General features: G+C 46.7%; 1 protein-coding gene across 1 annotated transcript; it reads left to right on the forward strand.

Moving 5' to 3' along the window:
* Positions 1-771: 771 nt before the first annotated feature.
* Positions 772-47195, forward strand: WDTC1 (WD and tetratricopeptide repeats 1). Its single transcript, XM_060257937.1, has 16 exons — positions 772-1102; positions 7374-7523; positions 11163-11246; positions 15261-15307; positions 20396-20507; positions 23977-24164; positions 25588-25770; positions 26729-26823; positions 27229-27344; positions 33443-33518; positions 36473-36569; positions 37649-37822; positions 38935-39170; positions 39633-39801; positions 45020-45212; positions 46544-47195. The coding sequence occupies exons 2-16, from the start codon at positions 7401-7403 to the stop codon at positions 46739-46741; spliced, it is 2091 nt and encodes a 696-aa protein (XP_060113920.1). The 5' UTR covers positions 772-1102; positions 7374-7400; the 3' UTR covers positions 46742-47195.
* Positions 47196-51517: the final 4322 nt, after the last annotated feature.

Below are 51517 nucleotides of genomic sequence, written 5' to 3' on the forward strand. Positions count from 1 at the left end.
CCCTGTTTTTTGAGGTAGAGGCACCAGATTTTCAGTATAGCATCCACTGGCTCTCCCCAAAATACTCCCTACGTTTCAAAAAGATTGGACCAGGGGGTCCAATTCTATGAGCACCCAAAGAAGGTGTCCCTAGCCTTCATTATTTCCTATGGAAGGAAGGCATTTAAAAGGTGTGCAGTCCCTTTAAATGTGGTGGCCAGAACTCCTTTGGAGTTCAGTTATGCTTGTCACACCCTTGGTCCTGGCTCCACCCCAATGTCTCCTGGCTCCACCCCCAAAGTCTCCTGGCTCCACCCCCAAAGTCCCCAGATATTTCATGAATTGGACTTGGCAACCCTATCTAGCCGTGTTAATTTGTAGCAGAAATATAAAACAGGCCCCAATAGCACTTTAATTTTACTTCCGAGCACAGTTCAAAACCACCCAAAGTCACGTTGTGCCCTTTCAAGTTTACAAAACCACTTTCCACCTAACAGGGGGGGGAAAAAAAAATCTCTCTTCACTGCCAATACCGGCCCAGCCCGAGCTCTCCCACCACTTTGCAAACTTCAATTCCCAGAATCCCCCCCGCTTGCACCGTCCCTTTGACGTCCTCCGAGCCACACATTGGCCCGAGACGCCACCGTCGCCTCCCGTTCCTTAATCCGCCGCGTCTCTTTGGCTAGAACAGCCGTCACTCCACGCCGGGCCAATGAGACGTTTAACGTCAAGGGAGGGCAGCGCTATTCTCGAAGCGCCTTTGTGCCATCCGCGCGGCGTAAAGAGCGGCGACGGGAGGAAGGGTTGGTGGCGCAGATAGCGTGGCGCAGGCGCGTTGAAGGGAGGAGAAACGGTGGACGAAAAAGGGGAGGGGGCAAGGAGGTGTTTGCTTGAGCTCCAGACAGCTGGAGGGGTAAACAGAAGAGGGGACCCGGGAGGGCGAAGGTCCCAGCCAGGCCCGGGCTGCCAAGCCTGGCGAGTGGCTCCCGCGGTCTCCTAGCCCCAGTCTCCCCGGCTGGCCTTGCCGTGGCGCAGGGCTCAGTTCGCCCCCCTGTATGGAAGTTCAAGGGCTCCGTCCTCTGGCTGTTGCGGCTGCTGAGCCTGCCCTGAGGAGGCCTGACAGGTAAGCACGGGGGGGAACTGCGGCTGCTCTCCAGGCTGCAGGGATCTCTTTGCGTGGTGCAAATGGCAGCTTTGGAGGTTTAGCCTTGCACGGTGTGAGTTGTTACGACCGCAGGTGACGGGGCTGCGTTTCGTCTGCCACATGGGTAGGGTTGCCAAGTCCAATTCAAGAGATATCTGGGGACTTTGGGGGTGGAGCCAGGAGACTTTGGGGGTGGAGCCAGGAGTAGGGTTGCAAAGTCCAATTCAAGAAATATCTGGGGACTTTGGGGGTGGAGACAGGAGGCTTTGGGGGTGGAGCCAGGAGTAGGGTTGCAAAGTCCAATTCAAGAAATATCTGGGGACTTTAGGGGTGGAGCCAGGAGTAGGGTTGCAAAGTCCAATTCAAGAAATATCTGGGGACTTTGGGGGTGGAGCCAGGAGGCTTTGGGGGTGGAGCCAGGAGTAGGGTTGCAAAGTCCAATTCAAGAAATATCTGGGAACTTTGGGGGTGGAGCCAGGAGGCTTTGGGGGTGGAGCCGGGAGTAGGGTTGCAAAGTCCAATTCAAGAAATATCTGGGGACTTTGGGGGTGGAGCCAGGAGACTTTGGGGGTGGAGCCAGGAGTAGGGTTGCAAAGTCCAGTTCAAGAAATATCTGGGGACTTTGGGGGTGGAGCCAGGAGGCTTTGGGGGTGGAGCCAGGAGTAGGGTTGCCAAGTCCAATTCAAGAAATATCTGGGGACTTTGGGGGTGGAGCCAGGAGGCTTTGGGGGTGGAGCCAGGAGTAGGGTTGCAAAGTCCAATTCAAGAAATATCTCGGGTCTTTGGGGGTGGAGCCAGGAGACTTTGGGGGTGGAGCCAGGAGATTTTGGGGGTGGAGCCAGGAGTAGGGTTGCCAAGTCCAATTCAAGAAATATCTGGGGACTTTGGGGGTGGAGCCAGGAGTAGGGTTGCAAAGTCCAATTCAAGAAATATCTGGGGACTTTGGGTGTGGAGCCAGGAGACTTTGGGGCGGGGGTGGAGCCAGGAGCAAGGTTGAGACAAACATAATTGAACTCCAAAGGGAACATTGAAAGGGACCGCGCACCTTTGAAATGCCTTCCTTCCATAGGAAATCATGAAGGATAGGGGCACCTACTTTGGGGGCTCATAGAATTGGACCCCCTGGTCCAATTTTTTTTTTTTAAACTTGGAGGGTACTTTGGGGAGAGGCACTAGATGCTATACTGAAAATCTGGTGCCTCTACCTCAAAATAGCTTTCCCAGAGCCCCAGATACTCATGGATCAATTCTCCATTATTCTCTATGGGAATAAATCTCCATAGGGAATAATGGGGTTCCCAGCAGACATTTCCCTCCCCCCCCCCGCTTTCTGATGACCCTTAAGTGGGAGGAGGGCCTCCAAACCGGGGGATCCCCTGCCCCCACCTGGGGGTTGGCAACCCTACACATGGGCGTGCTGGGAGTGTGATATTGGCTGCAGTCACACACACCGTTGAAAATGCACTTACAATCCACTTTCGATGGATGCACTTTCCATCTGGATTTTACTGTGTGAACTGGCAAAATCCAGTTGGGAAGTGCGCCGAATGTGGATTAAAAATGCATTATTTGGTGTGTGTGGTCGCAGCCATTTGATTGGCTTCATGTTTAGTCCGCTTTTCTTGCAGAGGCTCCAGGCGGATTGCAAAATGTCAAGGCAGCGCCAGTATAAATTGGCATCCAGTGAACAGCAAAGTGGGACTAGGATTACAAAACGACGTGGGGGGGGGGAAACTCTTTTAATGCACGCATAGCATAATGCAGAAAGTACATTGCTAAAATAGAAGGCAAGGCAGCAAAAGTGCATACAATAAACGGTGTCATAAAGTACAATCCCACTCCATTTATGAAAGCGCCCTCCTTTCTGAACCATTCCATTAAACTACAGCCCTATTTCCTTTAAAAAAAATGCACTCCTGAAGATTTCTGTTTTGCATTTTCTGAAGAATGATAGATATATGCACTTCTCCGTGGCTTACTACTAAAAAAAGGGCTTGTAGTTTCACTCCGTGCGTACATCACCACTGGCTAGAGAGCATGACAAATGCTGCTAACTTGCAAGTCAGTGCTAGTTGAACGCATGTTTATTGAGCAGGAACATAGTGTATATCCAAAAAGTGCGGGCTTCGTAGATTTGGATTTGCTTCAGCAAGGGCAAAACTTGTGGCAGTGTGTTGAATGGCTCGAGGCTGAAACGTGTGACTGCTTTGGGAGCACACTTCTGTCCTTAAGTGGATTGAAGGTTGACAAAGGGATGGGAAGCATCTGTGTGCCGTAAGTATGACTCACTTGCATTTGTGTGAACGAGCTACATGGGAAGATCAGTGCAGTTTTCCGCATGCTTGTAGCTTATGTTCACGGTGGGAGGCTAATGCTACCATCGCCAGATCTTAGAATACAGCAGGAAGTGGAGGAAAGTGGTCAGAGGTGCTAGTTGAAGAACAGGGTCGTAGACACAGTAGCCGTGTCTTACCCATGCTGCTTGTGAACATGTGCCGTTTGAGCCTATACCTGTTTACTCAGTTTTGCTAGGATCTGCGAGTGTTGCTTCCAAAGCTGGTGGTTTTAAAGGGACTACTGAGGTACTCACTCCACAGCTTGTGGAGAACAACATTTGCAGTTACCATCAACAGCTTACCTGTTCCTTTGGCAGCAGCGGTTTCAAGGGTACAACCACTTGTCAACCAGAAGCCTTGCCTGTATTCCTGAAACATGGGATAGTTCCTAAATTGGGACAGTGCTTAGAAGAGCCACGAGTGGCATGGCAAAGGGTCACATGTGGCTCCTGAGCCCACTTAGTGTGTATCACCGAACTAGCAGAATTGTTATGTAACCAACTGTCATGCATATTAGCTTATATCGGAAAGTTAGCATGCTCAGGTTAAGACCACAGAAGTGATGGTGTGAGCCAACCCAGTTCCGTATGTGCAAACTGAACCTGAGGTGATAAAAGTGATAGAAGTTGGGTCTGAATTCCTACTGATTCCTTCCCCTCAGAAGTTAATAATTATGAAAAACAGTGGGATTGTATTCTTTCCATTCTATATCCTGCTATCGTCATTGTCTTTTCTGGAGTGAAATTGCCTGGATTATAAAGACTTTTAGCCTCTCTGCCTGCCCTTTTCTTTTCTTTTGCTTGACAACCTTGTCTCTTGCTGCAGAGATTGCCAACAAGGCGCAAAGCTGGGTATCCTTGGGAGATAGATGCCTGCAGAATTCTTTCCAAGCTGTGACTCCAGCGGATGGACTCCCTGAGGCTTAGATTTTGGTAGTGAATGAATCCCACTAATTTCCAATCCAGAAAATGTACCTGAATCTCCATCAGTTCCTTTTTGAAGTGTTGAAGTCCTAGCACCTTCCTCTCTTGTTGTCACTGAACACATCCTTGAATGGCTGATTACCCTTGTTTTCTCCCATGCGGGAACCCAAAGCAGCTTCTGTCGTTCTCCCCTCTTCCACATACAATAGGCTTATGAGGTAGGTTAGCCTGAGACCCATGGGAAAAAAAAAGCAGTCTTCAGATTTCTGAGCCTTCACACATGTCTCCTGTAATCATGAGAACTTGTAAATTTGGACTAGTGCCGGTTCTTAGATTGGATTTGGTACGTCTTACACACTTCAGCACTGTAAAAAGGTTGCCCTCTCCCAAGAGTCTCTGAGCACCTTTTATAATTACCTGCATTAACTTTCTCTTGACTGTCCACTCAATCATTGTAGCTCAGTTAGAGCTTAATTATAAAAGACGGCAAAATAATCCATCTTTGTAAGCATCAGAGTCAAATTTTAGGGACCACCACTGCAAACTATACCGCAAGGATCTTGAACGGAATGTATTTCTGGACACCCAGTACTTGGGTTTCCCCAGTTGGGACAGACATTGATGTACCTTCTCCCACTGTTCCCTCTAAGTTGTGGAGTCTCATGAGCAAACATTATATTTTGTGAGCTACTGGCATTAAAAGTTGTGAGCTACTGCATAAATTAGTTTGTTCAAGAGCCATTTTTTCCTGAGCTAAGACAAAAATGTGAGCTGGAGGCTAAACTGTAAGCTAGCTCACACTAACTCAGCTTAGAGGGAACACTGCCTTCTTCATAACATTTTGGAGCTGCTTTTCTGCATTAAGGTCTCTCTCGGCTTGACTTCGTGAACGAAGATTTAAGAAAGGTGCAGTAGTCCATGTCTGCTGCAGGCTCGCTGGTGGCTGACAAGACCAATGCGGGACAGGCAGGTCCGGCCACAGCGGCTGCAGGGAAAAGTCTGGTTTGGGGTTGGTGCTGTAGCAGTGCGATTCTTCCTCAATCTCCTTTTGTCCTCAAGACCAGCTATGCGTGCGTTCTCAAAGGAAGAGACAGCCTGGTGGATGGTGTGCCTCCATGCTTTGCGATCTGAGGCTAGGTCAGACCACTGGTGATGGTTGATGCAACAGGTACCAAGGGATTTCTTCAAGGAGTCCTTGTACCTCTTCTTTGGTGCCCCTCTATTTCGATGGCCGGTGGAAAGTTCGCCACACAGGGCAATCTTGGGAAGGCGGTGGTTTTCCATCCTGGAGATATGCCCTGCCCAGCGCAGCTGCGTCTTCAACAGCAATGCCTCGATACTTGTAACCTCCACCCGCTTGAGGACTTCAGTGTTGGTCACAAAGTCACTCCAGTGGATGTTGAGGATGGTGTGAAGGCAGCGCTGATGAAAGCGCTCAAGGAGTCGCAGGTGATGACGGTATAAAACCCACGATTCGGAGCCGTAGATGAGGGTTGTCATCACAACCGCTTTGCATTAAGGTATCCTGCAGAAAATCACAGAATAAGTTTGTTGAAAGCAAGTAGAAAGTGGTTTCTTCTCCCCCCACACTATACAATGTAGGGGATAAACGGTGTGGGTGAAACTATTGAAAAGGCTTCACACTGATGCACCTCCACAATGTTCAGGGCTGACTGTGGAACAGTCTCACAAGCTGGCTGTGGTAGCTAGGACAGCACAGGAAGTGGCAAAATTTAATTTCTGGCATTTCAAGCTGGGTCTCTGAGAGCCAAGGAGTTCCACATTTCAAAAAAAAAAAGTTTTTAGCCCTACCCACCACATACATTTCCCCAGATTTCAGTCTCTCCTTAGTTGACCGCTTTACTAATATCTTATGGCTAGTTTGAGGCTAGCCTTGCTTGCCTTCTCAATAGACTCACATCTGATGGTTTGAAAATTCAGGCCTGTGTGTGGCTTTGACTGGAGAGTCGGTTGACCAAAGCAGAAATGCTTTTCCAAATTCTCAGCCAGCTCCAAAGTGCAAGGTCCCGATCACTAGATAAATTCTAGGTTTTTTTGTGCAAAATGCTTAAATTGGTATCTGATGAAGGCAGCTTTGAATCTCGGAGAGCCAGTTTGGTGTAGTGGTTAAGTGTGCGGACTCTTATCTGGGAGAACCGGGTTTGATTCCCCACTCCTCCACTTGCACCTGCTGAAATGGCCTTGGGTCAGCCATAGCTCTCTTATCTGGGAGAACCGGGTTTGATTCCCCACTCCTCCACTTGCCCCTGCAGGAATGGCCTTGGGTCAGCCATAGCTCTGGCAGAGGTTGTCCTTGAAAGGGCAGCTGCTGTGAGAGCCCTCTCCAGCCCCACCCACCTCACAGGGTGTTTGTTGTGGGGGAGGAAGATAAAGGAGATTGTGAGCCGCTCTGAGACTCTTCGGAGTGGAGGGCGGGATATAAATCCAATATCTTCTTCTTCTTCTTTTATGCCCAAAATCTGGTTGGTCCCTAACGTGCTACTGGATTAGGACCTTAATTTAAATTGTGCCTTGGAAACAGCTGCATGTATTCCAAAAATTCTTACATTTTGTGGTTAAATAGGAGTACACATGTGATGCTGATTGAAGTGAAAGGAATAGTTAATCTTCCCAAGCCTGTTCTGTGTCAGGCTGCAGCAGAGGAATTTGTTCAATGGACGTTAGAACTTAAGGCTGTGTTTTGGATCAGTGGGGCTACCTTGGCTAGTGAGACTGCTGGGCTTCCTTTTGTGTATGACATACACAGGCTAGAGACACGGATGAAACGTAACTTACTTTCCGTTCTTGTGTACATTTTAATCGTTTCTGTCCTGCTTTCTCCATCAGAGCTACTCAAAGTTGTTTAGATGCTATTGGATGATATAAACAATCACATGGTCATTTTTCCCCCCCTAAGAATCAGCCTGGTCAAATGAATATGTCTTTATAAATAATTCCCAGCCTTTTTTTTTTTACCCTCTTTGCCACCAGGTAATTTCAATGCTGTCTCTATAAGACATGGACTCTACTGGAATGCTTGGATGTACAGCAGCACCTCCGCTCGCTTGCTTCCATCGGCCCTGCTGTGAGAACATGGCAAAAGCGAATATTACCAGAGACCTCATCCACAGGCAGCTCAAGGTGCTTCTTGTCTTATTAAAAAAATTATTTTATTTATTTATTCATATTTTGATTTATATCCCGCCCTTCCCACCGGAGTGGCTCAGGGCGGCTCACAACATATAAAACTTACATAGGTTTGGCTTAAAAACATACATAGCAACAATTAAAACAGTAGATTAATAAAACATAAAAACCAGCGGTCTGTCAGAATGCACTCTAGCTCCATCCAAAATTCTCGGTGTCGGTTAGTTATAGGCCAGCCGGAAGAGGACTGTCTCGCAGGCCCTGCAGGACTGCCCTAGGTCCCGCAGGGCCCTCACCTCCTCCGGCAGCTGGTTCCACCAGTAAGGCACCGTTACCGAGAAGGCCTGATCCCTAGTAGATTTCAAACGGGCCTCCTTTGGCCCGGGGATTACAAGCAAGTTTTGCGAACCCGATCTCAGTACTCTCTGGGGAACGTGTGGGGAGAGACGGTCCCTAAAGTAGGCAGGTCCTAGGCCATATAGGGCTTTAAAGGTAATAAGCAGCACCTTGTACCGGACTCGGAATATTATTGGCAGCCAGTGCAGATCCCGAAGCCCCGGTCGAATGTGCTCCCATCTTGGGAGCCCTAATAACAGCCAGGCAGCGGCATTCTGCACTAACTGCAACTTCTGCAAATTCTGCACTAACTGCAAAAAAAAAAATATCTTGGATTGTGCTTGATTGACCAGGACAAGAACAGGAAGATAGCAGTGGGGTCACCAGACTGGAGATGTGCGGCATGGGACCCCGCCTTTGAAAACAGACCCTCTGTACTGTCTGTTTGAGCGTCGTGGCCATACTGCGGCTGGGTGGTTGAAAACGTGCTCACGCATTCGTCCTCCTCCTCCCTGTATGATTGGATTCTGCCCTGTGCTCTCTGCTTCGCGATAACCGTAGACTGCAATAACCTTGGGTTGCCCAATTCACGGCAAATGAGGAAGTATTGGGGTATGTCGGAGTAACAGTTAATAATAGCAGTGAGTGGATCCAACTTGACTGAAAACACAGAGCCCCTGTTAAAAATCCGTTGCCAGACAAGGATGCAGACTTCTGTAGAAAGCATCGGGATTGCATATATAGCAACGACTATACTACTTAAGACTCTTAAGATCACTACAACTGTCAGGGAGTCTGCTGGTTGCCTTTTATCGTAGTTCCATTGAGAGCATTTTATCTTATTGCCTCTGCGCATGGTTTGGGAGCTGCACGGAAGCAGAGAGAAGGGTGCTCCAAAGAGTGACGAGAAGAGCACAAAAGATTTGTGGATGTTCTCTCCCCTCATTGGTGGATCTGTATAATATGGCATGTAAAAGGAAGATACAAATGATCCTAAGGGACCATACACATCTGGGCCATTTGCTTTTTGAGATCTTACCGTCAGGTAGACGATATAGAGTGTTGAAGGCTAGGACAAACAGATTTAAGGACAGTTTCTATCCAAGTGCTGTGGTTAGGTTAAATGCAGGGTTATGAAGGATTATCTGTTTTAGATGTATTTAATGGTTTAAATGGTTTTAATGGTTTTATGAATGTTTAATGGTTTTATGAATGTTTATTTAATGGTTTAAATGGTTTTAATGGTTTTATGAATGTTTATCCGTTTTAGATGTATTTAAATGGTTTTAATGGTTTAAATGGTTTAATGGTTTCAGATGTATTTAAATGGTTTATGAATATGTGTGTTTGATGTGTTGGTATGTTTGTGGAAGAGCACCTCATTTCGTTGCTCTCTTTTTGTTGAGAACAATGACAATAAATTCATCTATCTATCTATATATGTGCAGTAGGTGTGCAGGAATTCTGCCTTTTTAACTTGCTGTAAAAGGGTGGGTTCAGACAAGCCCTTCTGCCTTCAGTCAACTGTTGCAGTTGTTGAGTGGATGGGCTCAAGTGGAATTAGGTTTTCAGTCTGAGTGGGGTGACTGTGACCATGAAACCAGTTGCAGGTTACATGTAATTAGGCAATCCAGTTCCACATGATTTACATCTGCTGAGTGTATGCTAATATCTGTGTTATCAAAGATTTCAGGTTTTCACGGCTGGTAACATCATTAGGGTTTGTAGAATCTTTCGGGATCAAGTGCCGTGTTCTACTGGAGAAAGTCTGGAAGGAAAACTTTCTCCAGTAGAACACGGCACTTGATCCCGAAAGATTCTACAAACCCTAATAATATCTGTGTTGTTGAGAGAAAGAATCCACATGAAGAATTTTGTCACCCAAGTTTGCTTGTACTTTTGTTTTGTTTTCTAAGTACACATTGCATTTGGTGACACTCTGTAACTTACCTTGGACAATGTGAGTTGCTCCAAGAAAGTCTCACCTGTAAACCCTCTCTCGCCTTTCAACTGGCAGTTAATAGCAGTGGAGAAACTCAAAAGAAGTCTGGGTTTCACCAAGACCCTGAGCCTTTTCTCAGATGCCTCATTTGAGTTGTTTTGATTTATTTTCCCAGAATTTAAGACCAGGTTGATTACTATTCTAGTCTAGAGAAAAGGGTAATCTAAAGTCAGATAACAAAATCTAATTGTAGAGAGCAGCTTTACAGTATTTGATGAGTTCTTCCAGTCAGGTTGTCCCCTGTACCTCGTTTGGCAGAGTATAGTAAAAGAAGGCGCAATAATTTAGGAAACAGTAGGCCTTAAACTAACCAGGCATACCTCTTTTGAAGAGCACACCTCAATTAAGCAGCATTGTACAGATCTAAGGTGGGAACTGGGCCTATGTAGGGAGAAGGGCTTCAGATACATGGGTCCCAGGTCGTAAGAGGCTTTAAAAAACCTTAACATGTCAAGGATCAAATAGGCAGTCGGTGTGGCCACTGTAAAACTGAGGTCGGTCTGTGCCCCCTTCCCACCAAAGGGGAATCCCAACAGCCTCCAAGGGCAGCCTCACATAGTGCATGTTACAGTAATTCAGTCTGAGGGTTGTGAAACCATGAATCAATGTGAACCTCAGTGATTTGCTTGTGCAGGGCATGTGTGTGGGTTCTCATCTCACATCTAGCTATTCATTGAGGCATAGCACTTCTTAAACTGTTGTTGTACCTGGCAACTCTGGTTTCACAGAAATGTCTAGCTTTCTGCTCTTACTCAAGAGAGGAAGCCTTTTGAATTTGAGCGTGTTGCAAAAAGAAGCAGAACAGGGGTTTTTTATGTGCTCCATTTGCTTTGAGGAGTCTGAAAGCAGATTTCTGCAACCGTGGACTTATTGTTACAGCTCTTTTTAAGTTTAGTGTTCTACAAATGATAAACTTTTTTCCTATCCAAAAATGAATTTGTGGAAGGAGGAGACGCATGCATAGCATGCTGTGGGTATGGCTAGTAGATATATTTTGTTGCTAATCCATGCTGCCCTTTTTCATGTTGTAATAAATACTACCTGTGTTAGAAGAGGCAGCTTTCATGCTGGGAAACGGCAATGCAAGTTCCTTAGAATTGTTTTTAAATATACTATTCTTCAATACGTAGGTTAAATTACAAATTTGCTTGTGTTCAAGATCTCCTAATAACTGGATGCAATACACACTGATGCGTGTTTAGGCAGCAAATTCGAACTGCATTTGGAATTCCTAGTGTTCATATAGACCCTAGAAGTCCCGGTGTGCTAACTATCATGTCCGTTTGCTGTTTTAGGAGAAAGGTGCCCTCAGCTTTGAACGACACTATCATGTCACCGACCCATTCATTCGGCGCCTGGGCTTGGAGGCAGAACTGCAAGTAAGTGGGCATTGTGACAATGTAAATTACCTTTCTGTCCCAAGGTAAGAACATGCTTTCCCACTGGAAAGATTGGGGCAACTTGGTGCAGTAGACCTCACTATTCTGTTGCCAGAATTAAACAAGGTCCCTAAGGAACATAAGAACATAAGAGAAGCCGTGTTGGATCAGGCCAGTGGCCCATCCAGTCCAACACTCTGTGTCACATAAGAACATAAGAGGAGCCCTGTTGGATCAGGCCAATGGCCCATCCAGTCCAACACTCTGTGTTACATAAGAACATAAGAGAAGCCATGTTGGATCAGGCCAATGGCCCATTCAGTCCAACACTCTGTGTCACATAAGAACATAAGATAAGCCATGTTGGATCAGGCCAGTGGCCCATCCAGTCCAACACTCTGTGTCACATAAGAACACAAGAAAAGCCATGTTGGATCAGGCCAGTGGCCCCTCTAGTCCAACACTCTGTGTTACAGAAGAACATAAGAGAAGCTCTGTTGGATCAGGCCAGTGGCCCCTCCAGTCCAGCACTCTGTGTCACAGAAGAACATAAGAGCCATGTTGGATCAGGCCAATGGCCCATCCAGTCCAACACTCTGTGTCACATAAGAACATAAGAGAAGCCCTGTTGGATCAGGCCAATGGCCCCTCCAGTCCAACACTCTGTGTCACATAAGAAAATAAGAGGAGCCATGTTGGATCCGGCCAATGGCCCATCCAGTCCAACACTCTGTGTCACATAAGAACATAAGAGATGCCCTGTTGAATCAGGCCAATGGCTCCTCCAGTCCAACACTCTGTGTCACATAAGAACATAAGAGGAGCCCTGTTGGATAAGGCCAATGGCCCCTCCAGTCCAACACTCTGTCACATAAGAACATAAGAGATGCTCTGTTGGATCAGGCCAGTGGCCCCTCCAGTCCAACACTCTGTGTCACATAAGAACATAAGAGAAGCCAGGTTGGATCAGGCCAGTGGCCCATCCAGTCCAACACTCTGTGTCACATAAGAACACAAGAGAAGCCGTGTTGGATCAGGCCAGTGGCCCCTCCAGTCCAACACTCTGTGTTACAGAAGAACATAAGAGAAGCTCTGTTGGATCAGGCCAGTGGCCCCTCCAGTCCAACACTCTGTGTCACAGAAGAACATAAGAGAAGCCATGTTGGATCAGGCCAATGGCCCATCCAGTCCAACACTTTGCTGTTCAATAGGCTAACGCAGTGATCCCTCCTTGTAGGGAAACAAGCCATTAAAGCTGACCTCACAAGTTCAGGTAATGACGTCCACCTATTTGTAATTCTGGGAGGTAGTGTAACATCATAGTTTATTGGAACCATTTGCATGGCACTTAGGAGTGTTTAAAATACATTAGACTGGAGGGTGCTGAGTTTCCTCTCTTCCTACCGTTCCCCATCATTCAGCCTTTATTTAGCTGATTTTTCTCCCGCTTGGGCTTCAAAACTCAAAAGTATACCTCACCAACATGAGAAATATTTTGGAAAATATTATGCCAGGGAAGCATCCGAGATTCCTCCCCTACCTCCAATGTGCTTTAAGTTTGCCCCCTATCCTACCTGTTTTGTAGGGTTGGTACCCCACTTGGAACCATGTTTCTGCTGCTATCTTATATAGCTTGGTCCTGAGTTGTCCTGGAGTTTGTCGTTTTCTTTCTTTTACATTCTTGACTTCATCAGCCCGTGGCTGTATATTGGGCTGTTGTTTGCACTATGGCAGTCATTTTGCAACTGGGTTTTCTGGGTGCAGACAAGACAACCGTGTTGGTTGTGATGACGTAATAGCCAGTGGTGTGCAGGTTCAGCCATTGTTGGCATAAGCAGAGATGGCTCTTCTGCCTTGAAAGTGATGCACCAACTGCATGGAGAATGCGTCGTGCAGCAACTTTGCTGAAACAGAGCAGGTTTAATTGGATGAGTGCCTGGATGGGAGACTTACTGAAATCCTGTGTAAGCAGTTCCATGAGTTAGATCCTGTGGGGAATTTCCACTAATGCAAGCTGCAGGGATTTTTGTCAATCTCCATTCCTGCTGCAGGCCTCCGACCCCTCCCAGTATTGTTTGTGGTAGTCTTTTTTTGCTCCAATGAGTGACATTTTGGACTGTAGTGAGAGAGGGGAAGTGTAGAAGTCCTATTCCTCTGAGGGAATCCCTTTCTTTAGTGGACATTTACTGTAGGATCCATAAGAACATAAGAGAAGCCATGTTGGATCAGGCCAATGGCCCATCCAGTCCAACACTGTCACACAGTGGCAATAAATAAATAAATAAATAAATATATATATATATACATACACACACACACACACACACTGTGGCTAATAGCTACTGATGGCTGATACATTACCATTGATGCAACAATAATGTTAAATAGGTCCAGTATAACTAAGAAGCTACCATGAAAATTGATATTTGATATAAACTGAAAATCAATAAGAGAGAAGCCATGTTGGATCAGGCCAACGGCCTATCCAGTCCAACACTCTGTATTACACAGTGGCCAATAATTTTTTTATATATACACACACACACACACATATATGTATATATATACACACACACTGTGGCTAATAGCCACTGATGGACCTCTGCTCCATATTTTTATCTAACCCTCTCTTGAAGCTGGCTATGCCTGTAGCCGCCGCCACCTCCTGTGGCAGTGAATTCCACATGTTAGTCACCCTTTGGGTGAAGAAGTACCTCCTTTTATCCGTTCTAACCCGACTGCTCAGCAATTTCATCGAATGCCCACGAGTTCTTGTATTGTGAGAAAGGGAGAAAAGTACTTCTTTCTCTACTTTCTCCATCCCATGCATAATCTTGTAAACCTATCATGTCACCCCGCAGTCGACGTTTCTCCAAGCTAAAGAGCCCCAAGCGTTTTAACCTTTCTTCATAGGGAAAGTGTTCCAAACCTGTAATCATTCTAGTTGCCCTTTTCTGCACTTTTTCCAATGCTATAATATCCTTTTTGAGGTGCGGTGACCAGAATTGCACACAGTATTCCAAATGAGACCGCACCATCGATTTATACAGGGGCATTATGATACTGGCTGATTTGTTTTCAATTCCCTTCCTAATAATACCCAGCATGGCGTTGGCCTTTTTTATTGCAATCGCACACTGTCTTGACATTTTCAGTGAGTTATCTACCCATGACCCCAAGATCTCTCTCTTGGTCAGTCTCTGCCAGTTCACACCCCATCAACTTGTATTTGCAGCTGGGATTCTTGGCCCCAATGTGCATTACTTTGCACTTGGCCACATTGAACCTCATCTGCCACATTGACGCCCACTCACCCAGCCTCAACAGATCCCTTTGGAGTTCCTCACAATCCTCTCTGGTTCTTACCACCCTGAACAATTTAGTGTCATCCGCAAACTTGGCCACTTCACTGCTCACTCTCAACTCCAAATCATTTATGAACAAATTAAAGAGCATGGGACCCAGTACCGAGCCCTGTGGCACTCCACTGCTTACCGTCCACCACTGCGAAGACTGCCCATTTATACTCACTCTCTGCTTCCTATTAATTAGCCAGTTTTTGATCCACAAGAGGACCTGTCCTTTTACTCCATGACTCTCGAGCTTACTAAGGAGCCTTTGATGAGGAACTTTATCAAAAGCTTTCTGGAAGTCAAGTTAGTCAAAGTCCATGACAGGATACAAATGAAACAACTAGAATCCTAATGGGTACAGACGAATTTAAATGGCAAGCCATCACATTATAACAAGTATGTGAGACTACATCGTTCTATTCAGACGTCATGATAAAAGTGGATTTTATTCAAACCGCATCTAGTTGCAATATCTGAATGTCAAAGGTCCAACAAACAGGGGTTTAGTGGTTGGCATTTCCCCAGGATTTCAGATTGAGGGGTGGGGGGTTGCTGATTTTTAAGGAAGATGCCAGCACTGGAGGGTGGGAGGGTTCTCTTTCTTGAGAACAATCCGTTCACAGTGAAGATCCGTGTAACTTGTTCAATCTTGTTTGTGCAGGGTCACACTGGCTGTGTCAACTGCCTTGAATGGAACGAAAAGGGAAAGTGAGTATGTCTTAAAATCTAGAGATGAACAAACGCACAGCATAGTTACTCAGGTCAGAATGGAAACAATCCTGTAAATTGGGGTGAGCAACTGATTTTATGACTGGCTGCTTTACTTCTCTTCTGGAAGTAATCTCACAGTGGTGCTCCGCTCCTGCTCTATTTACAATGGTGGCTGGGGGGTGGGGCATAATCCCATTAGGACTTTCTTGGTAGTCCTAATGGTGAATCGGCTCCTGTTTGCCACTGTGGGAAACAGAATGCTTTACTCAGTAGACCGGGGTCCTCAACTTGCAACCCACAGGCCACCCAAAGTGTTACTGTGGCCCTCCAACCTGCTTGTTTGCTGCTATCACCCTCAAGGCATTTTTCCCTCGGACCCACACTGTTCTTCCAGCATCAGGAGACACCATCTACTGCTGTTCTTCCTGTCCTTTTCTTGCAAAAAACACAATCGCAACATTTTTTTTCCCCTGGTCTCCATGGTTCCTTTGATCAACTCCCTCTGAGTCTTATCCTCTATACTAGCATTTTGGCCATTCTGGGTGCTTTGCTAGTCAGCAAAGCTCAGGTACCTGTACCACTCAGCTTTTTTACTCTCCCTCTCCATTCATACCATGTTGAAGGCTATATATGTGTGTAAGGAAGATAAAGCTGCTGTGTGAAGGGGTACAAGAGTTGTGTGGCCTGCTTTTGCAAAAAAAAAAAGTGGGGAAAGGACAGTAAAAGGGCTGGTATTTTTGGGGGGGTGGGGGGTGGGGGGAAGATACAAAGTGTTTTGCATACTGAACATTTCTAAATACCCTACTTATCAAGATTCCTCAAAGTGAATTCCAAGGTTACTGGTGAGGTTGCTGCTGCAGGCAAAAGTGCTCTTCCTTCCTCAACAAGAGCTGATTGTTCTGCCATTTTAAACATATGAAGCTGCCTTCTACTGAATCAGACCCTCCTTAGTCCATCAAAGTCAGTATTGTCTTCTCAGACTGACAGCGGCTCTCCGGGGTCTCAAGCTGAGGTTTTTCATGCCTACTTGCCTGGACCCTTTTTAGTTCGAGATGCCGGGGATTGAACCTGGGACCTTCTGCTTCCCAAGCAGATGCTCTACACTGAGCCACTGTCCCTCCCCATGAACATATGAAGCTGCCTTATACTGAATCAGACCCTCGGTCCATCAAAGTCAGTATTGTCTTCTCAGACTGGCAGCGGCTCTCCAGGGTCTCAAGCTGAAAGTTTTGCCTTGCTTGCTTCTGCCTCTCCTCCCCTGCCCACTCCAGCTAGGAGTCTTCTCATGCATCTGTGATTGTAGGAGCCAGTGAGTGGCCCCTTGGGTGGAAAGGGAAGGAGTATTCTTTTAGCAGAGAAGCTTATGAGATTCCCCTTCCCTCATCTTCCTCCAGCCAAGTTCCCTTCTCCACAGCTGCCATTTTGCTTCTTACGATGGAGGCTTGGCTGGCAGGCAGTGATGCACCTGTGCATCCAGCATAGGGCTGCCAAGTCCCTACCTTGCACTGGTAGGGGATGGGAGGGAGCTTTCCCACCTGGGGAAGATGAAGATGAAGATATTGGATTTATATCCCGCCCTCCACTCCGAAGAGTCTCAGAGCGGCTCACAATCTCCTTTCCCTCCCTCCCCCACAACAGACACCCTGTGAGGTAGATGAAGATACTGGATTTATATCCCGCCCTCCACTCCGAAGAGTCTCAGAGCAGCTCACAATCTCCTTTCCCTTCCTCCCCCACAACAGACACCCTGTGAGGTAGATGAAGATATTGGATTTATATCCCGCCCTCCACTCCAAAGAGTCTCAGAGCAGCTCACAATCTCCTTTCCCTCCCTCCCCCACAACAGACACCCTGTGAGGTAGATGAAGATACTGGATTTATATCCCGCCCTCCACTCCGAAGAGTCTCAGAGCGGCTCACAATCTCCTTTTCCTTCCTCCCCCACAACAGACACCCTGTGAGGTAGATGAAGATACTGGATTTATATCCCGCCCTCCACTCCGAAGAGTCTCAGAGCAGCTCACAATCTCCTTTCCCTTCCTCCCCCACAACAGACACCCTGTGAGGTAGATGAAGATATTGGATTTATATCCCGCCCTCCACTCCAAAGAGTCTCAGAGCAGCTCACAATCTCCTTTCCCTCCCTCCCCCACAACAGACACCCTGTGAGGTAGATGAAGATACTGGATTTATATCCCGCCCTCCACTCCGAAGAGTCTCAGAGCGGCTCACAATCTCCTTTTCCTTCCTCCCCCACAACAGACACCCTGTGAGGTAGATGAAGATACTGGATTTATATCCCGCCCTCCACTCCGAAGAGTCTCAGAGCGCCTCACAATCTCCTTTCCCTTTCTCCCCCACAACAGACACCCTGTGAGGTAGATGAAGATACTGGATTTATATCCCGCCCTCCACTCCGAAGAGTCTCAGAGCGGCTCACAATCTCCTTTTCCTTCCTCCCCCACAACAGACACCCTGTGAGGTAGATGAAGATACTGGATTTATATCCCGCCCTCCACTCCGAAGAGTCTCAGAGCGCCTCACAATCTCCTTTCCTTTCTCCCCCACAACAGACACCCTGTGAGGTAGATGGAGATATTGGATTTATATCCTGCCCTCCACTCCAAAAGTCTCAGAGCGCCTCACAATCTCCTTTCCCTTCCTCCCCCGCAACAGACACCCTGTGAGGTAGATGAAGATATTGGATTTATATCCCGCCCTCCACTCCGAAGAGTCTCAGAGCGGCTCACAATCTCCTTTCCCTTCCTCCCCCCCACAACAGACACCCTGTGAGGTAGATGGAGATAGTGGATTTATATCCCACCCTCCACTCCGAAGAGTCTCAGAGCGGCTCACAATCTCCTTTACCTCCCCCCCCCCACAACAGACACCCTGTGAGGTGGGTGGGGCTGGAGAGGGCTCTCACACCAGCTGCCCTTTCAAGGACAACCTCTGCCAGAGCTATGGCTGACCCAAGGCCATGCCAGCAGGTGCAAGTGGAGGAGCGGGGAATCAAACCTGGTTCTCCCAGATAAGAGTCCGCACACTTAACCACTACACCACACTGGCTCTCCTGACTGACAACCCTAATGCTGCATGTAATTTGGAGCCAATATAATGGCGTCTCCTCTGCTCCAGGGGGGAGAGTCTGCCTTTTCATTCACTCTTTCTAACTGCTCTTTTAAAAGAAAAATTCAATTTTTAAAGTGTTAGCATGTGTAGATTTAAACCTCAATGAAGTGTGTTCATTAAGAAATAAATCTCGTAGCATTCGGTGTACTTAGAATTCCGACTCTGCCATCCGGTAAGTTAAATTCATAATCCGTTTAAAAAAAAAATTCTTCCTAGAAAATCACACCGACTAGGTAAGCTCGCGCAGCTAGATAAAATGATTCCACAGTAAAATATTGCTCCCAAATGGATTGCATTTGAGTTAACGTTTCTTCATTGACCTCTTAATGTTTACTTTTGATCTCAATAGGGAGGTTATTAATTGTGTTACATTTTGACGTGGCCTTCTTTAGGCATTGGGTACTCTAATGCGGCCCCCATGTGCTGGAAGGCTGGGGACCCCTGTAGTAGACCACTGGCACGTTCCTGCCTGGATTTGTTTTGCGCGTTACGATGTGATAACTTTTCGGGAGGAAAAAATGCTGAAAATGTGGGAGGGGTTAAGGTGAGTGTGTCATGCTGTAAACTACAGGCGTTTACAGGGAGGGATGGTGGCTCAGTGGTAGAGCATCTGCTTGGGAAGCAGAAGGTCCCAGGTTCAATCCCTGGCATCTCCAACTAAAAACGGTCCAGGCAAATAGGTGTGAAAAACCTCAGCTTGAGACCCTGGAGAGCCGCTGCCAGTCTGAGAAGACAATACTGACTTTGATGACCGAGGGTCTGATTCAGTATAAGGCAGCTTCATATGTTCATATATGTTCAGTTAATGTCTCAGCAGTGCCGTGTGGAGACTTTGCTGAGTGTTGCCAGAACAGGTACTGGGCTGACTTGCCATGAGGTCTGCAGTGCTAATTCTCCAGTGTCGTAGTGGTTAGGATGTTAGACCAGGATCCCCACTTTGTCATGCTTTGGTGGTCTCAGGCCCATTGTTCTCGCTCTTTAGCCTAACTTATCTGACAGGGTGGTTATGAATAAAATTTAAGCGTGGGAATCTGTGTAACCTCTCTGAGTGACGAAGGTTGGGATACTGGGTACTATTTTTTCAGTTTTTTCAGTTTAGATGTTTTAAAATAGTCCTTGCACGCTAGCTTACAGTGTTCTCATGGTAGTTTGGTGGTCTCAGGCCCATTGTTCTCGCTCTTAGCCTCACTCTGTTGTGGGGGAGGAAGGTAAAGGAGATTGTGAGCCGCTCTGAGACTCTTCGGAGTGGAGGGCGGGATATAAATCCAATATCTTCTTCTTCTTCTTCTTATCTGACAGGGTGGTTATGAATAAAATGTTAAGGGTGGGAAGCTGTGTAACCTCTCTGAGTGAGGAAGGTTGGGATACTGGGTACTATTTTTTCAGTTTAAATGGTTTAAAATAGTCCTTGCATGCTAGCTTACTGTATTCTCATGGTAGTTTACCAACATCCTGAACTACAGTACACTAAAATTAATAAATCAGAGGTTAGCTTAATATTATCAGAAGGCACAAAAAAAAAAGTCTAGGTAGACTAGCTTATTCTTTCCTGTGACTGATGTCTTTGTATAGTGGGAAATGAGACCCACTGTGGTATTGTGGTTGGAGTCAGACCAGGCTCCAGAAGATGTGGGTTCAAATTCCCCATCTTCCGTGGAAGCTCACCTTTGGCCTAACCTACCTCAAAGGGTGGTGTGCATGAGAATAAAATGAAAGCAAGTGTAGAAAGCCGGAGAAACTGAGATAAAATGTATTTTTCTTGAGAGTGGTATGTACAGCTCTGCAAGGAAAAGTCATCTGTACTTGGGGTCAGTTCCTATAAGAGGCGTGGGGGTGGGGGTGTCAGAGCTACTTGCCAGCGGATCTGGGGGGAATTATTTGAAATAATAGTACCTTTTTCAGGGTTTGCAACAGCTCCCAACTTGTAAAGTTTTCTCTCCTTTGGCTTCCCAGCTTACTGGCCTCTGGCTCAGATGATCAACACACCATTGTGTGGGATCCCTTGCACCAGAAGAAGCTCCTTTCCATGCATACAGGGCATACGGCAAACATCTTCTCTGTCAAGGTGAGCTGGGTCCTACACGAGTGTGGGGTTGTCTCCTTAAACAGCATCTACGATAACAAGTTCTAGTCAATTAAAAGACAAAAATAAAACACTTTGGAATCAACTGCAAATGTGCTCCCAGTTCAGACGGCAGGCTTGTTTTCAAAGAGAAAGCTGTAATGTGAGTACTTATTAAAGATTTATACTTTGCTTATACACTATTTTTATTTCAACATTTATGTACTGTTTTATCAGCTCATAGTGGCTTACAAGTGAAAACAAGCAGACAGCAGAAAAATAAAAGGCCGCTTCTGAGCACAGGAAGGGTCTTTCTGTCTGTGAGCAGCCCTTGCCCCCCAGCTCCTGCCTGTAGACCAGCTCAGGCTTAAAAGCTTTATCTGCAAGAAAGGGGCAGGGCTTGAGCCTCAGCTGCAGGAACTTATAAGCCGCTGGTCTTCCAAGTCTCTCATCTTGCAGAATAAAAAAATAAAACACAATAGCATAATAGCAAATCCCTTGTCTTGCAAAATGAAAATTAAAACACAATTGCAGAATAAAAATTACGCCCCCCCCCCAAAAAAAAATCAGTTTCAAGAGACCCAAGTCCCTGGAGTTGGGAACTTAAAATCACCTTCAACCTGGCAGTATACTGTGGAACAGGGCTCACTTATCAGAGCTTCTGAAAGAACAATATGAAAGGCACCCTACGGATCATCTCTGGAAGTCTGTTCTGTACTGTAGACAAGCTGCAGAAGAACATGTGGAAAGAAACAAGAACACCACAAGTCCCAACCGTTGGGCATTCATAAGCTTGTAGGATGACCTTGGGCTGTTCATATTAACCTTACTCACAGGCTGGAAATTGCAGGGATAAAAGGGAAAAGTGGAGAATGATGAGGTCCTGGTAGGGAAGATAAACAGAGTGTAAATATCCGTAAAAATATTTGGCTTCGAGGGCTCGTTTGAGGTCTTGAGGATGATCTGAGGGGCCTGGAGACCAAGCCTTATGAGGAAGGACTGAGGGACTTGGCAATGTTCAGTCTGGAGAAGAGGAGGTTGGGGCAGGTCATGATTGCTCTAAGTATTTGAAGGGCTGTCACTTAGAGGAGGGCAGGGAGCTGTTCCTGTTGGCAGAAGAGGAGAGGAATCACAAGAATGGGTTTTAATAAGGATGGGAAAGTATCAGCTGGATATTAGGAAAAAACTTCTTTACAGTAAGAGCTGTTCAACAGTGGAATTGGCTACCTAGGTTGTGGTGAGCTCCCCCTCACTGGCAGTCTTTAAGCAGCGGCTGGACAAATGCTTGTCAGGGATGCTCTAGGCCAGGGCTCTGGTCAAACTCCTAGCCTGCCCAGGGCTTCAATCAAGCCCATGGCAATTTTCTCTCCCTCCTTCCTTCTGTCCTCACCCTTTGAAGCTCCAAGGCTGCTGATAACATTCCTGCCTCCTTCTGCCTTTTCTTTGCCTGCTTCAGCTGGAAGCTCTTCTGGGCTTGCAAAGCTGCAAAGAAAAAGTGGAATGGATTTTCCGTTAAGGTCTCTGCATCCAGATAGACTGGTCTGTCTGGGCCCAGAGACTTTAATGGAAAATCCATTCCGTGTTTTCCTTGCAACTTTGTGTGCTGCAATGTATTTCAATGGAGTGGAGCTAAAGCAGCTTCACTTTTGCAGCATTTATGGCCAGTTGATGCTCCTTGCAAATAAAGGGTTGATGCTTTGAGTCAGCTTGTCTCTGCTGAATGGACCCGAGAACTGGTGCCTAGTGAGTACTCTAACCTGGGAACCCACAGCCAAAGGAGGATATTACACTGGAGAGTCTTTGCCAACCAGAGTAGACTTAGGGATGGCTGTGGGGAGAGAAGTTTGCAATTCCTTGCCATTTTATGTTTTCCTAGAGCATTTATATTTTTAGTTTCTGCTGTGATCCTTGTGGGTTTTTTCCTTGATGTTTTATTTTTCAGATTGCATTGCCAAATTCCACTATTCCCCTATCTTTCCATTAAAAAAAAATCTTAAGAGTTTTAAGCATGTTTGTACTTTAAGTTAAAATATGTATCTTTAATTTTGTTTCTCTATATCCTTTATGAAGTTTATATTTCCGCTGCCTGGCACTACGTTTTATGACGTGGATGGCACAGCTCCTCAGAGTCCCATTTACGTCAGATCTGAACCTCATAACTAATGTTTGACACCCCCGCTCTAGGCTGATCCTGCGTTGAGCAAAGGGCTAGGCTAGATAGCCTGTTTGGCCCCTTCCAACACTGACTCTATGATTCTACATTTCCTCTGCTCTCAAGTTCTTCCCTGGATGCTCTTTGTAACCCTTTTCCAGATCAGTTTCACAATTCAGAAGGATTTTGTCTAGACTGCCCTGACGCTCTCTATGGACTTTCAGAATGGTAGAGGTGAATCAGGCTCACACCAGCCATGTTTTTTGTGGTTTGCCTTCCTAGCCTTCTAGTACACAGACATTAGGGCATGCACATTCAGAGCCTGCCTGGCAATCTGTACACTTCAATTTCATAGTGAATGTGGATCTGTCTGTAGACCTGAAAGATCATATGCGGGGCCCAAGCACATCAGTCTTCATGCATATAGGCACCTGTGTAAACATTATATGTGAACATGCCATGGGACTGCAGCCAGTTGGCATGAGCTCTCCTTCCCCTGTCACCTAGGGCATGTGTATTCTGAACATCTGCACTGGACTTCAGTTGCCTGCTACGTTCTGTGTTGTGTTGTCTAGAATGAAATGTTCATGCCATCTGACATTGAACATATGAACATATGAAGCTTCCTTATACTGAATCAGACGCTGGGTCCATCAAAGTCAGTATTGTCTACTCAGACTGGCAGCGGCTCTCCAGGGTCTCAAGCTGAGATTTTTCACACCTATTTGCCTGGACTCTTTTTTTTGGAGATGCCAGGGATTGAACCTGGGACCTTCTGCTTCCCAAGCAGATGCTCTACCACTGAGCCACCCTCCCTCCCCTGCTCTCCAGGGTCTCAAGCTGAGGTTTTTCACACCTATTTGCCTGGACCCTTTTTTGGAGATGCCAGGGATTGAACCTGGGACCTTCTGCTTCCCAAGCAGATGCTCTACCACTGAGCCACCCTCCCTCCCCTGCTCTCCAGGGTCTCAAGCTGAGGTTTTTCACACCTATTTGCCTGGACCCTTTTTGGGAGATGCCAGGGATTGAACCTGGGACCTTCTGCTTCCCAAGCAGATGCTCTACCACTGAGCCACCGTCCCTCCCCTGCTCTCCAGGGTCTCAAGCTGAGGTTTTTCACACCTATTTGCCTGGACCCTTTTTTGGAGATGCCAGGGACTGAACCTGGGACCTTCTGCTTCCCAAGCAGATGCTCTACCACTGAGCCACCGTCCCTCCCCAAAGCTTTAGCTTTAAAGCCTGGGGTTGCTAACATGCATCCTCCTTTGGTTTTGCTGTTGGCAGATCTCCTCTCTGAACATCTTGTTTGCTTTTCTGTAGTTCTTGCCACATGCAGAGGATCGGATACTCATTACTGGAGCTGCTGATTCCAAGGTGCATGTCCATGACCTGACCGTCAAAGAGACCATCCATGTGTTTGGGGATCACAAAAACAGAGTCAAGCGTATTGCCACAGCTCCCATGTGGCCCAACACCTTCTGGAGCGCAGCAGAGGATGGGCTCATCCGGTAAGATGGCTTTGCTCTTCCATTCTGAGGAGCCATAGTTTCTGTGCCTTTCCTCCTTTTCTCCTCCCCACTCCCACAAAAAATGACAAGCGGTAGCTCTCTGAGAATGCTAAGTATATTGTATGAAACGTTATATGTCCTAAACTTTGGGCGTGGTGGAGGAGACAGCATAACTGTTTCAGTTTTTGTACAAGTCCCTTTTAAAGCAACAACCTGTAAAGCTTCCTTATGCACAGAATCTTCAAACCTGGCTTGGGCAGAGAAGGATTTCTTGGCATCTGGTACCTTATCCTTTGACTAGACATTGTCATCAATTGAATCCGGGTTGTGCCCTGCCACTGAGCTTACATCATTCCTCAGTCTCCGCTCTGAGCCCCTAAGGGGGAATGAGCGGGATATAAAACAAAATAATAATAATAATCTTCTCATTTAAAAAATCGTAGTTCAGCCTTTCTGTGAAAGTTGCTCAGAATATCCCATCCCTGGACCAAAAGAAGCCAGGTTGCGTACGACACGAGCCAGGGCCTTCTCGGTGGCAGCACCAGAACTCTGGAACGCTCTCCCGGAGGCCATAAGGGCCCTGTGGGATTTGTCTGCATTCCGCAGGGCCTGTAAGACCGAATTGTTCTGACAGGCCTTCGAGATTTAACCGAGAGAGAGCTGCCACTGGACATCATATGGAGCACCATGCAGAGTACCGATGGTCACCATCGAACTTTCAGAACCGCTATTCTGTACTGTATTAATACAGCACCATGAAATGTTTTAAATAATTTAAATATGTAATTATGTTTTATAGGTTTTATTGGTTTTGATGGTAGTAATGTGATGTTGTGAGCCGCCCTGAGTCCACTTTGGGAGAGGACTCCCAAACTGGAGAGCCAGTTTGGTGTAGTGGTTAAGTGTGCGAACTCTTATCTGGGAGAACCGGGTTTGATTCCCCACTCCTCCACTTGCACCTGCTAGCGTGGCCTTGGGTCAGCCATAGTTCTGGCAGAGGTTGTCCTTGAAAGGGCAGCTGCTGGGAGAGCCCTCTCCAGCCCCACCCACCTCACAGGGTGCCTGTTGTGGGGGAGGAAGGAAAAGGAGATTGTGAGCCGCTCTGAGACTCTTCGGAGTGGAGGGTGGGATATAAATCCAATATCTTCATCTACCTCACAGGGTGCCTGTTGTGGGGGAGGAAGGTAAAGGAGATTGTGAGCCGCTCTGAGACTCTTCGGAGTGGAGGGCGGGATATAAATCCAATATCATCTTCTTCTTCACTTGCGGAGAGGACAAGCTATAAGCTTAACGTAATAAAGTAATAAATAAATAAATAGGATATGGATCTCACTTTCCATGGTGAGCCAGAGATGAGCTCCTACCACTGGCATTTCTGATCCTGTGGGTGTTCGTTGAGATGTTTTGTTTCTGTCCCTTTCAGACAGTATGACCTGCGAGAGAACAGCAAACACTCAGAAGTCCTGATAGACCTTACGGAATACTGTGGTCAGCTTGTGGAGGCCAAATGCCTCACTATCAACCCCCAGGACAACAATTACCTAGCGGTGGGAGCCAGCGGGCCCTTCGTACGCATCTACGACATACGCATGATCCACAACCACAGGTGATTGTGTCCGTTACGGGTAATGCAAGAGCCCATTTGTGATGAGGTCAGGTTCCCGAGTGAAAGCGCTGACAGGATTAGAATTTAGAAAAAAGAGATGAAGGGCCAGTTAGTCTCCAGAGTGGACAGTGACCACTTATAAATTCCAGAGAAGTCACCATGCTGGTCTGCTGCAGAAGGAACAGGGAAGAAATCTTGGGCAGCCTATAAAATCCTTACCAAATTAAGTACGTTGCATTCAGGTAATAATTAACTGGAGGTAGTCCTGACTCAGCTAATCCCAGGTAGCAAATTCTTAAAATACTGAAAAAGTGAAGTAATTATTTATTACCTAGGGTGGCTCCCAACATTCTTCATTTTCTCCTCACAACAAGCCACATTAGAGTGCGAGTGACAAGGTCAACCCAAGAGCTTTGATCACAGAGTGGGGATTCAGATCTGATTCTCCCAAATCCTAGTCTGACACTCTTAATTGCTATATCATTGCTGTTACCCACCTCAACTCCTGACTCTGAGCTGGCAAGAAGAAAGGCAGGATATAAATATATGAAATAAAGAACGTTATTTGAGGATTTTTGTGTTCTGAGGTTGTAGAAGTCAGGCTTAGATGGTTCCACTGAAAAAAGTCAGACACTTCAACAAATTGTATTGGGCCTTTTCAACCAGTTGGTTTTCTAAACCTAATTTTATTACCCACGTAGAAGCCTCAAGAGGCAAACCAGGGTTGGTTAAAGCACTCAATTTAAACAAGTTGCAGTTTCCTCCTCTCCATTCACATGAGGAAGAGGGAGGGAACATGCCAACTGAAGAAACTTCCCAGAGGATTGGAACATTTCCCTGGTGGTTCTGTATGTTTTCCCCCCCTGACATAGTTACTTTGGCTGTCTCAGTTCCTTAATAAATTGCAAGAAGGAAAACCAGCTGTCTAATATTGTCTTTTCCTTTCCTTTTCTGATAGAAAAAGTATGAAACAGAATCCTACCGCTGGGGTCCATACATTTTGTGATCGGCAGAAACCCCTCCCAGATGGTGCTGCACAGTACTATGTAGCAGGTATGACTTAAATAGCTGATGCCCAGTCCTATGCCCGCTTGTTTAATGCACTCTTGAAGGCACCTGTATATTCAGGTGATGTACAGGGCAACCCAAATCTATGTTTTCCATGTCCCATTGAATTCAGTGGTGCTTGCTCCCTAGTAAGCAAGTAGCCTAGGACTGCAATTGGAAGGCTGCAAAAGCATATCCCCCCCCCCCCCCAACCTGCAGATTGTATTTCCTGTAGTGTCCACAGTGTGTGTGGATGACTCCTTATGATCACTGTTGCCCAGAAGCCAGCGTAAGTATGAGCTGCTCTTTGCCTTATAAGGCACCGGTAAAAGGCAGCTGAAATAATGTGGTTTTTTTTTAATTCCACCAGTGTGTATTGATGAACTCTGCTTGTTCTTCCCTCTGATGCAGGACATCTTCCTGTGAAACTACCAGACTACAATAACCGGCTGAGGGTGCTGGTAGCTACATATGTCACCTTCAGTCCGGATGGTACAGAGCTGTTGGTGAACATGGGAGGGGAGCAGGTAGGATGGGTGCCTGAGGGACTGTTGACCTTTAGAAGAGGCGGTTGATGGCCTATATTCCTTTTTCATGTTGCTGAGAATGCTTTGTTAAAAAAAAAAATTAATTCCCTATTCCCTATGGATTCCCTATGGGACCCTTCCCCATGAAAACAGCATTCCAACTCAGTGGATGATATGCCAGGTTTCACACCACACAGACGTCTTTCTAGACTTCAAGCCCAGGATTTCAGTTTGTATGTCCCTTCCCTAAAACTACTCAATTTTTAATTAGTATAGTGGATTGTATCCTTGCAGAATTCCGAAAGAGTTATTGTTTTCTCTAACTTCAGCTGGAAAGTTATTTAAAAATAAATTTGTGCGGTGCTGAGGCGGGCGCTGCCTTCCGACTTCTCCGTATTACAAGAAGTGCTGCAGGGTTTGAGGGACGCCAGAATGGCATGAAATTATCTCTTGCGATTGAACCTTGTTTAAAAATGTCGTGGACTAGGTGATACTATAGTATGCTAGAAGCTGCACACGGCATGACGGTGATGTGATCTCCTTTCTGTAGGGTTTACATTGTATATTGGTAGCACAGCGCTTCCTTTGTCTGGCAAATAAACTGGCAGTGTTGCTGGAGGCCTTAGATGTAATGCTAGGTTTTCAGTCTGACGCTTGATTAGGGATGGGCACAAACTGAGCCACTATTTGTGCTAAAAATGGCCAAGTTGTGGTTCATTCCATACTGGTTCATCTGATCCCGCCACACCTGAACACAAAAATGAACTCGCTGTTTTTCTTGGCGTATTGTTTGGTTCATGTTTAGTTTGTTTTTTCCAGACAGCCTGGCATGATTCCCCAGCCCCCTGCGCTTCTGGTCAGTTTCACAGGAAACTGAACAGAAGTGCAGGAGGTTGGAGAGAGCAGAGCTGCCGCTTCTAGTCAGTTTCACTCCCCTGCAAGCTTCCTGGGGGTGAAACGAACCAGAAGCTGCAGGGCAGATTCCCTTTCTTTCCCCGGCCTGACATACCCCTAGGACAGGAGTGGCCAACAGTAGCTCTCTCCAGATGTTTTTTTTTTGCCTACAACTTCCATCAGCCCCAGCCAGCATGGCCAATGGCTAAGGCTGATGGGGGTTGTAGGCAAAAACATCTGGAGAGCTACCATTGGCCACCCCTGCCCTTGGAGATGAGTTTACTGGGGGGCTGTAGCCCCCTGAAATCAATTTGCACCAAACTTATAGAGCAGGTAAAGGAGAGTCAGCTGAAGAGTTTTTGCCACAAGTTTGATGTCTCTGGCCCACTTGGGCCATTCTATGCCTTTCTGGACCAAAGGAACCACAAATCACTTGGGAAATTGGAATATGATATGAACTGAACTATTGAATCGGGCAACCCAACGAACCACAAAACAAACCACCATCTTCACATTCCACGCCCATCCCCACCTTCGATCCTGAACAACTCATCTCTGGGTGGAAAACTGTGCATATTCCTCATACTTGTGGTTTCAGTGAGCTTTAACGTCAGGAATTAAATTGGTGTGTAGGGTTCAGTAAGCTTATCTGTAGTGCCCCTTCTTTTTACAGATGAAGCGTTTTCGCACACAGCTCACCTCGCAGTCACAATCCCGTTCCCTCCGCAGCGTCCGGTCGGATTTCCCACCATCTGCGCCGAAGTTACAGGAAGTGCCGCAGCTTTTGCGTAGCAAACGTAAACCGCCGAAACCCAGTTTACGTTTGCTACGCAAAAGCCGCGGCACTTCCTGTAACTCCGGCTCAGATGATGGGAAATCCGACAGACGCTGCGGAGGGAACAGGATTGTGACTGCGAGGTGAGCTGTGTGCGAAAACGGTCATGGAGTGCCACACTACTCTGGACAATATCCTTTAGGGATTTGGGAGGAAGCCATTTTCCTAAGCCAGTTTGGTGTAGTGGTTAAGTGTGCAGACTCTTATCTGGGAGAACCGGGTTTGATTCCCCACTCCTCCACTTGCACCTGCTAGCATGGCCTTGGGTCAGCCATAGCTCTGGCAGAGGTTGTCCTTGAAAGGGCAGCTGCTGTGAGAGCCCTCTCCAGCCCCACCCACCTCACAGGGTGTCTGTTGTGGGGGAGGAAGGGAAAGGAGATTGTGAGCCGCTCTGAGACTCTTCGGAGTGGAGGGCGGGATATCAATCCAATATCTTCATCTACCTCACAGGGTGTCTGTTGTGGGGGAGGAAGGGAAAGGAGATTGTGAGCCGCTCTGAGGATCTTCGGAGTGGAGGGCGGGATATAAATCCAATATCTTCTTCTTCTTCTTCTTCTAAGTGAAAGCCGGTCTTATCTGTCTCTTACCTTAGAGAGGCAAACTTGCTTCTTTTCCCAAACTGACGACTCTGTTTTTTAACTGCAAGACCCTTCAGTATAGGTGGCTGATGGAAAGCACTGTTCCTTCCTTCCAGCATAGCTCATTTCTTTGGGGGCGGGGATTATTTAGGTGTGTTCAGTTCTCAGTTGATCACCACCTGTCAAGATAGCCTTTGATTTAATGCCTTTTCACAAGTTACAGTGAATGCACATACAATCCATGTGCAGGATAGACTTGGGTTTTTTTTCCCCTTATACATGTGTTGGGTAATTCTCATGTTATATTCAGTGGAGTCACAATTGAACTTGTGATTTAAACCCCACACTTATCCAGGTGCTAGTCCCTAGTTTCATTTTTAAAGTGAGCACTCACTGGCTCTTTCTTTGTGACCAGGTCTGCTTTGTCCTTTCGAGCAGCGGTCCCCAACCTTTTTGGCACCAGGGACCGGTTTTGTGGAAGACAATTTTTCCATGGACTGTGGGGAGGGGGGATGGTTTTGGGATGATACAATTGTGCACTTTATTTCTATCAATTTGGTGTGGTGGTTAAGTGTGTGGACTCATCTGGGAGAACTGGGTTTGATTCTTCACTCCTCCACTTGCAGCTGCTGGAATGGCCTTGGGTCAGCCATAGCTATTGCAGGGGTTGTCCTTGAAAGGGCAGCTTCTGGGAGAGCTCTCTCAGCTATGCTGGAAGGGAGGAACAGTGCCTTCCATCAGCCACCTATACTGAATGGTCTTGCAGTTAAAACAGAGTCGTCAGTTTGGGAAAGGAAGCAAGTTTGCCTCTCTAAGGTAGAGCGACTCCATGTGTCTGTTATGGGAAAGGAAGATAAAGGAGATTGTGAGCCACTCTGAGACTCTGAGATTTGGAGTGGAGGGCAGGATACAAATCCAATGTCGTCATCTTGTTATAATTACTACATTGTAATATATAATGAAATAGTTATACAACTCACGGCCCAGTTGCTAACAGTCCACGGACCGGTTCTGGTCCACAGCCAAGGGGTTGGGGACCCCTGCTTTAGAGGAGAACATTAAGACCTACTAACGGCTGTGTCATTTTAAGTACGCTATAAGGAAACCCTCAGTAACAAGTAAAGCCGTGTAAAGACGCAATAGATTGTCTCCACCAAGCTATCACTGTCAAAATAATGGTTGGTTTGTATTATTTCTTATGAAACTGATTTTAAATGAAGAACTGGTACAATAAGATTCATTAGCAAGCCCACAGTGAAAGGCTCCGACACCTGAGCGGCACACACAGGTTTGCGACAAATTGCAAAGAACATAAGAACATAAGAGAAGCCATGTTGGATCAGGCCAACGGCCCATCAAGTCCAACACTCTGTGTCACACAGTGGCAAAAATTTTTATATACACACATACACTGTGGCTAATAGCCACTAATGGACCTCTGCTCCATATTTTTATCTAAACCCTTCTTGAAGGTGGCTATACTTGTGGCCGCCACCACCTCCTGTGGCAGTGAATTCCACATGTTAATCACCCTTTGGGTGAAGAAGTACTTCCTTTTATCCGTTTTAACCTTTCTGCTCAGCAATTTCATCGAATGCCCACAAGTTCTTGTATTGTGAGAAAGGGAGAAAAGTACTTCTTTCTCTACTTTCTCCATCCCATGCATTATCTTGTAAACCTCTATCATGTCACCCCGCAGTCGACGTTTCTCCAAGCTAAAGAGTCCCAAGCGTTTCAACCTTTCTTCATAGGGAAAGTGCTCCAGCCCTTTAATCATTCTAGTTGCCCTTCTCTGGACTTTCTCCAATGCTATAATATCCTTTTTGAGGTGCGGCGACCAGAACTGCACACAGTACTCCAAATGAGACCGCACCATCGATTTATACAGGGGCATTATGATACTGGCTGATTTGTTTTCAATTCCCTTCCTAATAATTCCCAGCATGGCGTTGGCCTTTTTTATTGCAGACGCACACTGTCTTGACATTTTCAGTGAGTTATCTACCACGACCCCAAGGTCTCTCTCTTGGTCAGTCTCTGCCAGTTCACACCCCATCAACTTGTATTTGCAGCTGGGATTCTTGGCCCCAATGTGCATTACTTTGCACTTGGCCACATTGAACCGCATCTGCCACGTTGACGCCCACTCACCCAGCCTCAACAGATCCCTTTGGAAATTATTGTGAAATAATCACAATATAGTTCCTACACAACAAAAATGTCCAGTAATTACCAAAATAAAGAACTTCTCTTAGGAAAGTCTCTTAAGTTCTTGTATTCAAAACAGGTGAAAATTCTGGATAGAAGGCAACAGTCAGGTTGATTATGCATTCCGGCGATGTTTTGCATTTTGGAGTCTGTCCTTTATCAGATCAGTTTTGGCTACTAAAGTGGGAACCCAGTTCTCCAATTATAATTTCTAACCAGCACTACTTCATTGCTTACAATCCTTCCACAATAATCATTGTATTATGATTATCTCAAGAAGCAACTGTCAGAACAGGATATGGAACAACTGATTGGTTTAGAATAGCTGGAATAGGTTTAGAATAGGTTTAGAATAGGGAAAGGAGTTCGACAAGGATGTATATTGTCACCCTGCTTATTTAATTTATATGCAGAGTACATCATGCGGAATGCTGGCCTGGATGAAGCACAAACCGGAATTAAGATTGCCGGGAAAAGCATCAACAATCTCAGATATGCAGATGACACCACTCTAATGGCAGAAAGTGAGGAGGACCTAAAGAACCTCTTGTTGAGGGTGAAAGAGGAGAGCACAAAAGTTGGCTTGAAATTCAACATCAAAAAAACTAAGATCATGGCATCTGGCCCCATCACACCTTGGCAAATAGAAGGGGAAGACATGGAAGTAGTGACAGACTTCACATTTCTGGGATCCAAGATCACTGCAGATGGTGACTGCAGCCATGAAATTAAAAGACGTTTGCTCCTTGAAGGACAGCTATGCCGAACCTGAGCAGTATAATAAAAAGTAGAGACATCACCCTGCCAACAAAAGTCCGTATAGTCAGAGAGATGGTATTCCCAGTAATAATGTATGGCTGTGAGAGCTGGACCATAAGGAAGGCCGAGTGCAGAAGAATAGATGCTTTTGAGCTGTGGTGCTGAAGAAGAGACTTGAAAGTCCCTTGGACTGCAAGAGGATCCAATCAGTCAGTCCTAAGGGAAATCAACCCAGACTGTTCCCTGGAAGGTCAGATGCTGAAGCTCAAATATTTTGGCCACCAAATGAGAAGGGAGCACTCCCTGGAGAGGATCCTGATGCTGGGAAAGACAGAAGGCAAAAGAAGAAGGGGATGGCAAAAGATGAGATGGCTGGACAGTGTTACTGTTGTAACAAACATGAATTTGAGCAGACTTTGGAGGATGATGGAAGACAGGAGGGCCTGGCGTGACTTTGTCCTTGGGGTCGCAAAGAGTAGGACTCGACTGTGCGACTGATCAACAACATGATTATCTCATTGTTTGTAATTTATTGCACACCTGTGTGCGCCACCCAGATGCCAGAGCCTTTCACTTGCAGGCTCTTTAATGAATGTAATTGTAGCAGATCTTTTAAAAAATCAGTTTCATGAGAAATAATAGCGTTTGAAAAACCATCCATTATTTTGACAGCGACAGCTCAGTGGAGACAATCGATTGTGTCTTTATGCTGGTGTCATTTTAAGTGACTTAGCACAAGACTTTTATTTGGGTGCTTCTTTCCTCGCTCATCCCTGCTTCTCTCTCTATAGTCTGCATGCTCACTGCCCATTTGATTTTTCTAGGTTTACTTATTTGACCTGACCTACAAGCAGCGGCCATACACTTTCCTCCTGCCAAAGAAATGCCACTCTTCAGGAGGTAAGTATAATGTGATGCTCTTGGAATAGGGAGAGGGTTTCCAGCATGGTGGTATGTTGCATACAACTCCTTTTTTTTTTCAATAAACAATTTTTATTAGTAACATATGGTAGCAAAACTATCTCTACAACTTATGAAAACTTAAAATGAAAGAAAAAACTCTCCACCCCATATCTTACTTTTCCCCCTCCCCTCCCCCCGTTGCTTGACCCCCGCCAGTGTTATTTACTTAAAGGAAACAAATATTAAAGGTACACTTAACTATTAAAGAAAAAAAAACCCAACAGTTATCTTCTTATTTTAAGAAACCTTAATCATTATCAAAGATTGTCCAATGTCCTTTTATTTTCCACTCTTTTTCTACGTATCTTCTGAATTTCTTCCACTCCAACTTAAAATGTTCCAAATCATAGTCTCTTAATTTTCTTGTTAATTTGTCCATTTCACTCCATGACATAACTTTTGTAATCCAATCCCATTTCTCTGGTATTTTTTCTTGCTTCCACAGCTGTGCATATAATGTCCTAGCAGCTGAGAGCAAGTACCATATTAAAGATCTGTCTTCTTTTGGAAATTTTTCCATTTGTAATCCCAGCAGAAAAGTCTCTGCCACTTTATTGAATTCATATCCCAAAATCTTAGAAATCTCTTGCTGAATCATTTGCCAAAACATTTTAGCTCTTTCACAAGTCCACCACATATGGTAGAAAGAACCTTCATGCTTTTGTATATAACTCCTGAGTCATTTCTATATATACTTACTCTAGAATATAGAGGTCCTTTGTGTGGGCCGCGGCGCCCCAGGGAGGGAAATACCTCTCCCGGTTTTTGAGGTCAAGAGCCTGGGAGTTTTACTGGAGCCTTCACTATCAATGGAGGCCCAGATAGCAGCCACTGCCAAGTCAGCGTGTTTTCATCTGAAGCGGGCAAGGCAGTTGGCTCCTTTCCTGGAGCGTCGGGACATAGCAACAGTGATTCATGCGATGGTCACCTCAAGACTGGACTACTGTAATGCCCTCTACATGGGGCTGCCTTTGTGCCGAACCCGGAAGCTGCAGCTGGTGCAGAATGCGGCGGCTAGGCTGTTACTAGGACTCCCGAAGTGGGAGCACATACAGCCAGGGCTGCGCGAACTGCACTGGCTGCCAGTTACATACCGGGTTCACTACAAAGTGCTGGTTATCACCTTTAAAGCCCTATATGGCCGAGGACCTGCCTACCTGAGGGACCGTCTCTCCCCATACGAGCCCCAGAGAGCACTGAGGTCAGCAGGGAAGAACAAGCTGACTATCCCCGGGCCAAAGGAGGCCAAACTGCAGAACACCCACGCACGGGCCTTCTCCATCGTAGCTCCATGCCTGTGGAACCAGCTCCCGGAAGAGGTGCGGGCCCTGCGGAGTCTCGACCAATTCCGCAGGGCCTGCAAGACCATCCTTTTTAGGTTGGCCTTTGCAGACTGCTGATTAAGCATCGCTGAATAAATGGATCCGCCAAAATGATTTGGCCTCAGTGATCTCCGCTATTATGTAAACTGACAGAATAGCTCCAGGAACATCACCGTTACTGTCAAGCTATGTTAAATGTGAATCAGAATGGTTTTAAGACAATGTTGATTTTAAAGTTTTGTATAACTACTGTATTGTATAATTATTCTATGGATGCTGTTAGCCGCCCTGAGCCTGCCTAGGCGGGGAGGGCGGGATACAAATAAAATTTTATTATTATTATATTATTATAACTTTTTATTGCCTAGAGCAGCAAAAGATGGCAGTTAGCAAGTCTCTTTCTGCAGAGTAACTTGTGCCCAAAGCCTGTTTCCATAGCAGTGAAACCAGGTGCCTATAATGAATTGCTTGTGGAGTAAAGAAGGCCAAGAGAGAGTCATATAGAAGGACTGTGGCTTGGAAGGATCGATTGCGATAAATAAAACAGTGGTGTGAGCATACTGTTCTTTGCAGGCACTGCTTTAGTTTGTAGGTAACGTTGCCGGCTCCATGTCGCTTTCAAGTCATGCAAGTCTCAGGAGGGAGCAAAGGATGATTTCATTCTGGTTTCTTAATCCTTTTTTTTTTTTTTAGATTAGTGGGAAACGTGGGTTTAAGAGATGTGCAGAGGTACCCTAAACTTAAACCAGATTAGTAGTTTTTTTCCTCTCCTTAAACCATCCCAGGAAATATAGGGGATTAGTCACAGTAAATTTGCAGTGGTCTTGCTAAAGTGCGATTCCCAGGATTCCTTGACGGAAGCCGTGAGCTAAACAGACACAAAACCAATACAAAAACATGGTAGGCTTGCCCCTCAACTCGTTAAGCACGTCAGGAATGTGCTAGCTGCCCTTTTCCCTGTGTCTGCATCCGATAGTGATGTTAGTGGGGTGGGGTGCTTTAGTCCTGGGATCATGACATCAAAGAGTCTTTTTGTTCTCGAGGATAGCTGTTGAGAAAAACAAATAACGCAACTAAGCTTTGTGTCCTGCCATTTCATGCTGGGTTGGATCCAATGGAACATGTCCTTGGGGGTCAGACCTACTGCCCTCCTTCACAGGCCTCCTGCAAGCATTACGGAGATGATGGGGAGGGATGGTGGCTCAGTGGTAGAGCATCTGCTTGGGAAGCAGAAGGTCCCAGGTTCAATCCCTGGCATCTCCAAAAAAGGGTCCAGGCAAAGAGGTGTGAAAAACCTCAGCTTCAGACCCTGGAGAGCTGCTGCCAGTCTGAGAAGACAATACTGACTTTGATGGACCAAAGGTCTGATTCAGTATAAGGCAGCTTCATATGTTCATAATAGTGGTACTTTCAGCATTTCTAATGAGCTATTATGTGGAATTAAGTGCATGCAGCTGGGATTAAGTGCATGGAGTGCATTGTGAGCACTTGCGCTCAGCCTCTCCGGAAAAGTCAAATACTTCCATGTTATCCGGCAACTCATTCTCATTTTTCCTTGACAATCCTCAGAGGTGCAGAATGGGAAGACGTCTACCAACGGGGTGTCAAACGGCATCCATCTCCACAGCAACGGATTCAGGTTGGCCGAGGGCCGAGCACACGTCAGGTACAGCAGCACCTGCCTTGCGTGCCTGTTAATCTTCCATCTCTGTTGCATTCTTTTTTTGATTTCCCTCCCCCTGCATTTTTAAAGTTTAGTGGAGCCCGTACTGTTAAGGGAATTTACATGTGGCCTAGGAATTGTTGGTGGTTCTGGAAGCTTGGTCACAGATGAAACAGATGTGTCCCCTTGCTGTCCTGTGGGGTGGAAGAGAGGCATCTGTGTGTGCATGAAATGTGGCACGTTAGAAGGGCCCAGGTTGTGGCGAGAACTCTAGTCTGCTTTGAGAAGGCTGCCCTTGTCTGCCATAGTTCTGGGGTTAATTTGGACTTCAGGCTCGTTGAACTTTAGTGCTGCAATTGGCATGGCATCTGAGGGGTTTAGTCACACACGACGAGGAGAAATGAGTGCCTGTAAGCACAATGGCAGAGTGCCTTCTCCTTGCAGCTGCTTGGGAAGCAGAAGGTCCCAGGTTCAATCCCTGGCATCTCCAAAAAAGGGTCCAGGCAAAGAGGTGTGAAAAACCTCCGCTTGAGACCCTGGAGAGCTGCTGCCAGTCTGAGCAGACAATACTGACTTTGATGGACCATGGGTCTGATTCAGTAGAAGGCAGCTTCATATGTAGGAGGGACGGTGGCTCAGTGGTAGAGCATCTGCTTGGGAAGCAGAAGGTCCCAGGTTCAATCCCTGGCATCTCCAAAAAAAGGGTCCAGGCAAAACGGTGTGAAAAACCTCAGCTGGAGAGCCTGGAGAGCCGCTGCCAGTCTGAGAAGACAATACTGACTTTGATGGACCAAGGGTCTGGTTCAGTATAAGGCAGCTTCATATGTTCATATGCAACAGGTCCCTTTCACACGGGGGTGGGGCATGTCTGAAAGCAAGCCTATTCCTGCCGTGCGAGTTTGGGACTCTGCTTTCCAAGGGTCGGCGGCTCAGTGAAATCTCTTGGCGCCAGCAGCATCCTGGGCTGAACTGAGGCCACGGGGACTGGCTGTGCTCTTTCAGATTGCGGTTTACTTTTTTAGATTTAAAACATGGGCCTTCCTTCCTCCCCGGCTGCTTTCCATTGTCCCTCGTTTCTGTAGCCCGCAGGCAGAGCTTCCTCCTTCCCTGGAGAAAATTAAGTTACAAGCCAATGAGGCTTTTGCTTGTCAGCAGTGGACGCAAGCCATCCAGCTCTACAGCAAAGCAGTCCAGAAGGCCCCCAACAACGCGATGCTGTACGGGAACAGAGCTGCTGCGTACATGAAGCGCAAGTGGTAAGTGAACAAGGCCGCGTTGTGGAGGATTCTTACGCAAGGGAGCCTCTTGTGCTACTGAGCATAGTTCTGGGAGAGATGGAGGTGTTGGTCTAGCCCAGGGGTCCTCAAACTACGGCCCGCGGGCCAGATGCGGCCCGCTGAGGACGCTTATGCGGCCCGCCGGGTTATGGCAAAATCAGACCGGAAGTGACGTTCGACCTAAACTCGCGTTAGCAACGCACACTTCCGGCACTGGGCTGAGGCGGCGGAGACAGAGTGTGAGGTGATAACGAGGTGAGGTGAGTTCCCAGGCCGGGGTGTGTGGTGTGGGGAAGGGAGAGAGATGCAGAAGACGGAGAACTGACGGCCCGCGGCCTTGTACAGTAACGGCAGTCCGGCCCTCCAACAGTCTGAGGGACAGTGAACTGGCCCCCTATTTAAAAAGTTTGAGGACGCCTGGTCTAGCCCTTTCTCAAGTCACTTATGTGTAACCTCTGGAGTTGACTGTCCACTTGGCTGCTGGCATCTGGGTGCACCGAAGGCCACTCAAGGAATCCACTCATGGATTCACTGCCTCTAGGCAGGGAAGCCGGTCGAGCGTCCCATTTCTAGGCTAGCTTTGCTGTAATCCTGCATTCCTGCCTTCCCAGCGGCCAGATACTCGGCTCGCCTTTTGCTGCCAAGAGAGATTCTCCAGGCAGCGCCATGAAACTGAAGGGTCAGCCGTACCTTTAACACGCAAAGAGAGCAGAGATGCTTGATTAGTGGTATTAGAGAGCAGAGAGGGCCTATGAAGGGGTTGCTTCCCCTCATTGTCTAAAGAAGGGAGACGGAGGGAGGCGCAAGTGGGGGTCATATTTCGGCTGCCGGGGTGGTCTTTATTTATTTATTTATTTATTTAGGATTTATATCCCGCCCTTCCCACGAGGTGGCTCAGGGCGGCTTACAACAGGGAGTCAAACGTAAAATTAATAACATTTTAGATGTATAAATATTTAAAACATTTAAAACCTTAAAACATTAAGCATCGTAACAGAATATATAGCAAAAGTCTTGGAAAGCTACGTTAAGTTTCTCGTCGGTCAGGTGTAAGCTAGCCGGAAGTCTTGATGTCTCTGTCTCCCTTGCAGGGATGGCGATCATTACGATGCTTTGCGAGACTGCTTAAAGGCCATCTCCTTGAACCCGTGTCACTTGAAGGCTCACTTCCGCCTGGCCCGCTGCCTCTTTGAGCTGAAGTACGTGGCAGAAGCGCTGGAGTGTCTGGATGACTTCAAGGGAAAGTTCCCCGAGCAGGCACATAGCAGCGCTTGTGATGCCCTGGACCGGGACATCAATGCGGCCCTCTTCTCGAAAAGTGATAACGGTGGGGACCAGCGTGACTGTGCGTTTTTCTTCTGCTTTAGTGAAGGCCAAGCTCTTTGTCGTGATTGGCACCTCGAAGAGGTGTGTGCATTTATGATCAGAAGTACTAGCCAGGCCATGGGAGGAGTTGCGTTGGATCAGACCAGTGGTCCGTTGGGCCTGGCACCCTCTTGTTTCATGGTGGCCGAATAACGTGCCACCAGAAGACAGGAAGCAAGCTAAAGTCTCCCTCTGTTGTGAAGGTCTGACATTTGTCTGATTTGAGGACCAAGGTAGCCTGGAACGTGGAAGTCGTCTTGGGTTCAGACTCCAGCTTCATCTTAAATTCAGTAGAGGTGATGTGGAGTCTTGGGTGATGGAAGCGGAGGAAAGTGCTATTTCACCGTCTTCCAAACGAAGGAGCTTGTTATCCCATTTTCACTTTCTCGGCAAGTAACTTTGGTATTTTTGTGGGTTTTTCTAGCGGAAGACAAGAAAGGGGGTGGCCCCATTTGGCTGCGAGCAACTGGGCGCAAGGATTCTATCTCAGAGGATGAGGTGGTGCTGAGGGAGCGCAGCTACGACTACAAATTCCGGTACTGCGGCCACTGCAACACCACCACGGACATCAAAGAGGCTAACTTCTTTGGCAGGTACGTGGCGCTTCTCTTAAAGTCCGGTGCCAGCTTCTGTGGGCACACCGGATAAGCAGCTCTGGGGAAAGCAGCCCTCCGGGCTCCCTCATCTGTTTTCAGCTAGCCAATGTTGCAGCCAAATCAATATACACAGAATTGGCATTGGGGAGTTCATGTGGATACGGCTTCTTTTTTTTGGCAGTCTCTGTGATGTAGGCTGAAGGGAGTGCCGGGTGCATTCTCTGTCTTTGCATGCTAAACTTTAGTGTTAATTGATCAGTGTGCTTCCAAGCCAGTGATAACCCTTCTCTGGCTAAAGGCTCATTTGAGATCCTTGGCTTAATTCCAGTACTGACTTTTTCACCCAGCTTTGAGGAAGCACTACTGGGATCTGAATGTCATGCGAGCGAGAAATACCTTGGGGTTGTAGTTGATTGCTCGATGAAAATGTCACACACACACACACCCCAGTGTGTCACAGCAGTAAACTCCACGCTGGCAATTATTAGGAAAGGAAATCGAGAATAAATCAATATTATAATGTTGAAGAAGAAGATATTGGATTTATATCCCACCTTCCACTCCGAAGAGTCTCAGAGTGGCTCACAATCTCCTTTACCTTCCCCCCCCAACAGACACCCTGTGAGGTAGATGGAGACATTGGATTTATATCCCGCCCTCCACTCCGAAGAGTCTCAGAGCGGCTCAAAATCTCCTTTACCTTCCCCCCCCCCCACAACAGACACCCTGTGAGGTAGATGAAGATACTGGATTTATATCCCGCCCTCCACTCCGAAGAGTCTCAGAGCAGCTCACTATCTCCTTTCCCTTCCTCCCCCACAACAGACACCCTGTGAGGTAGATGAAGATATTGGATTTATATCCCGCCCTCCACTCCGAAGAGTCTCAGAGCAGCTCACAATCTCCTTTCCCTTCCTCCCCCACAACAGACACCCTGTGAGGTAGATGAAGATATTGGATTTATATCCCGCCCTCCACTCCAAAGAGTCTCAGAGCGGCTCACAATCTCCTTTACCTTCCTCCCCCACAACTGGCACCCTGTGAGGTGGGTGGGGCTGGAGAGGGCTCTCACAGCAGCTGCCCTTTCAAGGACAACCTCTGCCAGAGCTATGGCTGACCCAAGGCCATGCCAGCAGGTGCAAGTGGAGGAGTGGGGAATCAAACCCGGTTCTCCCAGATAAGAGACCGCACACGTAACCACTACACCAAACTGGCTCTCCTGTTCCTGTATACATCTGTGGTGCAGCCTTATTTGGAATACTGTGTGCAATTTGGGTTATCGTATCTCAGAAAAGACACTGCAGAGAGGTCAAAAGTACAGAAGAGGTCCGTTCAGGGACCGGAGTACCTTTCCTGTGATGAAAGGCTGAAGAGCTTGGGACTTTTCAGTTTAGAAAAAAGATGACTGACGGGAGTTGTGATAAAGGTTTATAAAATTATGCACAGAGGTAGACAGGATAGACGACTTTTTCTCCCTCTCCCAAAATGCTGGGACTCAGGGGAGCACTCGGTGAAGCTGATGAGCAGTAGATTTAGGACAGCCAAAAGGAAATACTACGTTACTAAGCAAGTGATTTAAAATGTGGAATTCACTGCCAAAGGATGTAGTGATGGCAAGAAGCATAGACAGCTTTAAAAGGGGTTTAGATAGATTTAGGGAGGACAGATCCATCCGTGGCTACTAGACTAAAGGGAACCTCCATATTCAGAGGCAATAAATCTTTGAATATGAGTGCCAGAAAGGGACAACAGGGGAAATCTTCAGTCTTTATGCTGTTTTTGGCCCTCCAGGGCAGCTGATTGACCTCTATTTCTCCCTCTTCTAGCGAGCAGGCTGGTGTTGTAGAAATAACAGGCAGCTCCTACATTCAATCTCTTTTTGTGCGTGCACACCTGCATTCTAAATTTTTAATCTCCTTTGTTAGTTTGGCATTGTCCAGTATTACCGTGTGCCTTGGAACATAACATTGGGATGCTTGGGCCCGTTCACACACCCGCCAGCAACCCGTCCAATTCAGTTTCTCTGTTGCTCATACTACAGTCCTTGGGAAGCATTGTGAGGTATTAAAACCTTGTATCAGAAAGTGTTTCACTTGTATCCATACAAGAGAGTTATATGCCAATAAAGGCTTTTGTTGTTGTCGTCGTTAAAAGAGAGCATTTAGTGGGAGGCTTTTGGGAACGGGGGTGGATGGGTGGTGTTTGTCCTGGCTGCACTGTAGAATAATACTTAGGAGATTTCAGGGTTGTTGTTTTTTTTTTAAATTTAAAGGGTTTTTATTAGAAAAGGAATTAACACACAAAAAGTGAAAACACATTGACACACAAAAAATGGGCATAAAACAAGCACAAATACCATCAACATATCAAAAATACAAACACAAAACATTCAAGAACACATCAATGCGCAATACATTGAAAAAAACAGAGCATTCATGACACTTCAATGCGCAGTACATTCAAAACACAATAATAAATCTAACAACTATACAACCACCCACTCAAGCACACTAGGAGATGGAGAGGGTTTAAAAAACAAAGGGAAAGTATTGTTACTCCATGCCAAAACCTTTACTTTTAACCCATTTATAAATAGGGTCCCATTCCTCCTGACATTTTTGGACATTACCATCTCTTAATCTTGTGGACATTAAATCGGATTCTGCGGCGTCCAACAGCTTGTTAATAAATTCATCTCTATTAGGAATTCTGTCAATCTTCCAATGCTTGGCATAAAGTATTCTGGCGATAGTAACTATGTACAGTAGCAGTTTCAGTTTTATCATAGGAAAGTTTTGTCTACAAATGTTCAGGAGATACAACTCTGGCACATGGTTAATATGTATATTCAAGATTTTTTGAATCCATATATTAACTTGGGTCCAGTATTTTCTTGCATCTTTACATTGCCACCAAATGTGAAACAACGACCCTTTAGCTTCACGACACTTCCAGCATTTGTTTGAATATGTGGGATAGATTTTAGCCAGTCTGTCTGGTGTAAGGTACCATCTATATACCATTTTATATAAATTTTCTTTGAGATCTGCTGGTTTTATTAATTTTAATTTTAAAAGGAGATTTCAGGTTTTTATGGCTGGCAACATCATTAGGGTTTTGTAGAATCTTTCGGGCTCAAGTGCCGTGTTCTACTGGAGAAAGTTTTCCTTCCAGACGTTTCGTTCTCAGCTGCGGAGAACATCCTCAGTGGCGTTGCAGCCGGAGCAGGCGCTCTGACCTTTTTGGCTGCTGTGCATTGAGTGGGGCCAGGGCTGCTGGAGAGCTGCTATTTCTAGGCTGGAGGGGGTGTGACCATCCACAGGAGACCATCCACACCAAATCCCGAGCCACACACAAATGTGGGTACAGCCTTCCTGCCCTACATAAAATCTGTCACCGACCGCATTGGCAAAATTCTCAAACGCCACAATGTTGACACAGTCTTCAAGCCCACACAACAGATCTGCCACATGCTGCGCTTGGCCAAAGATATGAGAGATCCACTTTCAACCCCTGGAGTCTACAAAATACCCTGCTCCTGTGGTGCAGTCTACATTGGCACTACCCAACGCAGTATCAACACCCGTCTCACCGAACACAAGAGACACTGTCGCTTGTTTCAGCCAGAAAAATCAGCTGTAGCTGAACATGCACTTCAAGAAGGAGACCACGTCATCCATTTTGAAAGAACTTAAGTCCTTTCTACGGTCTCACATTTTCATACCCGCCTGAACAGAGAAGCTATTGAGATTTACAAACACCAGCACAATTTTAACAGAAAGGAAGAAGGCATTTTCATCCACCAATCTTGGTACCCAGCTCTGCAAAACACCTTACAGACTATATATTGCAGAAAGTCACAGAACAACCAGCACATTCCACAGAACAATCAGCACAGTCAACAACCATCTTCCTTATCTTCACACCCCTTCCAACCCTCCCAGCGATTAACACAGAACAATGGTCGCATTCAACAGCCAGTTTCCTTATCACTACCCTTCCAGGAAGCCCCACCAAACAATGGGCACATCCACAAACCAATTACCCTTTCATCACACCCCCTCCAGCCTAGAAATAGCAGCTCTCCAGCAGCCCTGGCCTCACTCAATGCACAGCAGCCAAGAAGGTCAGAGCGCCTGCTCCGGCTGCAATGTTCTCCGCAGCTGAGAACGAAACGTCTGGAAGGAAAACTTTCTCCAGTAGAACACGGCACTTGAGCCCGAAAGATTCTACAAACCCTAATACTTAGGAGGTCACATCGTTCAGTGATGCCCTTGCTTTGCTCACAGAAAGTCTCAGGCTCCATCCCTGGCTTTGTTAGTTGTAAGGATGTCCAGTTTGCAGGGCCAGGAAAACCATGGAGGGCCAAAGCCCATTCAATAACATGTTCAAGAGCATGTACTACTTTGGAGTAGTCATAGAATGATAGAGTTGAAATGTACTTCCAGGGGCACCTAGTCTAACAACCTGCACAATGCTCACAAATACCTCCCCCCCACACACACAATACCCCCAATGACCCCTGCAGGCTCCATGCCCAGAAGATGGCAAAAACCTCCAGGACCCCTGGCCAAACTGGCCTGGAGAAGAATTGCTGCCTGACCCCGAAGTGGCAACCAGCATTTCCCTGGGCATGAGAACTAAGCCCTGATGCCAACCCATCCTGCCCTTCTTCTCATGACCTGCCTAATTCATAAAATCGGCACTGCTGTCAGACGGCTGTCCAGCCTGTTTAAAAACCTCCAAAGACTGTTAAAAGCCTCCAAAGTCTTCTAAAACAGTTGCCAAAAGAAACTGACCGCTACTAACTTTTTAAACTGGAGAGCCAGTTTGGTGTAGTGGTTAAGTGTGCGGACTCTTATCTGGGAGAACCGGGTTTGAGTCCCCACTCCTCCACTTGCACCTGCTGGAATGGCCTTGGGTCCGCCATAGCTCTGGCAGAGGTTGTCCTTGAAAGGGCAGCTGCTGGGAGAGCCCTCTCCAGCCCCACCCACCTCACAGGGTGTCTGTTGTGGGGGAGGAAGGGAAAGGAGATTGTGAGCCGCTCTGAGACTCTTCGGAGTGGAGAGCGGGATATAAATCCAATATCATCTTCTTCTTAAATTTAAAGAATAAGGCAATGCCTCGCTTTTCCGATCAGTGGTTTGTTTTCTGACATTTTCAGCTGTATCCCATTGGTCTCACCCACCAATCCCCTTGCTTTTGCCTCCTCTAGCAATGCACAATACATAGTCAGCGGCTCCGACGATGGCTCCTTCTTCATCTGGGAGAAAGAAACGACCAATCTCGTGCGGGTTCTGCAGGGGGATGAGTCGATTGTCAACTGCCTCCAGCCCCACCCCAGCTACTGCTTCCTGGCCACCAGCGGCATCGACCCCGTTGTACGGCTGTGGAATCCCAGGCCAGAGGTAAGAGCGGCAGCAGGGCCTGGATGGAACTCTTAAGATGTGTAGGCCTTGCTTTTTCCCCCCCTGTGGGAGAAGGGCAACGTGCAGCATGATTCTCCCCTCTCCCCTTTTATCTTTACAGCAACAGCCCTGTGAGGTAGGTTAGGCTGCAAATATGTGACTGGCCCAATGTCACTTCTGTTTTATCTTCACATCAAGCCTGTGAGGTAGGTTATTCTGAGAGAGTGACTGGCCCAGGGTCACCCAGTGTGTTTCCATGGCCTAGCAGAGCATCTGATTTGGGTCTCTCATAGGAACATATGAAGCTGCCTTCTACTGAATCAGACACTTGGTCCATCAAAGTCAGTATTGGCTACTCAGACTGGTAGCAGCTCTCCAGGGTCTCAAGCTGAGGTTTTTCACACCTCTTTGCCTGGACCCTTTTTAGTTGGAGAAGCAGATGCTCTACCACTGAGCCACCGTCCCTCCCCAATTGGAAGCAGAGTAATTCTAAATCCTATATGAGCAATTGTCCCTAGTTTGTCTTCCTCGGCCCTTTAAAGGTGCATTGTCATGCCATTGCATCGCTTTAATACATTTCTTTACCACATGCTTAGTTTTAGAGCAGTACCGCCATCTGCTGAGAGGTGAAGGTATAGCCACACAATGTGCTTCACTGCAGTTTAGTGCTGTGCCATTAAATCTAACACACTACATGTATTCATAATCCATCCATGCAATGTGAAGGACTCTGGTGGAAGTATGGTTGGTGAAGAGATTTAAATGGATGTTCCAAAAGTGCTACAGTGCAAAGGGGAGGAGAAAGAATCCCAAATAAAGCCATATACCCAGGACGAGTATATTGCAAAGTATCCTTAATGACGCCACCAAATTATTGTGAACTAGTACATATATGAACATATGAAGCTGCCTTATACTGAATCAGTCAGTATTGTCTTTTCAGACTGGCAGCGGCTCTCCAGGGTCTCAAGCTGAGGATTTTCACGCCTACTTGCCTGGACCCTTTTTTGGAGATGCCGGGGATTGAACCTGGGACCTTCTGCTTCCCGAGCAGATGCTCTACCACTGAGCCACCGTCCCTCCCTGTTGTGACACTGTAACCGCTACACCGCACTGGCTTTCTGTGGGTGAGAGAGTGAGCTGCCTCAGCTACCTCAAAGGGTTGTTGTGAAGATAAAGTGGAGGAGAGAATGACATAAGCACTCTGGTTCCCCACTGGGGAGAAACATGGGGTATAAATAGATGCTAAAGTCCGGGAGTGGCAAAAGCTTGCTCCCCTTCACCCTGTTTTGCTAAGGGCCATTCTAACCCTCCCTCCCTCCCTCCCGCAGAGTGAAGCACTGAACGGGCGAGTGGTGGAAGACATGGAAGGCGCTTCCCAGGCTAACCAGCGGCGGATGAATGCAGACCCGTTGGAGGTGATGCTGTTGAACATGGGCTACCGGATCACAGGACTGACCAGCGGTGGGGCTGGAGGCTCAGACGATGAAGACAGCTCAGAGGGGCAAGTCCACTGCCGGACCAGCTAAAGCCGAATCGCCTCTCCCCCACCATAATTTTGCTTTTTGTTTGAAGGGAAATCCAGTTTGCTCAGTTTGGACTCTGACGAACGACTGCACTGTTTCACACTATGCACAGAGTAGGACCCGCCAGCAGGGGCCAAAGTGGCTTTGTTTAAACTGCTGCTACCCTTTCCCCCCCCCCCTTTGCGTCCCTCTCCCCGTTCCACTCTCGAGCAGCATGGGGACGCAGCAGCCCGTTGGAACTTTGCTTCTAGCAGAATCTAGTCTGTGCGGGGATTTCTTTTTCTTTTCGGGTTTTTTTTTTTTGCGTTGTCTGTGAGCAGTGTGAAACTGACAACCAACCTCTTCTTCCAGTGCTGCCGTACGGCCTGGGAGATGGCGGGTGGGGGTGGTGGGCGTTGCCTACACAAAGTGGGTTTGCAGAGAGGATGTTTAAAAACTCAATAAAACGTCAACCTAGGGCAGGGATTCTGGAATGGCATTAATGCAGCGGTCTCTCCTCGGAAGCTTGGCTTGCCTGCTTCGCCGTTGCTGGCTGGCCCTCTTTGGCTGCCTTGGTGCCTCTTCCGGCTCAGCCAGCAGCCAGCTTGAGTTCATTTGGCCTTCTCATCTCACACGCTGTTACGATAGGCAGAGTGATCAGGTGAAAAAGTGACATGCTAGCTCACGCAGGGTAACAGTATGTGGTCTTAGCCGCTGGGCAGAGATGTTTGCTGACTTCCTGTCTCTAGTATTCAATACTCTGTCTTCTGAGTGCAGAGAAATAACTATAACGGGGGGGGGGAAAAACCCAGCACAGGGCTTGGTGACTTCTGTGATGAGAGGTAGTAAACACCGGATGCTGCTGCTCTTCTGGAAACCCCCTGCTGTCGTTTTTTCCTACACTGGAAAGATTTTATTTCCCATGTCTGCATGGTCTGAACTGGGGCACCTCGCTCACGTGCTGGAGGTCTCGGTAAGAAATATCTCATGCGCCTCAGCCGCACAACATTTCTGACAGGCTGTGGGCAAGGGCGCTCCTCTCCTCAGACGTATTCAGATCCTGACACTCCTCCGTCTGTGACACGTGTGGACACGGCTTGTTCTAGGACTTGCCTCTCCTTCTCCCCCGGCTGCCTGAACAACACGGAGTCTTCTCCTCCCGCTCCCCAAGAAAAACCCCCTTGGATTTCTAAACCAGATTAAACTTGTTTAGAATTCCTGTCCGCAGAGAAGGAAACAAATTTGTGTGCATTTCAAAGTTTTCCAAAGCAGGAAGTTTTTCGTTGCCTTCCCTGTGTTGGGTAGAGAGAAGCAGGGGGAGGGGGCACTGCACAAGTGCAGCCAGCAAGCTGTGTCTGTGCCCATAAGCAGGAGCTCGTCATGACGTCTGAATGTGGCCTTGTCCCTGGTGCTGTTACCCTCTTTTTCTTTTGCCCTCTGGGTTAGGAATTTCCTCAGGAGCCTTCTGTCCCTTTCCAGCCGTGGCTTTTGGATAAGGTGTGCAAAGCCTTTTCACTTAACATAGGATTTTGGCTTTTGTCTTGCCCTCTCCAGTTGTATTTGCTACCTTCTAAGCCATCAAATGGATCCAGTGGACAAGATAATGCATGGGATGGAGAAGGTAGAGAAAGAAGTACTTTTCTCCCTTTCTCACAATACAAGAACTCGTGGGCATTCGATGAAATTGCTGAGCAGTCGGGTTAGAACGGATCAAAGGAGGTACTTCTTCACCCAAAGGGTGATTAGCATGTGGAATTCACTGCCACAGGAGGTGGTGGCGGCTACAAGTATAGCCACTTTCAAGAGGGGTTTAGATAAAAATATGGAGCACAGGTCCATCAGTGGCTATTAGCCACAGTGTGTGTGTATATATAAAAATTTTTGCCACTGTGTGACACCGAGTGTTGGACTGGATGGGCCATTGGCCTGATCTAACAGGGCTTCTCTTATGTTCTTATGTGACACAGAGTGTTGGACTGCAGGGGCCGTTGGCCTGATCCAACATGGCTTCTCTTATGTTCTTATGACACATTGTGGAGCGCTGCCTGAAACCAAAGTTCTTGGGAACAACACTGCTGCCGTTTTGTTTCTTGGACAGTATTGGTCTCCGGGTGGGGAGGGCAGCAGCAATGTCTGACAGAAATGGCGCTGTAGGAATTTTTGGGGGGATCACGTGTCCCTTTTCAGGAGCACTGTATATAAATGATTGCTTGCCACACACCAAGCACCTTGGTTCTTTGTTCCCTCATCCCCACAGGCTCTCAACATTGTCCAAGCGGCAATGATATGATTGTGGGGCTGTTCTAAACCACATCTGAATGTTCCATAGGAAGCAAGCCAGGCTATGATATGGGATGGACAGAGAGACCCTAGTACAAACTGCCTTCTTGTTTCCCCTCTCCTGAGACCGTCTTTGCTGTGGCCTTGTGCAGGCGGAAGTCTCCAAAAACTTGTGGTGTTGTTCCTCACTCTCTCCCACCTTTGCCTCTGCCTAGGCTGAGGGGTAAGCCATGTGTTCTTCGAGCAGGCAAGGATTGCATCACCCTTAAGGAATCCAGGTTGAAGCTATTTTGCTGGGACCAAGCCAACTTCTTTTTTTTAGCGGTTGCCTGTTCAGTAAAGCCATATATCTCTGACCAGGCTCGACAGCCATTTTCAAAGGCTTGCATGTCCCTGTGTTTGGATATTCTCTGTGTGCGCTCCTCTCACTTTTGGGTTCCAAGTATTCTGGATGTTTAAAATAGCAGGAAACCCAGATGCATTTCCTGGGCTGTAACGAGCATATTGGAGAAGCCTCCCAGTTTTCTTATCCCACCAAACCCAAAAGCTATAATACCTTGGATTAAGATCAGCCCAATGTGAGTGTGTGCACATTCTCATCCCAAGTCAGTCTCCTGGGTATCTTTCAGTGTTGGGACTAGTGAATACTCGGGGTCTGAAGACTATAGCAAAAGGGGGAGATATCTGTTTCCTCCCCCATCACTTTGTCTGGAGTAAAAAACAACACTTCCTTTCTGCCTGTTAGCAATGCACATCCTTCCCTCACACCACCATGTTTTTTTTAAGTGTGTTAAAAGGGCTTCCCCCAAACTTGCCACGTGGATCAACCTCAGACCCCCCCAAGCAGGTCTGTGCGCTTGATTCTCTTGGGGATAGCCTCTCCCATCCCATCCCCCTTGCAAATTAATTAACAAGTGGAGCAAAAGGCACAATGCAAAGCATAGCTTTAATCCCTTGCCTATCTGGACATGAGGCTCCTTTTTTTTAAGGGGGGTGGAACGGGGGCATGCACATGCAGTGAGAGGATTTGCCCCGCAGCACTCTTGTACTCAGTGGCAAAGTCCTTATGTGATCCGTTGCTTCCCACTCTCTTGCCTGGGTTTGCTCTCCTAACAAATGACTTCAGCTTTTTATTCTTCCTTTTCAAATGTTACAAAAAGCAACCTTCCCTCCTTCATAGTTGGATCCGAAACATGGTTTGCTGTGTCTCTTCTACGGTGGTGGCGGTTTGCCTGCTCCTGCTGCAATGAAGCCGCTCGCCTCCTCACAGCCCCTGGAGTGACAGCAAGAACATTTCCCTTCCTCTGAAGTAGATAAGTTTCAGTGAGTCGCTGCTTGGTTTTAAATAAAACAATACTGGATGGAAGTGAATCTCCCCTGTGCTAAAACACCTCGTTCTGGATGGGAAGACAGTGCTGTTGAATGGGGTAGAGAGACAGATTGACAGCTGTAAGGTATTTGCTAACAGGTTTGTATTACTCTCCCTCATGGCGGAGAGGCCAAAAAGAGCTCTGTTCTGCCTTCTGGTTATTCCCTTTTTAATGTCCCTAAATACTATTTTTGTAATCTAACACAGAGATCACTTCTGGTATTTAAAACCATGAATACGTAGAAAAGGGCTTCCCTTTTCAGAAGTGGAACTAGGTGAGTCTTTCCAAAATCGGTTCCTGTTGATGTAGAGGTGACACACAAGCTTTAGTGTGTGTCTCTTTGTCATTGGGAGTGGAGTATTTGTTTCTCTGCTCCTGGAAGAGGATCAAGCAATTAAACAAGTCTTTGTTCTAGTTTTTGGAGTCCTCTTGTTCTTGAGACTAGCTGGCTTCTGATCATCTTCTGACAATATTTATCTCTTCTCAATTTACCACAAAAAACCCACACCATTTCAAAATCCTTGCTATATAAATATATATATGCAATTCCAATTAACTGTACTTGTGACAGCTTTCAAAATAACGGCATACCTAGTAGTATGATTTCTTACACAGTCAAATAACACAGCTACACATGAGTAAAATGTACTGATTCCTCGATTTCTTAATTTTTTGAAAAGCTAACAGCATTTGCCCGCTGTAGCTGTTGTATTGTCATACAATTTCAGATAGTAAGAGTATATATAAAATTCATAATCTGATTTAGACTTTTTGAGTTTTGTTCTGTTAGTATTGGTGAGGAAGACTTATCACACATTTAAAACTGGATAAGATGTGCAAAAAAAATGACGAGGGTTGCATTCACAACCTTCTGTTCATTTTATACCAGTTAATTAGCAAGTGATTCCAAAATACTCAACAGATTACATCATGATCGTGGTGGAGCACAAGTCTTTAGAGAGGCCAAGTTCGGACTGGAACCTACAGATCCATTCTGGTGCTGACAAAAACTTCCCCCCTCTTGGAACAGGTCTATAGGATCTAACCCTTCTCATCTTGTGTTGTGTGTATATAAGTTAATGTAACCATTCTGTGAAACACCAATGGGAAGGGGGTGTTCGTCATGCCAGTTGAAATAAAGTAACCTTTT

This window comes from Heteronotia binoei, chromosome 17 (genome assembly GCF_032191835.1).
Source record: "Heteronotia binoei isolate CCM8104 ecotype False Entrance Well chromosome 17, APGP_CSIRO_Hbin_v1, whole genome shotgun sequence".
NCBI lineage: Eukaryota > Metazoa > Chordata > Lepidosauria > Squamata > Gekkonidae > Heteronotia > Heteronotia binoei.

Excerpts from the sequence above, each read along its gene's own strand:
- WDTC1 (XM_060257937.1), top strand. The coding sequence starts at position 7,401 with ATGGACTCTACTGGAATGCTTGGATGTACAGCAGCACCTCCGCTCGCT. Across the intron at positions 26,824-27,228 it reads TGCACAGTACTATGTAGCAG|GACATCTTCCTGTGAAACTA; the intron begins GTATGACTTAAA and ends CCTCTGATGCAG. Across the intron at positions 37,823-38,934 it reads GCGTACATGAAGCGCAAGTG|GGATGGCGATCATTACGATG; the intron begins GTAAGTGAACAA and ends TCTCCCTTGCAG.